This window comes from Ipomoea nil, unplaced genomic scaffold (assembly GCF_001879475.1).
Source record: "Ipomoea nil cultivar Tokyo-kokei standard unplaced genomic scaffold, Asagao_1.1 scaffold2494, whole genome shotgun sequence".
Classification (NCBI taxonomy): Eukaryota; Viridiplantae; Streptophyta; class Magnoliopsida; order Solanales; family Convolvulaceae; genus Ipomoea; species Ipomoea nil.
Window position 1 is genome coordinate 293961 of NW_017618922.1, and position 72089 is coordinate 366049.

At 38.6% G+C, this 72089-nt stretch overlaps 2 long non-coding RNA genes and 1 other non-coding gene across 3 annotated transcripts; all 3 read right to left on the reverse strand.

Annotated features, from left to right (window-relative positions):
• Positions 1-14429: 14429 nt before the first annotated feature.
• Positions 14430-14501, reverse strand: TRNAC-GCA. The gene has a single exon. It is a non-coding gene; the product is annotated as a tRNA-Cys (tRNA).
• A 10747-nt stretch (positions 14502-25248) lies between these two features.
• On the reverse strand, positions 25249-25620 carry LOC109153523. Its single transcript, XR_002049524.1, has 3 exons — positions 25563-25620; positions 25392-25436; positions 25249-25269 (listed from the first exon to the last, which is right to left on the reverse strand). It is a non-coding gene; the product is annotated as an uncharacterized LOC109153523 (long non-coding RNA).
• An 842-nt stretch (positions 25621-26462) lies between these two features.
• On the reverse strand, positions 26463-31840 carry LOC109153522. Its single transcript, XR_002049523.1, has 4 exons — positions 31825-31840; positions 31612-31701; positions 26604-26740; positions 26463-26522 (listed from the first exon to the last, which is right to left on the reverse strand). It is a non-coding gene; the product is annotated as an uncharacterized LOC109153522 (long non-coding RNA).
• Positions 31841-72089: the final 40249 nt, after the last annotated feature.

A 72089-nucleotide genomic window follows, 5' to 3' on the forward strand; every position in this document is an offset into this window, starting at 1 on the left:
ATCGCAAGCCCGGGTCCGTCCCGGCCTCGTTCAGTTGGTGGTACACTCGGAAGTATCCATCGACGGCCGATCGCGAAGCCCGGGTCCGTCCCGGCATGGCCATTAGGCCATTAAGACCTACGAGGGTAGGCGAAGCCCGGGTCCGTCCCGGCAAGGCCATTAGGCCACTAAGTCCGACGAGGGTAGGCGAAGCCCGGGTCCGTCCCGACAAGGCCATTAGGCCATTAAGACCTACGAGGGTAGGCGAAGCCCGGGTCCGTCCCGGCAAGGCCATTAGGCCACTAAGTCCTACGAGGGTAGGCGAAGCCCGGGTCCGTCCCGGCAAGGCCATTAGGCCATTAAGACCTACGAGGTTAGGCGAAGCCCGGGTCCGTCCTGGAAAGGCCATTAGGCCACTAAGTCCTACGAGGGTAGGCGAAGCCCGGGTCCGTCCCGGCAAGGCCATTAGGCCATTAAGACCTACGAGGGTAGGCGAAGCCCGGGTCCGTCCCGGAAAGGCCATTAGGCCACTAAGTCCTACGAGGGTAGGCGAAGCCCGGGTCCGTCCCGGCAAGGCCATTAGGCCATTAAGACCTACGAGGGTAGGCGAAGCCCGGGTCCGTACCGGCAAAGCCATTAGGCCACTAAGTCCTACGAGTGTAGGCGAAGCCCGGGTCCGTCCCGGCAAGGCCATTAGGCCATTAAGACCTACGAGCTTAGGCGAAGCCCCGGTCCGTCCCGGCAAGGCCATTAGGCCACTAAGTCCTACGAGGGTAGGCGAAGCCCGGGTCCGTCCTGGAAAGGCCATTAGGCCACTAAGTCCTACGAGGGTAGGCGAAGCCTGGGTCCGTCCCGGCAAGGCCATTAGGCCATTAAGACCTACGAGGGTAGGCGAAGCCCGGGTCCGTCCGGGCAAGGCCATTAGGCCACTAAGTCCTACGAGGGTAGGCGAAGCCCGGGTCCGTCCCGGCAAGGCCATTAGGCCATTAAGACCTACGAGGGTAGGCGAATCCCGGATCCGTCCCGGCAAGGCCATTAGGCCACTAAGTCCTACGAGGGTAGGCGAAGCCCGGGTCCGTCCCGGCAAGGCCATTAGGCCATTAAGACCTACAAGGGTAGGCGAAGCCCCGTTCCGTCCCGGTAAGGCCATTAGGCCACTAAGTCCTACGAGGGTAGGCGAAGCCCGGGTCTGTCCCGGCAAGGCCATTAGGCCATTAAGACCTACGAGGGTAGGCGAAGCCCGGGTCCGTCCCGGCAAGGCCATTAGGCCACTAAGTCCTACGAGGGTAGGCGAAGCCCGGGTCCGTCCCGCCAAGGCCATTAGGCCATTAAGACCTACGAGGGTAGGCGAAGCCCGGGTCCGTCCCGGCAAGGTCATTAAGGCCATTAAGACCTACGAGGGTAGGCGAAGCCCGGGTCCGTCCCGGCAAGGCCATTAGGCAATTAAGACCTACGAGGGTAGGCGAAGCCAGGGTCCGTCCCGACAAGGCCATTAGGCCATTAAGACCTACGAGGGTAGGCGAAGCCCGGGTTCGTCCCGGCAAGGCCATTAGGCCATTAAGACCTACGAGGGTAGGCGAAGCCCGGGTCCGTCCCGGCAAGGCCATTATGCCACTAAGTCTTACGAGGGTAGGCGAAGCCCGGGTCCGGCCCGGCAAGGCCATTAGGCCATTAAGACCTACGAGGGTAGGCGAAGCCCGGGTCCATCCCGGCAAGGGCATTAGGCCATTAAGACCTACGAGGGTAGGCCTCGTTCAGTGGGTGGTACACTCGGAAGTGTCCATCGACGGTCGATCGCGAGCCCGAGTTTGTCCCGGCCTCGTTCAGTGGGTGGTACACTCGGAAGTGTCCATCTATTGTGGATCGCAAGCCCGAGTCCGTCCCGGCCTCATGCAGTTGGCGGTACACTCGGAAGTATCCATCGACGGTCGATCGCGAGCCCGAGTCCGTCCCGGCCTCGTTCAGTAGGTGGTACACTCGGAAGTGTCCATCGACGGTGGATCGCAAGCCCGGGTCCGTCCCGGCCTCGTTGAGTTGGTGGTACACTCGGAAGTGTCCATCGACGGCCGATCGCGAAGCCCGGGTCCGTCCCAACCTCGTTCAGTTGGTGGTACACTCGGAAGTGTCCATCGATGGTGGATCGCGAGCCCGGGTCAGTCCCGGCCTCGTTCAGTTGGTGGTACACTCCGAAGTGTCCATCGATGGTGGATCGCGAGCGCGGGTCGGTCCCGGCCTCGTTCAGTTGGTGGTACACTCGGAAGTGTCCATCGACGGCCGATCGCGAAGCCCGGGTCCGTCCCGGAATCGTTCAGTTGGTGGTACAATGGGAAGTGTCCATCGACGGTGGATCGAAAGCCCGGGTCCGTCCCGGCCTCGTTCAGTTGGTGGTACACTCGGAAGTGTCCATCGACGGCCGATCGCGAAGCCCGGGTACGTCCCGGCATGGCCATTAGGCCATTAAGACCTACGAGGTTAGGCGAAGCCCGGGTCCGTCCCGGCAAGGCCATTAGGCCACTAAGTCCTACGAGGGTAGGCGAAGCCCGGGTCCGTCCCGGCAAGGCCATTAGGCCATTAAGACCTACGAGGGTTGGCGAAGCCCGGGTCCGTCCCAGCAAGGCCATTAGGCCACTAAGTCCTACGAGGATAGGCGAAGCTCGGGTCCGTCCCGGCAAGTCCATTAAGCCATTAAGACCTACGAGGGTAGGCGAAGCCCGGGTCCGTCCCGGCAAGGCCATTAGGCCACTAAGTCCTACGAGGGTAGGCGAAGCCCGGGTCCGTCCCGGCAAGGCCATTAGGCCATTAAGACCTACGAGGTTAGGCGAAGCCCCGGTCCGTCCCGGCAAGGCCATTAGGCCACTAAGTCCTACGAGGGTAGGCGAAGCCCGGGTCCGTCCCAGCAAGGCCATTAGACCATTAAGACCTACGAGGGTAGGCGAAGCCCGGGTCCATCCCGGCAAGGCCATTAGGCCACTAAGTCCTACGAGGGTAGGCGAAGCCCGGGTCTGTCCCGGCAAGGCCATTAGGCCATTAAGACCTACGAGGGTAGGCGAAGCCCGGGTCCGTCCCGGCAAGGCCATTAGGCCACTAAGTCCTATGAGGGTAGGCGAAGCCCGGGTCCGTCCCGCCAAGGCCATTAGGCCATTAAGACCTACGAGGGTAGGCGAAGCCCGGGTCCGTCCCGGCAAGGTCATTAAGGCCATTAAGACCTACGAGGGTAGGCGAAGCCCGGGTCCGTCCCGGCAAGGCCATTAGGCAATTAAGACCTACGAGGGTAGGCGAAGCCCGGGTCCGTCCCGACAAGGCCATTAGGCCATTAAGACCTACGAGGGTAGGCGAAGCCCGGGTTCGTCCCGGCAAGGCCATTAGGCCATTAAGACCTACGAGGGTAGGCGAAGCCCGGGTCCGTCCCGGCAAGGCCATTGTGCCACTAAGTCTTACGAGGGTAGGCGAAGCCCGGGTCCGTCCCGGCAAGGCCATTAGGCCATTAAGACCTACGAGGGTAGGCGAAGCCCGGGTCCATCCCGGCAAGGGCATTAGGCCATTAAGACCTACGAGGGTAGGCCTCGTTCAGTGGGTGGTACACTCGGAAGTGTCCATCGACGGTGGATCGCAAGCCCGGGTCCGTCCCGGCCTCGTTCAGTTGGTGGTACACTCGGAAGTGTCCATCGACGGCCGATCGCGAAGCCCGGGTCCGTCCCGGCATGGCCATTAGGCCATTAAGACCTACGAGGGTAGGCGAAGCCCGGGTCCGTCCCGGCAAGGCCATTAGGCCACTAAGTCCTACGAGGGTAGGCGAAGCCCGGGTCCGTCCCGGCAAGGCCATTAGGCCATTAAGACCTACGAGGGTAGGCGAAGCCCGGGTCCGTCCCGGCAAGGCCATTAGGCCACTAAGTCCTACGAGTGTAGGCGAAGCCCGGGTCCGTCCCGGCAAGGCCATTAGGCCATTAAGACCTACGAGGTTAGGCAAAGCCCCGGTCCGTCCCGGCAAGGCCATTAGGCCACTAAGTCCTACGAGGGTAGGCGAAGCCCGGGTCCGTCCCGGCAAGGCCATTAGGCCATTAAGACCTACGAGGGTAGGCGAAGCCCGGGTCCATCCCGGCAAGGCCATTAGGCCACTAAGTCCTACGAGGGTAGACGAAGCCCGGGTCCGTCCCGGCAAGGCCATTAGGCAATTAAGACCTACGAGGGTAGGCGAAGCCCGGGTCCGTCCCGACAAGGCCATTAGGCCATTAAGACCTACGAGGGTAGGCGAAGCCCGGGTTCGTCCCGGCAAGGCCATTAGGCCATTAAGACCTACGAGGGTAGGCGAAGCCCGGGTCCGTCCCGGCAAGGCCATTGTGCCACTAAGTCTTACGAGGGTAGGCGAAGCCCGGGTCCGTCCCGGCAAGGCCATTAGGCCATTAAGACCTACGAGGGTAGGCGAAGCCCGGGTCCGTCCCGGCAAGGGCATTAGGCCATTAAGACCTACGAGGGTAGGCGAAGCCCGGGTCCGTCCCGGCAAGGCCATTAGGCCACTAAGTCCTACGAGGGTAGGCGAAGCCCGGGTCCGTCCCGGCAAGGCCATTAGGCCACTAAGTCCTACGAGGGTAGGCGAAGCCTGGGTCCGTCCCGGCAAGGCCATTAGGCCATTAAGACCTACGAGGGTAGGCGAAGCCCGGGTCCGTCCGGGCAAGGCCATTAGGCCACTAAGTCCTACGAGGGTAGGCGAAGCCCGGGTCCGTCCCGGCAAGGCCATTAGGCCATTAAGACCTACGAGGGTAGGCGAATCCCGGATCCGTCCCGGCAAGGCCATTAGGCCACTAAGTCCTACGAGGGTAGGCGAAGCCCGGGTCCGTCCCTTCAAGGCCATTAGGCCAATATGACCTACGAGGGTAGACGAAGCCCGGGTCCGTCCCGGCAAGGCCATTAGGCCATTACGACCTACGAGGGTAGGCGAAGCCCAGGTCCGTCCCGGCAAGGCCATTAGGCAATTAAGACCTACGAGGGTAGGCGAAGCCCGGGTCCGTCCCGGCAAGGCCATTAAGACCTACGAGAGTAGGCGAAGCCCGGGTCCGTCCCGGCAAGGGCATTAGGCCATTAAGACCTACGAGGGTAGGCGAAGCCCTGGTCCGTCCCGGCAAGGCCATTAGGCCACTAAGTCCTACGAGGGTAGGCGAAGCCCGGGTCCGTCCCGGCAAGGCCATTAGGCCATTAAGACCTACGAGGGTAGGCGAAGCCCGGTTCCGTCCCGGCAAGGCCATTAGGCCATTAAGACCTACGAGGGTAGGCCTCGTTCAGTGGGTGGTACACTCGGAAGTGTCCATCGACGGTCGATCGCGAACCCGAGTCCGTCCCGGCCTCGTTCAGCGGGTGGTACACTCGGAAGTGTCCATCGATGGTGGATCGCAAGCCCGGGTCCGTCTCGGCCTCGTGCAGTTGGCGGTACACTTGGAAGTGTCCATCGGCGGTCGATCGCGAGCCCGAGTCCGTCCCGGCCTCGTTCAGTGGGTGGTACCCTCGGAAGTGTCCATCGACGGTGGATCGCAAGCCCGGGTCCGTCCCGGCCTCGTTTAGTTAGTGGTACACTGGGAAGTGTCCATTGACGGCCGATCGCGAAGCCCGGGTCTGTCCTGGCCTCGTTCAGTTGGTGGTACACTCGGAAGTGTCCATCGATGGTGGATCGCGAGCCCGGGTTAGTCCCGGCCTCGTTCAGTTGGTGGTACACTCGGAAGTGTCCATTGAAGGTTGATCGCGAAGCCCGGGTCCGTCCTGGCCTCGTTCAGTTGTTGGTACACTCGGAAGTGTCCATCGACGATCGATCGCGAGCCCGGGTCAGTCCCGGCCTCGTTCAATTGGTGGTAGTAATAGGGACAACGGAGACGACGACAAGCAGGCATTAAAAATTATAAAGAGCGGCCGGCGTTACAAAGTTGTGGTTTGCCCGGCACAAAGGGGCCGGGCTCCCTGAAAATACCGCTATTAACAAAAATCGCTCCCGCTCTAAAAGTCTAGGCCTCGGGAGGAGCTTGTGGGTGCGGTTCGGTGGAAGAAGGCTGACCGGTTGCTGGGGGACTATCGTATGGCTCAGGGCCGGGATCGGGCACCTCGGCGGGTAGAACTCCCAGGACCAGGGCCAGGTCATCGTCGTCAAGCGACTGGGCCAAAGCATCCCGATCCTCCCGTTGAGCCCGGCATTGGCCAGAGCTGAAAGCCCACTTGGCTAGGGTCCAAGCCAACTCCTCGCCAACCGGGTTCTTTAGAAAATGGCGGAAGAAAGCCTCGCCTTCGGCCCGGTCACGGCATACACGCGCAGCGAGCCCCTCCGGGCTGTCCAGCAGCTTCTGGGCTTCCGTCGCCCGGTTCTCCGCCTTGGCCAACCGGTCGTTGGCAGCTCGTAGTTTCCGGCGCGTCTCCTTGGCCTCCTTCTCATGACGGTCGGTGGCCTTCTGCAGGGCCTCGGCGTCTTCCGTCGCTTTCGCCCGGCGGAACAGGGTTACCAGGGTACGCGTCATCTGTGTTCATGAAAGATGAGAGATTAGTAAGTTGGCGTAAACGGTGAGCATATAGCGCGAGGAGCTAAATAAGAGCGGGCACCTGCACGACGTCGGCCGCCCCCTGCTCCCCGATCTCGTTCAGTGTCTGCCCTTTACCATCATCGCCGGCTGGAATGATGTCGATCAGTCGGTTGAGCTTGGCCGCGGGATGCTCCCCGCTCAGCAGGACGTTGATGACCGGTGTCTCGGTGGAAGGGCTGGCCCGTTTGCTCCGCTTGAATATCGGGACCTCCTCCGCGTCGACATCCGTCTCCCTCTCCTTCCCCTTCCGGGTATGGGAGCGAACGACCTGCAAATCCGGTTCCGATTCAACCGGCTGAGCCGACGTAACACCGAGGGGGAGGGCGGTAGGAACCGATGAGTCCGCCGATGCAGAAGCGCCGGCGACGTTCTTCTTGCCTCCGAGCGCAATCTTCGACAGGGGGCCAGTTGAGGGAGCCGCAGCGGCAATAAAAGCCTTGTCAAAGCCCATACCTGCAAAAGAGAGCAAAGGTCAGACGGCCGGTCAAGTTGGGACCGGGCGGAAAAAGCGCTTTACGGGTTAAACGTGAAACCTCCGGGCGCGTCCATAGGAGGAGGAGGCGGCCGGGCAATGGTAATCTGGATCCGCCGAGGCTCGTATTTCCCCGGGAGGTCATACCGAGGGGATTCAAACCGGGCAGCCTCAAACGTCTCGGGAGTCTTGTAGGTATGATAGTCGTAGAACTCGGAAGAAATCTTCACGGTGGCATCAGCGAGCTCGGGAGTTTCCTCTGGGTAACCTGCTCTATGTAATGGCTGGCCCATTCCCGGGGAACCGGTAGGTCCCAGGTATACTTGACAGAGAAGAGCCTCTTCTTCCACCCGCGGTTATTATCCGGAAGGCGAAGTATCTTGCATCGATGCCCGTGAGACGAGGCCTGCAGGAACCCAGAACCGTACCGGGGTGCTAATGGCCAAACGGAGTAAATGTAGTCGAACAGCTCCATTGTGCAATCGAGGCCGTGCCGGGCGCAGATTTGCGGGAAGCAGGCGATAATGCGGTGGGCGTTCGGCGTGACTTGCCCGGGAAGGACCCCGTAGTGCTCCAGGAACATGAGCAAAAAGGGGCTAAACGGGAAAGTCAGCGGGGCCCTCAGGGAGTCGAAATGGAGCCCAAGCCATTGCCCCGTGGTCCGGTTGACGACATTCCCGAGGGCACGGTCCGTATTGTAGGCGACCTTCCCGCCTATGAGGGAAGCAATCTCCTTCGCCTCGGCCCGACTGAGAATGCTTAGCTGCCGCCGGACGACCTCGTTGTTCAAAAAAATTAGCTTCCGCCCAGAAGCAGTAGCGACCGGGGCGGAGCAAGGCGCTAGAGCCGGGTCCGAAAAACTATCAGCAAGCCGGTCGCGCGAGGACGGGGATAAATCGGGATGCAGGGCCCCGACGATGGTCCGCGGAGACTTTCCCGAGCCCGTCGCGGTGCTAATAATCACCCGGGGGGATTTTCCTCGGTGTGACGATCTGGCTTTCGGCGGGCTCAGTATCTGAACGTCGCTGGATTCATCCCCATCGCCGCCACGGTCGGAGCGCTCGGCGACCAAACCGCTCCACCCCTCGGATTCTTCTAAACGGTCCCGGTCAGAAACCGCGTGTGGGGAACTGGGTGCGGTATACCGGTCGATGAAGTCGTCTGTGCTGGTAGTCCCCCGGGAGGAGCCGGAGGCCGTATTGGACTCGTCGCCGGCCGCGTAATCTCTACCGGATACGTTCTGGCTGTCCGAGCTGGACATCTTCCCTTAAAGAGAAAATGAGGGGGTGGCGTTTCAGTATGGGCGCCCGGTTCAGGTCTTAGCCTACACTTAAAGGGGGAGTGACTACGCGTTAATTTAAGAGAAAGGGAACTGGAGCTTACCGATTGGAAAAGAGTTGAGCTGATGCCCGCTTGAAGTTTTCGATGCAGGAGCTGAGACAACCGGGAGGCTCTGGAGTTCTTTGAGGAAGCGAAAAGTTCACAATGGGCCCCTAAGCCCCATTTTATAAGAGAGGAAAAAGGCGGGAAGAGGAAGCGTCGAAGACACGCCAGGCCCAGATCACGAGACCTGCGGACAGCCGACACGTGGCAGGCGGCGCCCTACACGTGTCCCAGCCTCAGCCTACCCCACGTGACCCATCAAGGCGTAGACCAGCGGAGCTAGGAGTTAGCCCGCACCCCTCCGTCAGGTACCGTCGGGCTCCGTGCTGGGGGGACTATATGATAGGGAATATACCTCGGGCATACGGTCCGCCCGTCCTACCCGGTCATCCTGCCCGGACGAGCTCGATGCGGTTCCCTGCCCGGTTGCCCTGTCCGCCTCTCGGCTTGGAGCGATCTAAGGCCCCGCCAGTGACTAGCCGGTAAGCGGGCGAGACGACCGGGACGGGATGGGCCGTGCCAGCGGCAGGAGATGCTTGCCACGCGTACGGCTGCATGCTCGCCTCCCCAGAGCCCAGTGCATGCTCACCACGTGTCCGACATGCCAGAAGGCCGGATGCTTTTCCCCATGACCCTTATAAATACTGCATTAAATGCTAGAGAGAGAGACTTTTGGATTAGGCTACTTACGAGATTAGAGAGGACCCCGGTCATCGCGTACGACCAGTCTGTCTGTAACTCTATTGTAACCTACACGTATCAATACACGGTTATTTTATCCACATCATGTGCAATTGAGACATTAAATACATAAAAGTTATGCAATTAGATTTTTTTTTTTTTTGAAAAGACAATTAGATTTTTACATGTTGCTCCATGTAAAAATATGTCAAATTCATGAGTTTGCATTTAATATAATTAATTTTAAAATTTTAACACTTATGTGGACGTTATGTAGTAATTATATGTCAAAGTATATATAAAAATTTAATTTAATTATTATTAAATTAATTATTATGGGTTTGTGGCTGCCTCCACTGTCAAAGTAATGCATGTTTGCTTCCTCCTTCCTTCGTTGTGGATGAAGGGGGAGCCAACCATAGCTACCCTTTCTTCTTCCGATCTGAACAAAAGGGGAGGCAGTCATAGTTGTCCCCTCCTTCATTTGATCTAGATGAAGGGGAGACAGCTATGACAACAGTAGAAATAACAATCCTTTTAAATTTATTTTTTCTTTTAATTTAAAATTTTTTTTAATAATAATTAAAATAAATTTCTATTGAGAAAATTTCAATTTTGGTCCACTGACTATTGGAGTTGTGTTAATTGCAACACTTGACTTTCAAAAATGTTAATTTAGTACCTTGACTATGCAATTTTTATCAATTTTGGTCACGCCGGCCAAATGTGACCGAAAAATCATAACTCATTAAATAAAAAAGGCAAAAGCGTCATTTCATATTTTTTTAAAAAAAAAATTAAAAATTTGCAAAATTTCACAGCGACAAAACCAGTTGACACCGCCGCCGCCGCTTTGTTTCCCACTTCTTCATCATCTGCCGCCGCATGTATCAACAACGGAGATCGTTCCGGTGAAGATGAAGCTGACTAGCTATCACCAACATTTTGCTGGGCGAGAATGGTGCCAAAATCGCCGATTTCGACTGCGCGAAGTGGGTTGGTGATCTGCGGTTTGCGACGGCGGCACGCCGGTTTTCATGTTGCCGAGGCGGCGCAGGGAAAGAATAGGGATTTTCGGCTAATGGCGTTGGGGTGTACCGTTATTGAAATGGCCAAGTAATTGCTTCTTTTTGAAGTCAGAGATCGATGGGTTGGTGGCGTTTGATTCTTGAAGGAATGTGTGGTTGAGGAGTTGCACCAAGTAATTGCTTCTTTTTGAAGTCAAATCAATTTCCATTATTGCTAGCTATTTACTTTACAAAGTTTAAAAATAGATTCATCATTAGATTCTCCATCAGAAAATGGTTGGGTTTGCCGGAATTGCCGAACTGGGAAGGGAATGGGTGGTTGCCAAAGTGAAGAAGAAGAAAGTCACATGAAATGACGACTTTTCCCCTTCTATTTAAAACTAATTGTTGATTTAAAATTTTTCGGTCACATTTGGCCGGCGTGACCAAAATTGATAAGAATTGCATAGTTAAAGTACTAAATTAATATTTTTGAAAGTCAAGTGTTGCAATTAACACAACTCCAATAGTCAGTAGACCAAAATTGAAATTTTCTCATTTCTATTTATAATTTGATATGTCATTACGACATGACGTCCATGTAAAACATTAATATTTTGAAATTAATACCCAAAATCGTCCTCGACTATAGTGGTTTTTCTCAATTTCGTCCTAAACGACTTTGGTGACCTAATATCGTCCCAGACTTTTGTGTTTCGCTCAATTTAGTCCTCCATTTGTTATTCCGTCAAATTGGTGTTAAATAAAGGGACAATTCAGTAATGTAATATTGATCTCTCTTTACTTTCAACTTGTGAAGTGCGAAATTCATCTTTCTTGTATGAATTACACCCAGAATTACTCCCGGACCTGCAAATCAAATTTTATATTCGCTGTTTTAGGAGTAATTCTGGGAGTAATTCGTAAAAAAAAAAAGGATTTCGCAGTTCACATGTCTATGAGTAAAGAGATGTCAATATTAAAATTACGGAATTGTCTATTTATTTAACACCAAATGGACAGAATAACAAATGAGGGACTAAATTGAGCAAAAACACAAAATTCTGGGACTAAATTGAGCGAAACACAAAAGTCTGGGACGATATTAGGTCACCAAAGTCGTTTAGGACGAAATTGAGAAAACCCACTATAGTCGAGGACGATTTTGGGTATTAACTCTTAATTATATTAAATGACAACTATCAATTTGATATGTTTAACATTAATATTTTGAAATCAATCTTATCTTATCTTACTATATAAAAAAGCCACAAGCCTAGGGAATCACAAACAGGCCAAAAATTCCCGCTCAATTAAAACGCAGTCGTTTCATGCGGAGTTATATTGATGGTATACCGAAGGTTGGATACGCAATTGCGTTTTTCTTTTTAAATCTCAGATAGTCAGATAATATGTTGTCGTTTACACTTCCGATGAAGCGTGGTTAATATGAAGAGCCGGCTTTCACTTTTCGAGAATCATTGTTTCTATAAACAATGGTAATCATATCTGTTTTACAGATTTCAAATTTCAAATAGGATACACATCATTATAAATAGGTTGAGTTCTTTAGAAGATAAGTAGTTCAGAGCCTCCAAAACTTCTTGAGATAGTGTTTATATAGAATACAAACATCAGATGATGATAGATCCAACGCTTATCATCGCAAGCCAGATCTCTCCTACAACGTTTGCTATTAAGCATGTACCTACGAATTGAAGTGGCAGAGAGAAAGGGGGGCAGCGAATCAATCAAATCCAAGGGGTGTATATTTCATGATCAACAGGTATATTCATCTTATATTTATATTATAATCTAATATTTATATTCTAATCATATAGGCGACACAGTATAATGATAAAAAAAATTGCAATGATAAAGAATATGTGTATTTTGTGTTCATACGTATTTTCCAGATATGCGACAGAAAATACTAAACCAAAGAGTGTTTGGTTTACATCTAATAGTAATGGTGTTTACATTTTTTTTTTTCATTTTTGGTTCGTATAATTTTATTTTCCAGAATGTTGCCTTATGGTTTTATTTTATTTCGTGATATAATTTTTAGTATTCTAATTTTTTTCTCTATCCAGGTAACCTACCTACATACTCATATGAGCATGTTGTTTAGTATCTTAAGGTTTCCAAAGAGGGTAAAGTTTATGCCTTCACTGTTGTGAAGGTTAAGGATGATCCTAAATTGGTCTCAGCCTATTGTCCCAAGAGTTGGATTCACCTGAAAAGCACCTAGCTTCTGAATTGCAACCAAGGGATGAAGATTTGGATGAAGAGGTTCAATATTAGCCATAACTTTTAAGTATTCAACAGTTGGTGGTCAACTGAATATTCATTTGATTCATCATAAAAATTGTTTTGGTTGACAGGATTCTGAAGAGTTCATACCCTACTGTCAACCATGTCAATGAATGTGATGCACAAGAATATGGTTTTGTTAAAAGGTCTTTGCTCGATAAATTTTCTTAATTTTCTTAAACTCAAAGTTCTAAAAAGACTAAAGATGGTCATGTTAAGATGGAGAAGTTATATTGAATGTTTAAAGACACAATTTGGAACCTATGTTGCATTTGCCAGATATTTGTGAACCTGAATGTCTAGGATTACTTTCAAAACAATTGTGCCATTTGGCACTTTAACTTTGTTTTTTTTTTCGGATGGTATTTTATGGACTATGGTTCCTGTGGCATTGGAATATCACTATACCAATCTTTGTTAAGGTAGGTACTATGCTTTGTATATTGTTTCCTTTTTTGCAATTATGAACAAACAGAGGTCAGGGAATGGTTACTTTGCACTGCTTAACCATGTTTTGAGATGGTCAAATGTGCCACATGGATATTCATGTCTTCATATATCTTGAATATCTTAAATTTCTTAGGTAGGTATCAAAATGAGACATAAAGTCAATAATAGCATGCATTGTGCACATGAGTATCACTGTTCAAGCATGCTGTGGCAAGATGTTTTTTCTAACAAGTATTTCTATTTGGTATAGGACAGAATATCATAGTGGAAATACATACACATTTGTAAGTAGTATGTGGTATAAACTAGATTAGAGAAAAGTTTGTATAATGTAATTATTTGTAATTATTGGTACACAAATAGGTCGATGCGTCATACTTATTTATGCTGCATAATGTTTATGCAAAATGTTTTTGTATCTTTAATCCAAATTGGCTTCTTGAAATCAACTTACAATAAAGAATTAATATTAAAATCAATCTAACTTTAACCTTTCTATGTAGACAGTGTGGATTCTCAACATATCTTTGTTGTAGACTATAACATTTCATTAAAATGTTATAGTATCTTTTTCTTACTAGCTTATGCATATCAACTTATCAGGACACAGGGATGTTCCCATTGAGAATTCTATACAGTTCAATTCTATTATGAGCATGCTTGGTTAGTAAATATGGACACAGGTAGTGAAACTCAAACACTTATTTTTTCTGGCTTGAAAATAAGTACTAAGTTAAAATGTTTTTTGGTAACCAAATAGATAGAGAGCTAATTTCTAGGTTAGCTTATACATAGAACTGAAATCCTTCTACCATGAGCCACAACAGATAAAGAATTGTGTAATTTCCAGGCATTATTAGAAATTGTATAGAATTTTGTAATTTCCAGGCATTATTAGAAATTGTATTAGTTTTCAGTAGTTATATTGTGAAATTGTATTGGTCATTACAAGATTGTTTGAATATGTGAATGAAGCCAAAATAATGACTGGTGACGAAGCTGTCATTTCGGTATTATACCTAGAATATCTATGACTCCATCGGATACAAGATTGTCTTTCAAATTTCAAAGGAGACAATTTCCACTGATGTTGTCACATGCAATGACAATAAATAAAAGTCAAGGTCAAACACTATATTTTTTTGGGTTGCTATTGAATAAACCAGTTTTTGTACATAGCCAATTGTATGTTGTTGCGTTTAGGGTTAGCAATCCTAAGGGTTTAAAAACTCTAATTTGTAATGATCTTAATAACAATTATACTTCTACAACTAATGTTAGGAAGTTTTTAACAATTTGTAAATACAGCTACATTTTCGGACTTATTACTATTGTTGTATCATACATATAGTTTATTATTATTATTATATATCCAATCCATTTTTTTTAATTACAATAACACTGTAAATTAAAAATTTATTTATAGACCGTGCATCGCACGGGTACAATACTAGTTATACTAAATGACAACTTATCAATTTGACATGTTTTACTCAGAGCAATAGGTAAAAAATGTTACATAGTATTAGTTACATACTTTTTGCTTGTTTAATATCTCAATTAATCATTTTTTTTATTTAAGACTAATTGAGGGCCCAACCGGATTTGAATCGGTGATCTATTGATCTGCAGTCAATTGCTCTACAACTGAGCTATGGACCCTTGATTCATTGTTTTTTTTATTTAATGATCTAATTATACAGTTAGGGGTGGAAATAGGCCGAGCCGAGCCAAGCTTTGGAAAATTATGCCTGGGCCTGTTACGAAAATCTAAAGCCTAAGCATGGGCCTGAGCCTGTATGTAGGCTTTTTGTTAGGCTCAAGCCTGAGCCTACAATTAGCCTGGCCTGGCCTGAAGCCTTTTTAAAAGCCTGTTTAATATTTAGATCATTAAAAATGCTTCAAAGTAAGTCCTACCTTGAGCCTATTAAAGACTACATGTTAAGACTTTTTAAAAATTTTAGTATATCTAAATAATATAAGAAATGTACCTAATACAAAACTAGTACATAATTACATAAGTATATCACCACAATGCAAACATAATAGCAAATAAATATAAAATAAAATAAAACAAGTCACGACTTCATGCTCGTTAACTTGTTTAGAAATAAATTCAATTGTATTATTGTTTGCTATCATATATAATTAACAATCAACTCACATAATTAAGTTGCGACATTTCATTAAATATTATGATAGTAAGAACAGTTAATGTAAAAAAATTACACAATAAGAACAATTAAAGCAGGATTAATAGCAATGTTTATAGTTGAATCATAATTTAGAATGTGATTTTGGAGGTGGAGGGTTAGGGTTTGGTAATTATATATACTTGGGATTATATTGTAAATATAAAAATATTAGGTATAGAATAGAATATATATGTATACAGGCCAGGCTTGTAGGCCTGAAGGCCAAGCCTGGTATATATAGGCTTGGCCTGTTTAGTTTAATAGGTTTTGAAATTGACTCAAGCCTGGCCTTTTTACTAAACGAGCTAGGCCTAACTAGATTTTAATTAGGCCAGGACATAGGCACCTACAAGCAATAGTTATGCTGTGCAACCGAATGTACCATGCGCATGGTGCATACGGTTCAAAACGACGTCGTTTTGATTAAAAACGCGCGTCCCACTTAAAAAAAAAAATCAGGTTCGACTCTCAGCAATAGCATTATTGTGGATATATAGTTATGAAATTGTGGATATATAGTTATGAAATTGTGGTTATATAGTTATGAATTTATGGATATTTAGTTCATTCATTGTGGATATTTAGTTCAATCATATATTGTGGATATTTAGTTCATTCATTGTGGATTTTTACTTCATTCATTCATTCATTGTGGATTTTTACTTCATTCATTCACTGTGGATATATAGTTATGAAATTGTGGATATATAGTTATGAAATTGTGGTTATATAGTTATGAATTTATGGATATTTAGTTCATTCATTGTGGATATTTAGTTCAATCATATATTGTGGATATTTAGTTCATTCATTGTGAATTTTTACTTCATTCATTCATTCATTGTGGATTTTTACTTAATTCATTCATTCATTGTGGATTTTTACTTCATTCATTCACTGTGGATATATAGTTATGAAATTGTGGATATATAGTTATGAAATTGTGGTTATATAGTTATGAATTTCTGAATATATAAAAATGCTATTGCCGGGAATCGAACCTGATTTCTTCTTTAAGTGGGACGCGCGTTTTTTTAACCAAAACGGCGCCGTTTTGCAACCGTATGCACCTTACAAGGTGCATTCGGTTGCACAGCATAATTTGCGACCTACAAGGGGCTTGGCCTATTCCCACCCCTATATACCGTGCAAAAGTTCAGATAGATTTTCTTATATAAATAGAGGTAATTTGATATTTCGGACAGAGGGTGCATAAATTATGGAGTTATATAGTACAACCTGTCAGACCATATAATTGATAATTCTACATTTAAAAAATAATAAATTTGTCACAATCATTAAGCATTATTTAAGCACATAAAATAATGAGACGTAGCATTGGATTCCTTTTGCAAAGGAAGACTAATTGGGCCGGGAACTTTTGATGCTTTGATTTTTCAATTCAGTGGCCAAAAGATTTCACGCAAAGTGCGTGTCAATGACGCTCCATAAATATTCGCTTTTTAGCCGTTTCCTACTTGTCTTTTTCTTTATCTACCCACCAAAATATTATTTTCCCCAATGTTCACATTATTATTACTTATTCGGAATGCATTTTGGATTCCACAGAGAGTTTGTTGCAATGGCTAAATCTAATATTGTTCACATAATGGACACGATTGAGATTCGAATGAATTGATTTTACTTTGTAAAATGTCGATATCAATACAATATAGAAAAAAAAATTAAAAACTAAAATTTTTACTACGAGTGCCGAGTAGTTTCAGTTTTTAGATAAAACTAGTATGATACCCGTGCGATGCACAGACTAAAAATTATAAGTATTGAAATTACACTATATTATCAAAAAATATTAATGTTATTAAGTTTCTAATATAAAAAGTAGATATGCGCTTTATTCATTAATATATAATTTTGTCATTTACTAATTATGTTGATTTGATAATAATAAAAAAAATTATATGGAGACATTTGCAATTAAAATAAGAATTGATATTTAAGATTAGTAATTACTTAAAAAAAAATAAAAGTTCAATACAAAATATTTAAAATTACAAATTATTAATACATCTTATCAAACACACCAAAAAAAAAAACAAAAAAAAAAAAGATTGCACTTTGCTTCAGGGAGGTATCTTGAACGATCAACATATACTCTGCAAAAAAAAAAAAAAAAAAAAAAAAAAAAAAAAAAAAAAAACACAAAGTAGTTAAAATTAATGTAGGTATGCACAAAAAAAACAGTAGTTACAATTTTATAATTTCGTGAATGCATGAATTCTTTTTAAAATACAATTAAAAATGTTAAAAACACAATAAGTGAAAAAAAAAGTTAAATTAAACATTGAACACTAAATATTCTAAATAATACCATTACAAATTTTTGTAATTACAGGTAAAAAAAACTGAACATGATAATGTAAGAATGCATGTGCTGGATGCAAAATACCATTACAAATTTATTATTTGACCGTAATCATTATTATCAATGATTGTATAATTTTGTGAAGGATGCATACCATTACAAATTTTAAAAATAAGAATGTTGTTACACTGAGTCCATTAAATATTTTAAAAATAGAATAAATTACAGTAATATTGATTACAGTAATAAAAAAAGTAATAAAGTAAATAAATATAACTCCAATTTTTATTTCTTAAATTACAGTAATTTAGGAATGGAATAACACAAAAGTTATTTAATACATGATTATTTATAACAGAAAAGTTATTTAAAAAATTATTACAAATTTATAATTTGACCGTAATGATTACAGTCAAATAATAATTTTATAATTTCGTGAATGTATGTACTCAATATAAAATACGATTTAAAATGTTAAAAATACAATAAATTTAAAAAAAAAAAGTTAAATTAAACATTGAACACTAAATATTCTAAATGATACCATTACAAAATTTTTTAATCATGGATAAAAAAATTGAGCATGTTAATGTAAGAAATGCAAAATACCATTACAAATTTATTATTTGACCGTAATCATTATTATCAATGATTGTATAATTTCGTGAATGATGCAAAATACCATTAAAATTTTTAAAAATAAGAATGTTGTTACACTGAGTCCATTAAAAAAATTTAAAAATAGAATAAATTTCAGTAATATTGATTAGATAATAAAAGAGTAATAAAATCAAATACATATAACTTCATTCTTTAGTTCCTAAATTACAGTAATTTAGGAATGGAATAACACAAAAGTTATTTATTACATGATTATTTATAACACAAAAGTTATTTATAAAAATATAAGTTAATACCATCTAGGGTCCTCCGAATAGAGTGATTTTGCTATGTTTATTCCTAAACTTTCAAATTATCACCCATGGTCCTTCGACTTTTAAATTTTAGGATTTTGTTATTATATATAGTATAGATTAGATTGCAATAGGAATTGTATTACACTATTTTATAATTTTAGAATAGAATTTCTACCCAGAATTATTGTACCAATGGGAAAGTAGAAATCAATATATTTTATTGGGAAGAGAGATTTATTAGGAATTGGGCGGGAAAGTTAAAATTTTAGGATTTTGTTATTATATATAGTATAGATTAGATTGCAATAGGAATTGTATTACACTATTTTATAATTATAGAATAGAATTTTTACCCAGAATTATTGTACGAATGGGAAAGTAGAAATCAATATATTTTATTGGGAAGAGAGATTTATTAGGAATTGGGCGGGAAGTTAAAATTTTAGGATTTTGTTATTATATATAGTATTGATTAGATTGGAATAGGAAACGTATTGCACTATTTTATAATTTTAGAATAGAATTTTTACCCAGAATTATTGTACGAATGGGAAAGTAGAAATCAATATATTTTATTAGGAAGAGAGATTTATTAGGAATTGGACGGGAACAGTTAAAATTTTAGGATTTTGTTATTATATATATTATAGAATTATTGATTATTGATTAGATTGCAATAGGAAATGTATTACACTATTTTATAATTTTAGAATAGAATTTTTACCCAGAATTATTGTACGAATGGGAAAGTAGAAATCAATATATTTTATTGGGAAGAGAGATTTATTAGGAATTGGGCGGGAAGTTAAAATTTTAGGATTTTGTTATTATATATAGTATAGATAGATAGATTAATGCCCAATGATTATTTTTAAATAAATATTCTAAAGTATATCAATGTAATATTATATAGGAGATATTCATACATAGGTAATTGAATGTTGAATTTGTTTATTTAAGTCAGTAATTAAAAATATATAAATATAATATAATATATGAGAGATTGCACATAATTGTCACTAAAATAAATGTTTGCAACTTTGTAATCTAAATACTTAGTCGGAAAATAATAGTGTAAATAAATACTACTTTTGGTTTAAATTTCTCAAAGTCTTCTTAATTCTCTTTTGGGTAACATTGTCATTGTCTTCATCTTCAATTCGTTACTTGTCATCTTCTTTTTTATTGATATTTTGTCATGTTCAATTGGTTATTGGTGGTAGCATAGAGGGTATCGTCATGCAATGAGATTATGGTGTAGAAGGTTTTAGATTTGTCTTGCTCTGCATATGATTGGAATCTTATTTGTACTATGAACTCTTTTTCTTGCAAGCGTCGGTTGATATTTTGCAGTGGTAATTTTTTTCTTACATGTTTTATGTGTTGTGAGATGTGTGTCGTAGATTATCATGTGAAACTATTGAACAAAATATTAATATTTATTATATTTAATTTGTATAAAATACTTGATAAATACATATATAACATATTTTGTATTATAACTTTGATATTTAATTACAAGATAGTGTAGAAAGAAGACAATGGACAATGTAGTGAATATAATTAATTAATTTGAAGGTAAGAAATCTTTGAATTGTAGAAAATAAATATAATATAAATAATGAAATTATATCTCTTTTTTAAATTTTTTATAATTAATAATTTTTTTGAATAAAGGAATTATAGACATGTAATAATAAATTAATTAAATACATATGTATTATTTTTTGTTGTAGCTACTAATTTATTTAATTTGATAAGAATAATAAGCTGGGATACTTACTTTTCGTCCCCAACAATGAAGCTATTGATTTTTTTATTTTCATTTGTTATTGAGACAAATTGTTTTAGGAGTTTGTCAATGACACTTACTACAATTGCTGTCAATAGAGGATGTTAATAAATAATTGAGTTAATACCCAAAATCGTCCTCGACTATAGTGGTTTTTCTCAATTTCGTCCTAAACGACTTTGGTGACCTAATATCGTCCCAGACTTTTGTGTTTCGCTCAATTTAGTCCCGGACTTTTGTGTTTTTGGTCGATTTAGTCCATCATTTGTTATTCTGTCCATTTGGTGTTAAATAAATAGACAATTCAGTAATTTTAATATTGGCATCTCTTTACTCATAGACATGTGAACTGCGAAATCCTTTTTTCTTTTATGAATTACTCCTAGAATTACTCCTAAAACTGCGAATATAAAATTTGATTTGCAGGTCCGGGAGTAATTCTGGGTGTAATTCGTACAAGAAAGAGGAATTTCGCACTTTACAAGTTGAAAGTAAAGAGAGATCAATATTGACATTACTAAATTGTCCCTTTATTTAACACCAATTTGACAGAATAACAAATTGAGGACTAAATTGAGCGAAACACAAAAGTCTGGGACGATATTAGGTCACTAAAGTCGTTTAGGACGAAATTGAGAAAAACCACTATAGTCGAGGACGACTTTGGGTATTAACTCATAAATAATTCGAAATATATGGTTACAATAGATATTGTTATAATGATATAATAAAAATTAACTTACAAATTTCTTTAGAAGTTTTCATGCATTGATAAAATTATGAGAATGATTTGTAAACTAGTTAATTGGAGCCAGTGGGATGTCAACATTGTCAATTCTTTGAAAATGGTCATACCATTTTAGAGTCCAGGTATAATTTATTTCTGATCAACAACTTTGTAGTTATATCGCGCGGGTCTGACACTGATGTAAGAACAGTTTTGTCTATAAAAAAATAATAGTACAATATTTGAAAAGTAATGTACAATTGTACCATTATAGAAATACGTACAAAAAATATTAATACCATAATGACCTACATCATTCCAATAATGCAAAAACATAATTGAAATATTGAGCCTTATTCTAAATATAATCAAAAGAAGATAAATTAAGCAAAAAAAAAAAAATTTTACCTAAATTTGTTTAAAAAAAAATGCAAGAAAATGATTTTTAAGGTTCCTGATTTATAATCTTTGATGCTCAACTTTGAATGCTATGTATTTAGTTTGACTAATTATTTGACAAAAGTTTATGTTAAATTTTATATTATTTTTAATACATTTTAACATATTCGTAGTATATGTTTTAACAATTATGCCAACTCGAATTGGAATGAGGATCGAACCTACGACCTTTCTTATAGAAATTAATGATTAAATTAAGAATAATAAATAGTTAACGGAATATTCCGTTACTAAAGTTTATATACTAACGGAATGCAGCGTTATTTAAGGAAAGAAAATAATATAATAGAGGGTAAATAAGAAAAGTCATTAAAAAAATTATTAAAATCAAAATAATATAAATCATTCCTTTCAACAAATAATTACATCAACATTTTTTTTTGTTCTCGTTAAAGGTTTAACTTTATTGGCACTTACTAGATTACATATATTTTAGTATGTTTGTAAAAATAATCGGATTTAGTGTATATTGTTAGAGATACCAATTGAATCAGTCCGTTAAGTTTTGTGCTAGATTTATTGAGCTATCCGTTAAGTATACGCACATGATTGCCTGTGACGAATACCTAAGGACGCATGAGTGGAACCAAGCTTTTTATATTCTCCCCCTAAATCAGATTGAAAAGAAATAATCTTGCGAGAAAAGAAACGTTCAACTAGTGACCGAAACTTATCAAATATAGCATACAAATCAGATTTAGCACGCATGGGATAATACCACATATAACGAGTGTAATCATCCACAAACAACACAAAATATTTAAAGCCAGACGCAGAAAGTAATGGCGCAGGGCCCCAAATATCTGAATAAATTAATTTCAAAGGATGCGTACTAGTAGTTTCGACACGAGACAAAGGAAAACGAGAAGATTTTCCTAATTGACAAGAGGAACAAACATTGGGAAGATCACTAGAATTAAATGTATCAACAGACGAAGACGCTAAAATTTTACATAAGACTCGAGAATGAGGATGCCCCAACCGCATGTGCCAAACGTAAGAGGACCGTGCAGCAACAAATGCAGCAGGGGAAGCAGAAGACGCAGGCCATGTGTAGAGACCCCCAGACGCATGTCCCTTAAAAAGAACCTTCTTGGTCAAAATGTCTTTCACATAGAAACAAAGAGGGTGGAACTCAAAGAAAACATTATTGTCCTTTGCAAAACGCTGGACAGATAATAGAGAAAAAGAGAGACCAGGGACATGCAAAACATCATGTAACTTAAAAGACACAGAATCAGTGGCTAACGAAGCAGAACCAACATTAACAATAGGCAAACCTGTACCATTGCCGACTCGCAGAGTCTCCGAGCCATCAGAACTTGTCGCAGAAGTCATCAAAGAAGAATCAGGCGTTGCATGATTTGTAGCACCAGTGTCAGGGAACCACTGATGAGGACCATTGGAATCACCATTATCACCAGAGACGGCCACATTAGCCTGAAAACCCGGAGCCCCTGAATAACGCCGAAAACAGTTGGCTCCCGTGTGACCAAAACAGTTACAAATTTGACACGGAACATCATAGCGCCAAAAATAATTGGCTCCCGTGTGACCAAAACGGTCACAAATTTGACACGGATCATCATAACGCCAAACACAATTGGCTCCCGTGTGGCCGAAACCTTTACAAATTTGACACGGATCATCCACGCCACGTCGTTGACCGGACCGCTTCTGATACGATGTATCTTGGTTTGATGCCATCGGCTACTGCTACGAAGTGAGGAACATGGATGTTGGAAAAGAAAACCCTGGCTAACTGATACCAGATGAGAATATAATTGTGTTGTATTCAATGATAATGTCTGAGAGTACACACTAAAAGAAAAATGCACATAGACAACGGTTAATAACCGTTTTCATAGGGGTATAATTTCTGTTGTTGAAGCCGGTGTTGTTGTAAGTCCCGCGCATAGACAACGGTTTTTTAACCGTTGTCTTTTCTAGAAACAACAACGGTTTTTTAACTGTTGTCTATTAAGTGTTGTTGAAGCCGGTGTTGTCGTAAGTCACGCACATAGACAACGGTTAATAACCGTTGTCTTTTCTAGAAACAACAACGGTTTTTTAACCGTTGTCTATTAAGTGTTGTTGAAGCCGGTGTTGTTGTATGTCACGCACATAGACAACGGTTAATAACCGTTGTCTTTTCTCGAAACGACAACGGTTTTTTAACCGTTGTCTATTAAGTGTTGTTGAAACCGGTGTTGTTAAAAGTCACGCACATAGACAACGGTTTTTAACCGTTGTCTTTTCTATAAATGACAACGGTTTTTTAACCGTTGTCTATTAAGTGTTGTTAAAACCGGTGTTGTTAAAAGTCACAAACATAGACAACGGTTTTTAACCGTTGTCTTTTCTAGAAAAGACAACGGTTTAAGAACTGTTGTCTATTGAGTGTTGTTGAAACTAGTGTTGTTAAAAGTCATGTACATAGACAACGGTTTTAAACCGTTGTCGTTTCTTTCAAAGACAACAGTTTTTTACCCGTTGTCTATTCAATGTTGTTGAAACCGTTGTTATTAAAAGTGATGTACATAGACAACGGTTTTTAACTGTTGTCTTTTCTTTAAAAGACAACAGTTATAAACTGTTGTCTATTGTATGTTGTTGAAATCGCTGTTGTTAAAAGTCACACCCATAAACTGTTGTATTTTGTAAAAAAAAAAACAACAATTTCAAACTGTTGTTTATTGTAAAATAGACAACGGTTTTTAACCGTTATCTCAACGGTTTTTAACCGTTTTTAACCTGCTTAAATTTTGATCATATAAAAAATCAATTTATCCATTCACCATGGTCAAGTGTAGTTACATAATTTTGCACAAGCTAAGGTTCAACATAACAAGTCTAAATACTTCCATGACCAATTCTAATTGAATCATATATCATCCAAGTCATAATACTACAAAAAACAATTCCACAAACCAAGTCTAAATGATCACAACGTTCTAATGATCAAATCATACCTACTCTATATAAGTTGATAGAATATTGGCCCATTCAGAACGCACCAGATCAATAACTGCTTTGTCATAATCAACTTGTTGGAGCTACATGTAAAAAGTAAGTAAATAAATTAGTAGAGATCTAATAAATTTGCAATGAAATGCGAAATAAGTTAAGGAGTAATTCAGAAAGCATAAAAGTAGGGTTATAGCGCAAAAGAAAGTCAAATATTTGCTAATTTGCTGGAAAGATATTCCCAGATTAAAGTTGTTCCATATTTCCATGAACAACAGAACAACAACAAATTAATTGTTTTTCAAATACATTATTATTATATATATAAATTAGAATTTGGAAGTGGTCTTGATATATGAATAATATGATGCAAATATAAGTCCTGAGCTACTAGTAACAGAGAATATAAGAGCTCATAACATAGTAAATCACTATTTGGAAAGATACCTCATTATTACTGTATTTCCCATTGTAGCTACCAAATGCAACCAAAAACTTTTCACCATCTAGTAATGCTGAGGATACAGTTAATCCCTGTTCCAAATCTCCAATATATTAGGCGTAGCCGCATAGGACATTGTTAATAATAAATTGTCATACATAAAGTATGCTCATGTTTATCATCATCTGACTGAAAACTAGGAAGCAGCGGAGGATAAAAAATAAAATAAAATAAAATAAAAATAGCATACCCATGCTCAATACTATGCATCAAGTCACATACATTTTCTCTATTTTACTTTGTGAACCTAATTCAGAACTTTTTGTTACTTCTAAATTGAATTCATTGACAGGATAAATTGTTTATGCTATTCAAATTTATCTATTAGTTTGCTGCTATTCTTTTTGTTGGCACCATAGTTCAATGAAGCTCAAGTCTACCTAACTACTTCAAAAAAATTCATGGAAAAAAAAAAAAAGGAAGGATAAAGAAGAATGTAACATTTCTCTTTGCTAGAAATTTCAAATCAGAAAACACACAAATAATAAGAAATAAAGCATATGTTGTCATTGCAAGGCCATTAGCTGCTCCTCTTTGGTTTGATCCTATATATGGATGCCCAGCTCAAAGTATCAGATCAGCTTAAAGCCTTAAACTACTCAACCCAAACTATCTAGCTCATAATGAATAAGCCAATTAAATTAAATTTGGCATATATAGAAACTACCACAGCCTTATTCTGCAGCATAAACATTGCAGTTACTATTGATACCTGATGACAACAAAAAAAGATTTCAACTTAGAGCATGCATGCATGCAATATAATGGCATTTCGATCTATTGGATCGGATAACATATATAAAAGCTAGCTAGCTAGCGCAATATAGTACGTGCTTACACACAAAATATTCTTCATGACAGATGCACAGTTCAGCACCAGTGAAAGGGTAATTCCATATAATGTTGCTATATAGGAGTAACTTGTCAGGAGGGGTATTGACACCAGCTGCAAATTAATTAAATTAAATCATATATATATATATATATATATATATATATATATATATATATATATATATATATATATATATATATATATATATATATATATGCCAGGAATGTTATTGTAACTGGTTAATTAAGCATTTTAATCTTAAACAAGGGATGAGAAGGAATGAATGAAACGCTTAGTCTTGGACCCAAATTCCTGTCATAACCTTTACTTTTATTTCCTATTTTTTCCCCAAATTTCTCAACAAATAAAGTTCATCATAGGCTTCATACAGGAGCAAGTTGAGGAACTGAGCTGAAATGTGCCAATATGAAATCAATACAAAAAAAAGAGAAATGCATAGCAAGAATTAAACATTGACACTTTTCATGAAATATTGACACAATAATAGCCAGGCAGTTGAAGGTCAATATAATCCAACAATAACTAGATTCTTTACTTGATATGCTTATAGTACTTTAATTTGTGGAATTGTGAATCTAAGTCTGGGACGATCAGCAAGACCAGTCAAGTTATGGTCCATGTACTCAAAAACCATATAAATGCTACCATTGTACTTATTGTTATCTGCATACGGAAACAAAGAAAGAGTGATATGTTATTTTCACCTTTTATAGTAGAGTTCAGTAATTTCAGTTCCTAGCTTCCCTTGTTCATCCCCTTCAGGGCCTAGAAAATATATCCATATAAACATAATTAGTGAGAAAACGTTTTCAGATGCATCATAAGCTTGCAATGGAAACATGAGCTAAGATTATCTAAAACCCAAGGTACCTTGAGATGTCACATTAAGATTGATTACCTTTATAGGAAGGTTAGAGACAGAATCAAGCCAAGTAATAGTCCCTAAGAAAGAAGAAAATAAATTAGTTATCAATTATCTTGAAGATATTTGGTTCACGAAACTATGAAGAAATAAAATCAAACCTGGATTGGTTGGACGGATTAAAGCATATGTATTCAATTCTATAGATAAACCCCCATTTGTAATTACAAACTGAATTCTTCTAACTTTGTGCTTCTTGAATAAACGCTTTCTTAATTGGTCCTTCAGATCTTCAAATCTGATATATAGAAAATAGTTATTTACAAGTTACAATATAAATACAGACAAGTAACCAAGGGAAATTCTGGAATCCTGTGAGTATATAATAAGATGTATCACCACCAAAGCTGCTCTAAAGGTTGAGGGAAAACATTTCAAGATTGATATTGTCCACACATCTTAATAATATGATGACATGTTTGCATGATGAGTGAATGTTTTACGTTAATTCAAACTCAGATTGTTACAGAGAGTTACAAAAGAGATAGAAGCCTATCTAACTAACCCCACATAATAGGTGTAGGTTACAAGACTAAATCAACTCTATAAGTACAAGACTAATATAACAAATAACTATACAAATAAATGTAACACTACTAACATACCCCCTCAAGCTGAAGGTGGTGGAGACACAACATTAAGCTTGTCCCTTAGAGAGCTGAAACGAGCAGAAGCCAGTGGCTTGGTGAAAATGTCAGCAAGTTAATCCTTCGTAGAGACGAAATTGACCAAGAACTCCCCAGTAGAAACCTTGTCCCGAACAAAATGGTAGTCAATCTCGATATATTTAGTCCTGGCATGGAAAACGGGATTGGCACACATATAAGTGGCCCCAAGATTATCGCACCACAACGTAGCGGGATGACCAGAATGCAGCCCAAGTTCCCGAAGAAGAGACATAACCCAGGTAACTTCAGCTGCCACGTCAGCAAAGCCCTTGTACTCTGCCTTAGTAGACGACCTAGCCACGGTCCGTTGTTTCTGAGAAACCCAAGAAACAAGATTAGCCCCAAGAAAAACCGCATATCCGCTGGTAGACTTCCTGTCTACGGGGCACCCAGCCCAGTCAGAGTCCGAATAGGCGTGGACATCAGAGGAGGGCGATGCAGACAACCGTAAGCCGTGTGTGAGAGTGCCTTTCACATACTGAAGAACACGTTTAAGCATAGCCCAGTGCTCATCAGTAGGAGTGTGCATGAACTGGCAGAGTCTGTTGACCGCATAAGAGAGATTGGGACGAGTGATAGTGAGATACTGTAACGCCCCAGCCAGCCGTCGATATTGAGTAGGATTCTCATAAGGGTCTGTAGTCGGTGTCACGGACTTTGTCACAGCTGCTGGAGTGGAGAGGGCTTTGCAGTCTGTCATACCAGCCCGAGTGAGAATGTCATCCATGTAACGGCGTTGAGATAGTAATATGCCGTTATCTAGTGGGATAGTTTCAATACCGAGGAAGAACGTAGGGCTTCCTAAATCACGGATTTTAAAAGTGGTGGATAGGCGTCGTAGTAGCTCATCAAGAAGACTGGAGTCGTTGCCCATCATGATAATGTCGTCTACGTATACAAGAAGATAGATACGTGAGGAATTTAATGTATAGTAAAATAGGGACACATCAGTCTTTGAGGCCACAAAGCCCGCCGTTAGGAGATAGTCATGTAGCCGATTAAACCAAGCTCGTGGAGCCTGCTTGAGGCCATACAAGGACCGCTGTAGATGACAAACATAATCCGGATGGACCGGGTATTCATACCCCGGCGGCTGACGCATATAGACGGTTTCCGTGAGATGACCGTTCAAGAATGCGTTATGAACATCAAGTTGACGAAGCGTCCAGCCCCGGGATACCGCCATGGCAAGCAATATGCGGACCGTTGTTGGCTTAACAACTGGGCTAAACGTCTCAAAGAAGTCCTCGCCAGCAACTTGATTAAACCCTTTGGCAACCAAGCGGGCTTTATGACGTTCGACCGTGCCATCAGCTTTCCGTTTAGTACGGTAGACCCATTTACAACCGACTACATTCATATTCGGCTTAGCCGGAGTGAGACACCAAGTATTATTATGTAAAAGGGCATTGAACTCCTGGTCCATGGCATCACGCCACTCTGGATGTCCAACTGCTTGACTATAACACGTAGGGTCTACGGAGGCCGTAAGAGCCTGAAAAGGCTCATCCGTCCCACGAGTTTGGTGGCGAAGCCGCATAACGTGACCTCGTTCTTGAGGTTGCGCCCATAGTCGTTTCCGGGCTCGTGGACCATGACACGGTACTGTAGCAGCCCCTGGCTGTTCCTGTATGGCCAAGGGCGGAACACTCACAGCCAACGGTGGCTCATTCAAGGGTGGTGTGGACTGCCCACACGGAACCAAGGGACCCGAAGCCCATGGTGTAGTGTCGCACGGCCCATGTGTAGGAACCGTGTCCTGTGCACCTGCTGCATATGGAAAAACATTTTCATCAAACCGAACATGGCGACAGATGAAGGTATTTCCTGATATTAGGTCCATGCATCGATAACCTCTATAGGACGGGGGATACCCTAGAAAGATGTAGGGTGCAGAGCGGTATTCTATCTTGTGGCGATTATAGGGTCGTAGATAGGGATAACACCTGCACCCAAAGACACGGAAAAAGGTGTATGTTGGTGTTTTGTTGTAGATGGACTCATAGGGACTGACGTGTTTTAGTGCAGACGAAGGAAGACAGTTTATAAGATAGGAAGCAGTTTCAAATGCGCAATCCCAATATTTCAAAGGGACCGAGCTTTTTGCAAGTAGAGCTAATCCGGTCTCGACAATATGTCTGTTCCGACGCTCTACTCGTCCGTTCTGTTCATGTGTATAGGCGCAAGATTGCCTATGCACAATACCGAGTGTTTGAAAAATTGTATGCAACCGGCGATATTCGCCTCCCAGATCAGACTGGATAGACTTGATAGAACGCGAGAATTGGCGTTCTACCATGACACGGAAAGACTCAAATAATTTATAAATGTCTGATTTTAACCGCATAGGGTAAAACCAGCAAAACCGAGAGTGATCATCTACAAATAAAACAAAATACCGAAAACCCCCGGCCGAAACAACGGGTGCCGGTCCCCAAATATCAGTGTATATTATGTCTAGTACATTATTGCTACGAGAAACAACCCTATCTAACGGGAATCGAGAGGATTTCCCGAGTTGACACGATGTACACAACTGCGGCACACTTGATTTTGTGGGTGAAACCGGACACTTTTGTAGGACACGAATTTGAGCCCGCTCATGTGGATGTCCAAGCCTACGGTGCCAAACATCTGATGTGGCACGAGCGGTTATTAAAGCAACAGGTGACCGAGACAACGACAATCTGTATAGGCCTCCCGTAGTAGGACCCTTAAGGAGCACTGCCTTGGTTTGACAATCCTTCACAAGAAAATGATCACGGTGAAATTCAAAAAACACATTATTGTCAATGGTAAACCGATTAACAGACAATAATGGTAAAGATAAATCAGGCACATGAAGAATATTGCGTAACTTTAAAGATTTAGACACGGAATTTAACGATGCATGGCCAATATTAGAAATACCCAAACCTGAACCGTTGCCCACACGCAACACATCACCGCCGGAGTATGGCTCGGAATGGGTCAGCATCGAAGCATCCGGCGTGGCGTGCGACGAAGCCCCGGTATCCGGGAACCAGGCGTCCAGCACGACCTGCGCTGCTTCATCGGCAGAAACTGCCGCATGCACCTGCGGCACCGGCGGCTGTCCAGTGTAACGCCGGTAACAATACACGGCGGTGTGCCCCTGGGATCGGCATATCTGACAGCGGGGAACACCGCCGCGTCCTCTGCCATTGCCACCGCGGCCACGCCCTCCGCCGCGACCTCGTCCTTGACCGGAACCCCCATGTCGAGGACCACCATTGTGGTGACTGTGCCCACGGCCAGCTGCCAGCGCCGTGTGAGAGCCGCCTGCCGGAACACCTGACAGCGAGAATTCATCTGCCGAGATGAATTCTTGGGCCTGAAGAAAGTCGGATAGCTGCGGTATGGATACGGGAGCCCCCGAAGCAGCGAGCGATGAAGCCATGGACCTGAACTCCGGCCTGAGTCCTCGGAAAACATATAAGTTTTGTTCATCCAAGGATACAGGCCGGCCAGCGAGAGCCAGATCCTCCACAAGTAGCTGCGCTCGGCCGAGGTATTCTCCCGGCGTGCTATCTCCTTGACGCAAGGACTGGAATTGCGCAAGCAAATTTAGACATCTCACCCGTGTGGATGACCCTAGAGCAGCAGTAATGGATGACCATACATCATGCGAGGTACTGCGCCCCACAGCGAGGTATAAAACCTCATCGGACATGGAAGAGATTAATAAGGACAGGATCGATTGATCCTGCTGTTCCCATAACGCATGCGCCGGATTCGGGGAAGTGGTGACGGTGGTGCCGCCCGAGCCTGCGTCGCTGGTGGTAGCCGGTGCAGTCACGGTCGCCGGAGGACACGGCGTATCGCCCGTGACAAACCCGAGAAGGCCTTTCCCTCGGAGAAAAGGTACCAATTGGGTACGCCAGAACAGGTAGTTTTTAGTGGTGAGTTTCATTGACACAAAGTGATGTGCCGTAGATAATGTGTTTGGGGTGGCCGGAGAAGAGAGAGCAGCGGCCGTAACTGTTCTTTCACTGGAATTCATCGACATCGTGAAAGGAGAGGAGAGAGAAAGTCTACCTGGCTAGCTGATACCAGATGAGTGAATGTTTTACATTAATTCAAACTCAGATTGTTACAGAGAGTTACAAAAGAGATAGAAGCCTATCTAACTAACCCCACATAATAGGTGTAGGTTACAAGACTAAATCAACTCTATAAGTACAAGACTAATATAACAAATAATTATACAAATAAATGTAACACTACTAACATGCATTCTCATAATAGAAAGTATATGTAGATACATTCTTGTCAAGTATGTATTCAATAGAAGTATGAAAACCATCTAAGTACTACACTCATTAACATGCAAACGGTAGACTATATCATGAGGAATTAGTCTGAATTGTGAAACAATTGAAATACCAAACCCTATAGTAAAGGAAACTTTGTTGCAATAGACCTAACAGCTTGCTTCATGCTCAGAGTTATCTTTCACCTCAGAAGTCTGCTCAGATTCTTCAGACACAGTTGCTTCTGAGCTGCTGCTCTTCTACAATAGAGAAGTAGAGGATCATTTACGAAAGCCATTAGCGGGAAATCATAGCAAAAAGTAATGTAATAATGATGTGAAATAAGGAAAATATCAAAAGTGATCAATTTCAAAGAGAATTACAGAGACATTTTTCGTGAACTCTTGCATAGCATTCTCATACTCTTCTCACTTTACTGTATCACATACATTTGAAAAATCCAACAATTAACCTAGGGTTTAAGAACACTCACAAGTTTCAAATATGAAAAATTGAACAATAGAATTAATACTAACTTAGGGTTGAAGACTAACCTGTACCATGTTGATGGAGGGAAGAGGCGACGTCGACAGGCCGGGGAGGGAAGAGGCGACGGCTGGCAGAGGAGGGAAAATACAGCGAGGGTGAGACGGCAACGGAGGTGTGAGACGGAGCGACGACGGCGGTTCTAGATGGCAGCAGAGTTGTGAGGTCTAAGGTGTGAGTGTATGTCGTGTACAGGAGAGTGATAGCGAAACTAAAAAAAATTGACAAGTGTAGGAGGGAAACTAAACAATTTTGCTAAGTATAGGTGGGAAACTAAAAAAATTTTGCCAAATGTACAGGAGGGAAACTAAAAAATTTGCTAAGTGTACAACTAAGGTTTATTATTATTATTAATTATTTTTTGGAAGGAAATTAAAAAAATTAAAAAACAATAGAGAGGGAAGATATTTTTAATTAAACTAGTATTTTCGTCCGTGCGATGTACGGAATGGATTTGTTGTAATATATTAATAGTATTTGGATCGATATATAATTATTTAAATTAAAACATCAAATATTGTATAGTGAAATTGAAGGTATGATTTGGATCGTTTATGTGTTTTAATGTAATCAATGCTTGAATTTGAGCAAATAATTGCTCAAATTAATAGTTAACGTGTAGATGTACGCATGCGGTGCTCTAACTTTGAAGATTTTATTTATCAATGTTCAGTATTCTTATAAATTAGGCAAATGTGCTCGTTCTCTAGCAATTCAATTATAAGAATGAATTGATATCCTAATTCATTTGTATGGAAAATATATTAGAACCGGGTCCGTATAGGTGCAGAACGGGGGGTTAGAAAATAGTAACTTTATTATCCAGGGGTAAGAAAATAATAGTTTTATTACTTTGGGCACTAGGTCCAAAATAGTAACGGGTATATAGGTACAGAACGGGGGTTAGAAAATAGTAACTTTATTATCCGGTGTGCTAGGCCTAAAATAGTACTTATAAAGTCCCAGGTACAGGCCCAAGATGGCGGCCCAAATATAAAGATACAAATACAAAGATCACGACCCAATGAATGGGCTACAGCTAATTATGCTAGCGCTACTAATAGGAATCGAACCCCAAGTGACTAGGTTGATGCCGGGTATAGACTAGAAACCACTAGACTAGGGTGCCTGTAAGCCGGGTATATTCATGGTTTTATAGGGACCGGGTCCACCATAAACCGGGCGATATAGATATAGAACAGGGTAAGAAAATATTAGCTTTATTACCCGGGTTGCTAGACCCAAAATAGTACCGGGTATATAGGTACAGAACGCGAGATTCATAGATTTTTATACCGTAGATTCATAAATTCTATACTGTAGATTTATAAAATCTTTACTTTACCAAGACTATGTGGTCTAATGATACCCGGGTTGGACTTCCATTTGGAAGGTTGTGAGTTCGAACATCAGTGGAGGCGTTATTGGTTCTCTGTGTTTCAGTATGTTGAGAAATAGAGCCAATAGCATTAAAAAATAAATAAAATCTTTACTCTAGATTCATAATTTGAACATAGAGTTCCCTTAACCCCTCCACACCATTCTGAGCACCGCACATGGTCATTCTATGGCATGTAATTTAATGAATTGAAAATAAACTTTAATGAATTGACATTGAAATTTTGGTGAATAATTTTATATTTAAATATGAACGAAAATAGAACTATAAAATTAACTTTTGAATTGTATTATTTATTTGTTAAACTTTTATGCATTATATTTGGACAAAAAAATTTAATTACATTTTTATTTTTGTTCTAGATCTTCTAAACATCTATTTTCATCTCGTAACAAAAACAATGAAAGTCCAAATTATAGGTAAAAGATAAGGTGTAACACTTTAATAAACAAGAGTTGGTGTGGCTTGGTGGATTTAGCTTTGTTTGTTATGTTAGAGGTCATGAGTTCTATCCTTCCTAAAGGCATCCTTAACCTATTTTATAAAATCGTTGTCTTGGTTTTCACAGACAACACAAAAGCAACGCAGTTATATACCAGATGTTGCACTTTGGTACAGAAGAGTTTGTGTTGCTTAGTCAGTTAAACCTTAATTGTTATGTTTGAGGTTATAGGTTCAACTCTTGTTGTTAACATCCTTGTTTATATTTTATACAACTATTGGCTTTAATAAAATAATGATGCGTAAAAACCGTTGTCTTTGCAGTGTTGTGTATTCAAATACGCTTAAAGACAACATACCAAAGACAACGGTTAAATAAAACCGTTGCCTTAAACCAATAAAGAACGCGCAATGACAACGGTGGTATAAAACTGTTGTCGTTATAGTGTTGTGTATTCAAGTTCTATTAAACACAACACATAAATGACAACGGTTAAATAAAACCATTGTCTTTTATAAAATAATAATGCGCAAAGACAACGGTTTTAAAAAATCGTTGTCTTTGTTGTGTTGTGTATTCTAGTGCGCTTAAAGACAACATACCAACGATAACGGTTAAATAAAACCGTTGTCTTTTTTTTTTTTTTTTAAAGAGCGCACAAAGACAACGGTTTTAAATAACCGTTGTCTTTGTAGTGTTGTGTATTCTAGTGCGCTTAAAGACAACACAGCAACGACAACAGTTAAAAAAACCGTTGTCTTTTTTTTTTTAAAAACGCACATAGACAACGGTTTTAAAAAACCGTTGTCGTTGTAGTGTTGTCTTTTCAAAAAATGCACAAAGACAACACACTTATAACAATAGTTAAGTAAAAACCGTTGTCTTTGACAAAAGTGTTGCATCAAAGACAACAGTTTTGGACCAAACTGTTGTCTTTTATACAAAAGACAACACTTTTCTTAAAAACTGTTGTCTTTCTAGTGTTGTCTATGTGCATTTTTCTTGTAGTGACAAGGAGCGAAGAGCAAATATATAGAGATGCTAGATAGAATCCTAGTCTAATACGAATAATATAGTCCTAGTCTAATATGGATAATAGAGTCCTAATAGTCCTAATAGTTTGAACTAATCGTTTTTCTTTTTATCGAGCAAAGCAATCAGGCTTATTTGCCTAATTTTTTATTGACCTAAACTTTATTTGACCTAAATCTAAATTTTTTGATATTATTGGGTTAACCTATTAATTTTGGGTTAAGATTAACATCCTAGATGCATATTGTATGATACTTTGGTCAACAGTAATGGAAGACCAATTTATGAAGTTAAAGACATTTTTTTTTGTGTGTGAAGACTTCTTGTTCGTAACTTGTTTGACAGTTTAAAGAGGAAGAGTTGTTTGTAGAGAGAAAATTTCTTTCTCAACCCTTTTTAAGACAATATTTTTATTTTTCAACAAAAAAAAAAAAAAAATTCAACAAAAAAAAAAATGTTGAGAAAGGGTCTTCTCTCGTCTTTTTTTTTTTTTTTTTTTTTTGAAAATAAGTTATCAATCAACCGGCCATTAAGTTTATAAACTTATTATGCTCTATTTTTAATTAAAAAAAAATTATGTGTCGATGATTTTGTTAAAAAAGAAAAAAGTAAGAAAGATAAAACTCTCTAGAACAACAAAAAATCATCTCTAATTATTAAAATATTTTTTCCACATTCATGAAATGATATTAGGGAAAGGTTGTTTCATATAGCAGTTAAGATTTTGCCTTTCTGCACTTCATATATAAATTGAGTGTCCTCAATATTAAGCATTGATCAACAACAATTTAATCAGATTGTAAAATTGTATTAAAAAAAAAAAGAAAAGAAAATCAAATGACACTATGAGATCATCTCAGCTATAATTAGAGAAAAGAAAATCAAATGACACTATGAGATCATCTCAGCTATAATTAGATCATGTAACTATTTAAATTGTCATACAATTGAACCATTATATTGTACTTAGCTACAACAATGAATCTAGGTAATATTTTGTAATATGTTTTTTAATCAGGAGATATATTTTAATTACTCCGTATTATTTATATTGCTTGCATATCTATTTATGTGAAACATACATTATTAAAGACGAAGAATAAGAAAAATGTTTTTGTTATAATGTAGTATCTGTTTATAACTATTTTTTTTTTAACTTATTGAAGCTCAAAGAGTTAATATCGTCCTCACTGAGGAACAAACTCATGACCTTCCATTTGAAAGGGTCACTTTGTGCCAGTAGACCATAAGGTCATTAGCGGAATAAGAATATATTGATCTCGTAAACGTAATTAAAAGCTATACTTTCACTTATTTTTCAATTTATTGTGCTAACATAATTGTAAGTACCATCAATAAATATGTTTCAAACATTTTACAAGTTATATGTTGATATGCATTGCCTTCTAATTGTATCCCCTTTCTCAATGCCATTTATATTTTGATGATTATATCTTCTTTTCTGTTTTAACTACTTAATATTCTTTATGCCTCTTGATAGAATGTAATTTGAATAAATATTACAAAATAGGTTTATGCGTAGAAATTAAATTAAATATTTACTTAATTTAGAAACAATATCATCACAAACAATACTTACTGGTGTTCAACTACTACTTTACTAATAGTCTAGTTATCTCCATTAGCAATTTCGAAGAAAATTAAAGGGCATTATCGTCACACTTCTAAACATTTATAATATGCAATCAATTTTAGATCAAATTATTTTTGTATTTTAATTGATATGAAGATGTTTTACCTAGACTATCACAAGTGATATTTTTAAAACATCACATCAACTTCAACTTCATTAAAATCTTTTTTTGTTAGACCTTCTCCCAGGTAGCGCCAAATGCTACATCAAACGCCAAAATGGCGCTGCTTTTGGCGCTGAATTCCTCTAATGAAGGCTGTTGAAAATTTATATAGTAATTAGATTAATGTTTTCAGATGGACTACCATGAAAGTTTAAATAATATTTGGAGTTGTGGAGTTATAAATATTATTTTAGTTTGGTAGAAAGTTAATTGAATACCGCAGGTGAAGAATGAGTTTGCCGGGAGGGCTTTGACGGAAGGCTTTGTCTATTTTTCGATATTGGAAATTGTTTCAGTTGGAGCTTTGTCCATTTTCCAATATTGGAATATGTTTCGATTGGAGCTTTGTCTATTTTCCAATATTGGAATATGTGTCTATTCACCAATATTGGAAATTGTTTCAGTTGGAGAATGAATATACAGCTCATGAGCTTTCAAACTTCCCAAACTTACATGCAAAATTGTGCTAGCAATTATAATATATAAATATATTATTCTTGCACAGTTATTTGCATGCGGTTCATAACCTTACAAATGTTCATAATTACATATATATTCATGTTGAACATGATTTATGTAATTTATTTTCTCTTATGATAAATATATCATTTAAGATATATTTTTGGAAGTTGGAATTTTAAACTACTGGTAACTTCCATGTAACCTCTCCTAACTGTCAAAATATTTTATATAAATGTTTAGAGAGACATCTGAAAGAAATAGAAAAAATTAATAGACAATTTTTATATGATTATGTCATTTGCAGGAAACCAAGAAATTTCACATGCTTACAATTCTACAGGAAATTCTCAAACAAAGCAACTTGAGAATTTCATTCATCTTCTTGTATCCCATAAGATTAAATCTTGAACCTTGTTGCTTTTATATAGGGAGATTTAAAGCTTATAGGAAAGTGATTACACGCCTGAAGATATCAAATGATCCAGTTTTTGTTCCCTCTTGTCTTCTGTATTTTTGTTTTATCTCAAATGTATTACAAAATAAAAGCACTTTTTCCAACAAAGGCGCCAAAAGAGGCGCCATTTTGGCGATAGTCTATAGTGCAGTGCCATATTTGGCGCTGCTGTAACTTGACGCCAAAATGGTGTTAACCATTTTAATTCCCACTTTGACCCTAGTTTTTTTTATTAATTCCTTTTGTATCCCTATTTTGATTTTATGGATTTACATATTTTATTAAATATAGAGAAAATTACATTTTTGGTCCTGTGACTATTAGGGTCTTGTTAATTTGAGTACTTGACTTTAAAAACTAACAGTTTAGTCCCATAACTATGCAAATTTTAACACATTTGGTCCTTCCGGCCAAATCACCGGTCAAATGTTACCGGAAAAATGTAAACCTTTTAAAATTATTTAGTTATGGGGGCAAAATGGTCATTATATGCTCTTTTTCTCCCTCTTCTTCCCTTCTTCTTCGTTCTTCTTCCTTCTCCGCCATTCTTCTTCGTTCTTCTTCTTCTTCCTTCTTGCAGCGACGACCAAAAGTAGAATTCAACCCAAACAGAGACTGTGAATTCCCATTCTTCTTCCTTCAACCCAAACGGAGACTTCCAAAGACACCAGAAACACCGGAAAAGAGCAGCGAGCTGAAAGTCGTCCAGAGCCTCTCCGGCTGGGGCATTGATTGGCTGAACAATGCTTTTGATTCCAGGCAGCAGGTGCAAATTCATAGCGGGTGGGTCAATCTGGATTTAATTCTCCGATGGTGGCTTTGATCGCGCAGGTTGAACATTCCGGTGTGTGAAAAATCCCAGCCCGCCATTGTCGACTTAATGATCTTGATTGTAGTTCTCGGCGCCGTTGGAAACATATAAACATTGCAGTTGTCGGCGACGTGATGATCTTGATCTTGATCTTGATTGCGTGATGATCCCAATTACCATATAAACATTAGAGGACATTGAAAACGATAGAAAGTGCAAACATTGTTTTTATCGTTTTGAGATTAAAGGCATAATTTTGGGGTATTTGCACTTCGCCGGAGTAACTCTTCTAGCCATCACAAATAACTTTCCCCTTTTTTATCGTGAAATGACCATTTTTCCCCTATGACTAAATAATTTTTTTAAAAAAATTACGTTTTTCCGGCAATATTTGACCGGCAATTTTGTAACACCCCCTAAAAATCATGCTATTTAAAGCCTTAAAACATGCAGATATCTAAACCAAAACATCAAACACATCGGAAGACTGAAAGATGATATATATAAAACATAGGAAACAGGGTGCTATGCCACGCTCACCCAAAGGTGAACACACAGGCTACATCTGCATTGTTCAACAACTAAAACCAACATAACAAAGTACTAAGTCTAAATTGGCTCACAGGCCACAAAACATAAGGGAAGAGCTACACTAGCCGACACTAAACCGCGCACTCGCCTAAGCATCACCTGAAAGAAACATATAAAACATGGGACGACGCCCGGTCAGCGAATAATGCTGGTAACCCACCAATACATGTGAAATATCATACATAGATAAGATATAAGTTTGTAAAGCCATTTTCGAAACGGAATACATATATATAAGTCCAAAACCAAGAATAATAGTCAACACAAGACTCAAACACTCTCAACAAGAACACGGGAACACATCCCAAGACTACAAAGAACAACAACGACCCACAAGAAGTCTCAAGGCATAATCTATCATCACACAATAGATTAATATCCGACATGCATCACTCAAAGGAATAAGGACACATCAAACGGCAACACATGCCCAGGAAACACATGCCTTTGTGACTACACACGTCACAAGAAGAGAACTCACAACAACGGCTACACAAGCCCTCGTGACATCACCCATCATGAGTTGATATGCCTCCCTTATGCCCGGTTCCAACCTTATGGCTACCCCCAACCTTATATCTAGTTCCAACCGTTACCTCCAGGACCCCTGTACTTCTTAGTCCAACCTAGTCCCTCCTGGGACTGTCGTCCCCCACCAACGAACCACCAACAAGACCACCAATTTCATAGTACACGAGGGTACCGTTCACACACACGGCGACACACGCCTCTCCCAAAATATGTGAACCTGACACACAGGTCACAACTCCATAATCACGTCATGGCCACCACGAGGACCACTGCAATACCTTGGTGACTAGTGTCCCATACCACTAATCGTGCAATCCAAGTAAAGCCACACACACATCACACCTCAACAGGAATCAATCAACGGATCACAACGAAGATATGAAACCATACTCAATCAAGGAATGGGTCACAGCCCAACAACAACAACGATGAATAACATAAGTTATCATCAACCAATAAGAAGGTACGAACAACACACACGCTAGCATTTAAACACCGAACTAGCATGCTTATCAAACGGGTAAACCAAACGTAGTTCCAAAGAACACACAAGACTCGTCACGGTTCAACGAAACACAATGTTGAACACTTAGCACGATTCACGACACCAAAACCTACATGGATTCCTACCATATAGTTCTAGACATACGAAACATCAAGAAGACACTCAAATAGTTCCACAAAAGAACATCGGGAAGTCAAAAGACCAAATACCGAGTCAAAAGAATCACGGGGAACAAATCCCCAATCAACCACACAGTGTACCCCGCGGGTGGACCCACGGGTAGGCCCCTACCCGTGGTTCCGCCCGCGGGTACCATCACCCACAAGCCACGTTCCTGCGGGTGGGGCGGCGGGTAGGGCTCTGCGGGTGGGGCGGCGGGTACACACATGTACACCAAATAATCCCTTCGGGGATTTTCAACACCAAGCTCAAATTCAAGTCCAAAACATGCCAAATCTCACCAAATACAACAAAATGACTTGAATCAAAGGAATAGCCAAGCAATGACATACAAGAACCCTAAACACAAGCTCTAGATATGCATTTTCACAAGACAATGCATAAACACTCACATTTCATAGCAAAACACATGTAGAATCCAAGAAATATTCATATAGGTAAGCAAAATAGATTTTGTAGAGCATGGGTTACCTCTTGTAGACAAAAACCTTCTCTTAACACCTCACCAAGCTCCTAACAAAGCTCACCTTCCAAACCCACTTCAAGAACACACCAAAAGATCATAAAGATTCTATCTTTAAGAAAAGACACCTAAGAAAACACTAAAAACACAAGATGAACATGGATCTTACCCTCCTAGATGCCCAAATGTATGAAAGGTATAATCTTGGAGACAACTCTTGAAGTTTTGACAAAGCTTCAACTTGGCTTGGAAGAAAAGTTATCTACCTTTTTAGAGAGAAGGTGGAGCTAGAATTTGGGAAGTGTAAGGAGAGAAATGAGGGTGTTCTACTAGGTTAGCTTACAATACTAACACAAGGTGAAAAGTCAAGAATACCCTTACTAACATGAAGAGGTGTAAGGGAACTCCTTACAAAGCTCAAGGTACAACTTTGACTTTGGGGTTGACTAGTCAATTACTAGTCCCCGACTATTGAATTTTCAGGATTTTAGTAATTAAATTACCAATTGAAATAGGATTAATTATTTAATTAATCCCTTAATCGAATTTGGATTACGGGGTGTCACAGATTTGGTCGGGAGGACCAAATGTGTTAAGAATTGCATAGTTCTGGGGCTAAACTGTTAGTTTTTAAAGTCAATTACTCAAATTAACAAGACCCCAATAGTCACAGGACCAAAAGTGTAATTTTCTCTTAAATATATAAACATAAAATTTGAATAATTAAAAATAAAGTATACCATTTGAAAGATCTCATCAAGACGATTAAAACAAACCTAATGTTACATATAGATTAATTAAAAATTAAAATACATAAAACATAATTTTCATAATATTAAACTAAATACATCTGAAATTAAACAAAATATACTTAGAATTAATAGTCTCCAAGACCACCCTCATTTCCTCCCAGATTATCAAAATATTGATTAAATATATTGACTACTTGATTCAACCCCTCCTCTATGTGTTTGCTCATTAGCTCTCTTTGCAACAATTTGTAGCTGCTCAGTCCTTAGACTCACGCACCATAGGATCTGTGATAGAATCTAAATTTATGTGTAAGATTTTGTTCTCTTCTCAACGCTCTCTGTTCACTTCCTATCGTTCTGCCAACTCTACTTTCCTTGCTTCAGTCTGAGCTTTTAACAACTGAACCTCGTAATTTTTTTCAAGTATATCTTGATGATGTTGGAACATTTTTTTGATTTGTTCATTTTCTGTCTGGATGGATTTTAAAAATTCCGTACTTTCTTTATTGACTTGTTTCTTATTTTTTCTCCTTGTTCCTTCCCGTAGGACGTTCGCTTGCATTGTTGTTTTCGTTAACCTGGTCTGCACTTTCAAAATCGTCATTCAAATCAACACAAAAAGATGATGGGCCTATTGACTTATCTGCTATATCATGCAGTGATTGTGATCCTTGAAAGTCAGTACTTTGCTTTCGGCTACCAAGACTTGCCTCTCTACTAGGAGTAGAGCTAAATTTCTCGAGGTCCTTAAGGATAAGCCATACGTGATCAAATCTAAACCCATTTGGAAATTTGACATCTTGTGACATTAAATCTTGTGACATCTTGTGCACTGATTGAGCATCTGTGGGAGCGATATGGTAATGTTGAAAATTAAATGTAATAGTTGTTATATGTTATATTATTGTAGAATAAAAATATTATTTGCATTACAATTAAATTTTATATTAGAAAATTAAAGTAAAAAATTAAAGTTTTAATTTATGAGTAAACAAATTATTTTTTTGTAGAAATAAATTTGGTGTAATGGGTTGGAGATGAAAAAAATTTAAAAACATAATAAGTCTCAATCAAAGTTATATCCCTCATTTTTGTCCATGTCTTTAATGCTAACCATTTTGTACATTGTGCTTTTAAAGTTGTACTATATATTTTTTAGACAAAAATACCCTTACAGTTATAACTTCAGTTATCTTTTCCATTGCTTTTACCAGGCACATGCATCTACCATATCTTTTCTTATATTCTTTAATGATAACAATATTTGTAAAACATTATATATTCAGTATATATTGGATTAATATAATATAAATTGTTGACTCAAAGTATTTTGTCAAAGTTATGTGCAAAAAGCTAAGAATTCCAGTTCTATAAAGGAATATCAGTCCTAAGATGAATAGTTATTGAAGAATACTAGTTCTAAGGGGATTTGTTGTTGAAGATTTTCTAGTTCTATTTTGATTAGGAATAGTTTGTTATTCACGAATCTGTTAGGAATAGCTACTATAAATAGGGGTTGTCCTTTATTGTAGATTTCAAGCATTTAACATTAATTTTGTGAGATACGAGAGTCTTTGAGAATAGGATACTAAATTCCCCTAGAAAGTAATACATGTGTTTAGGTTTCAATAGTTTGGTAGGAAAGATCATTCTATTGTGTAATCTCAGGTTCCAAACAATGTACTTTAAATATTGAACTTTTAGTGGATTTAGGCAAGTTCTCAAATTGAGAAGTGTCTCGCGGATTAGGGTTGTTTGCCTGAACTGCATTACAAATCGTTTGTGTTACAATGTCAGTGCTGCGTGTTTGCAAATTTCAATTGGTATTAGAGCCAAACTGCTTAAATTATTAGCAGGATCCTAATGGAGTTTCCCAGGGAAGGACTGTCAAGCACCAAGCCCCCTGCTCTCTTTGGTACAAATTTCTCCTACTGGAAAGCTAGAATGAAAATCTATATTTTGGCACAAGGAGAAGGAGTTTGGGAAGCCGTTGAGAAAGAATGGAAGAATCCAGTTGATGATAAAGGTAATCAAAAACCTAAAACAGAATGGAACGAAGAAAAGTGAAGAGAATATAATTACAATTCAAAAGCAATGAATGCCATCTATGGAGCGGTAAGTGAAGATACTTTCAAACTAATCGCTACCACTAGCATAGCTAAAATTGCATGGGATATACTATGTGATCATCACGAAGGAAATACTTCTGTTAAGCAATCCAAGCTGCAAATGATACAAACACAGTTTGAGAATTTAAAAATGGAAGAAGATGAGGATATCTCACAGTTTAGTGCAAGAGTTTTAGGGATTGCTGGAGATGCGTTTAACCTAGGCAAACCTATTCCTGAACCTAGGCTCGTCAAAAAGGTCTTACGTTCCCTACCTGAGAGATTTATGATAAAGGTTACAGCCATCCAAGAAAACAAAGATCTAAACACCTACAAACTTAGTGATCTAATGGGAAATCTTCAAACATATGAGCTTGAGATACTGCAAAAAGGGAAAAATAATGACAAAGGAATTGCGCTCCAATCAAAGCAGAAAGAGAGTCCAGAAATTGATACTGAAACCATGGAACAATCAATTGCTCTCCTAACAAAGAATTTCAACAGAGTTCTCAAAAAATTCAACAAATTTAGAAGCAAAAGTGCTTCAATCAATCAAGGGAACTTCCCAACTGGACAAAATCAATCTATTTCAAAAGGAAGGGAGAGTCCAAAACCTGAAGGAATTTAGTGCTACGAGTGCAAAGGGTTTGGACACATCCAGTCAGAATGTCCAACATACTTTAAAAGGAAGAACAAAACATATGTGACAACACTAAGCGATGACTCAGATAGTGAAGAAGACACCAACACTAATTTCGTAGCATTCACCGCAAATCATGAGGATGACAACGGAAACAAAAATGATATGCAAGAACTGCTAGAGTCATATACCCAACTGCATGCTAAATGGGAACAAATCATCAAAGTGAATCTAGAGCTCATGCAAGAAAATCAGTTTCTAAAAGGTGAAAAAGAGAGAGAAGAAAAACGCCTCAAAGAAACTCAAAATGAATTATTAGAATCTAAAAACAGAGGCCAAACTGTTACAAGAAATCAAGGCACTAGATGGAAGGCCTAGATCTCCAAATCCAGCGTCCAGTGAAAGTCACTCTTCTGAATATCCTGAGGTGTCACAACATCACTTTCAACACCGAAGGAGAATCAGATGCTATTACTGCCACAAATTGGGACACATAAAGGCGTACTGCTTCAAAAGACAAAATGATCTCTATTACAGACAAAACAACAGAGATTGGGCAGTACAAAGAAAAAATAACAGCAAGAAAGTATGGGTAAGAAAGGAACAAACACAAGCTGTTGCGTATACCTTAGAAACAAGCCAAGAATAAAGTGTTTGGTATTTTGACAGCGGATGTTCAAGACATATGACAGGAAATCCACATTATCTTGAGAATATCCAGTACAAAAATGAAGGGCATGTCACTTTTGGAGATGGAGGAAAAGGACAGATTATCGCAAGCGGTACCTTGAATGTCCATGGACTGCCCAGATTACCAAGAGTCCTTTTGGTACAAGGACTCAAAGCAAACCTTATCAGTATAAGTCAACTGTGTGATGATGAACTCAAAGTAGAATTTTCCAAAGAGAATTGTAAAGTCTACAACCAAAAACATGAATGTGTTATGATGGGGAAAAGATCATTTGATAAAAGATACACATGGGATGGTGATCTAACCTGTCAGAATCTACCATCAATCAAACACCACTGTGGCATCAACTAAGGGGGAGAAAGACAGAGACCAAGGTGTTTGCCAAAAAATTTGACAAAGGGGGAGAATGTTGATTCAAAGTATTTTGTCAAAGTTATGTGCAAAAAGAATTCCAGTTCTATAAAGGAATATCAGTCCTAAGAGGAATAGTTATTGAAGAATACTAGTTCTAAGGGGATTTGTTGTTGAAGATTTTCTAGTTCTATTTTGATTAGGAATAGTTTGTTATTCACGAATCTGTTAGGAATAGCTACTATAAATAGGGGTTATCATTTATTGTAGATTTCAAGCATTCAACATTAATCTTGTGAGCAGGGCCGGATTTTAGGTTTTTGTGGCCCTGTTACAGTAAATAACTGAGGCCCTATAAAATCATAATTTTTAAAATTGACATATACAAATTTTGAACCTTTGACCTCCTAACTAAAATACAATAAATACACATTACTACTATCTCTTCATGGAACCTTTTAAGATTAATTGAAAACTTTTAACTTTTATTTCTAAACTAGCTAGGTAAAACTTAAATATTGGACTTCTAAAATTTGGGGCCCCTCTAAAATTGAGGGCCCTGTGCAGTAGCCCAGCTTGCACAGCCTAAAATCCGGCCATGCTTGTGAGGTACGAGAGTCTTTGAGAATAGGATACTAAATTCCCCTAGAAAGTAGTACATGTGTTTAGGTTTCAATAGTTTGGTAGGAAAGATCATTCTATTGTGTAATATCAGGTTCCAAACAGTGTACTTTAAATATTGAACTTTTAGTGGATTTAGGCAAGTTCTCAAATTGAGAAGTGCCTCGCAGATTAGGGTTGTTTGCCCGAACTGCGCTACAAATCGTTTGTGTTACAACGTCAGTGCTGCGTGTTTGCAAATTTCAATAATAAATTTTATTTCACTTAGATTTTAATTAGTAAATATTTGTTAGTTATTTTAAAAATATAAATACTGGGCATATGTTTTTTGCGCATCGCGCATAGAAAAGACTAGTAAGATAAGAAATGTTAAAAATATTTCTTTTGGTATAAAATTTGATGCAAAATTTAGTGTAATGGGTTGGAGATTACCTTATCCTGAAATGTTATTGCTTCAAGTACCTCATCATCCACATTCATACTACAAAATAAGACATTTATTGCACCGTTAATCATTTGTACTATCTTTGAAAGACGTTTTAATTTAGATTATTAATTGTTAGAGAAATACAATTGTTTCAATTAATTTTATATTTACTATAATCATTTAAAAATTTCCAATCTCCTAAAGGAAGTCTAAACAGATGGATATTATTAACTTCTCTAATTTGAAGCCTCTTCATATCAATCATTCATATGAGTTGAGCTATTAAGTTCAAACTCCAGTCCAGTTATGTATTGGCAAATTATATTATGCATGGTGCACACGGATACAAAAACGATGTCGTTTTGACTAAAAAGTAAAAATGCGCGTTCAATTTTAAAAATAAATTCAGTTTCGATTCCCGTCAACAACATTATGTTGTGCATAATTTCTGAATATATAGTTATGAAATTATGGATGTATAATTATGCAATTCTAGATTTATAGTTATGAAATTATGGATGTGTAGTTATGAATTCTGAATGTATAGTTATGAAGTTATGCAATTCTGGATTTATAGTTATGAAGTTATGGATGTGTAGTTATGTAATTCTGGATGTATAGTAATGAAGTTATGGATGTGTAGTTATGCAATTCTGGATGTATAGTTATGCAATTCTGGAGGTATAGTTATGCAATTCTGGATGTATAGTTATAAAATTATGAATGTGTAGTTATGCAATTCTAATTTTTTTTTTTAAGTCGACGTCAAAACGGCGTCGTTTATATATTATATACTAACCTTATATGGAGTAACATTAAAATGACTCATGTTACCCTTATGAACACGGGTTGGGCTCAAAGTGTAGGGATAGCCTCATTCAACACTCTTTATATTCAATCATAATTATATGGACCATAGTCCACATAACTATATGAACCAAAAATAAAAATTACATTTTTAATATACTAATTTGTGTACGTAAAGTACATTTTTTGAAAGTATATTATTTGAGTAATGAAAGTATAATATTTTATATATTCTATCAAATAATGTATCTTTATTAGTACACAAATAATGTACTTTTAATATATTAAAATGTACCTTATATTCATGGTTCATACAGCTATGTGGACCATGGTCCACACAATAATTTGCCCTTTATATTGATTTTTTTATCCGATGATATGTACTGGATAAACCCAATTGTTATACAGTAAACTATGGTCCACACAACGTTGTGTATATCATGATCCTGAAATGAAACTGTAGTAGAATTAAAATGATACTTTGGTATTGCTATAATGAAACTAGTGTGTAAAAAATGAAACTACAATACATAGCAACATTATCAAATGAAACTGAAGTAAATTCAAATGATACATACTTCATGGTCCAGGTTCGTCCAGGTTGCTACATTGACCATAGTCCATAGTAAAATTTGCTGGATAAATGTAATCTCACTTGTATAATAGCCTGCAAACCACATAAGAGAGTTTATTGTACTACGAAAACTCTTATCCAAAAATCATGCTCCACTCATTAATATATATCACATCATTTAACAAGAATTGAACTCATAATTCAATCATCTTAGTTGATAAATTAGTTAGATTCAATAATTAGTTAGTTATAAATTTATTTAATGTTTTTATGGTGATTTTATTAAAATTGACGTGATATGTTCAATGTTATATGCTTATAGTATCCTCATCTTACTTAATGTGACATATGAGTTATCTATATCATTCTGATAATATTTCATTGGCCTGATTTGTGTAAACATCACTCGGTGCTTATTTTTTTGTTCCCAAATTACACTTATCTTTGGAATGGAAGATATAGGCTCATAGAATTTAAAAGTGATTTGTTAGTAGTTATGGAGAACATATCCCATTAAGAAAATGATGAGGATGACCCTTATCTGAATACATTATTAATATTTGTGAATTGTGAATTAATTAGGAGAAACTAGTATTGCAATCTATAACATATTCATTAATTAATGAGAGATAAACTTTTATGTTTATTGGATGAAAACACATATGATGAGGGAACAATAATTTGGTTTGTAAGTTATAGAGAATCCATCATATGGAATTAAACCATTTTTAGCTGCAATATTGTGATTAGATTCTGTTTTGTAAAGCTTATTTGAATATATTTTAGAGTTTATTGTTTATTGGGAAAATGACACTTTTTCCCCCTATGTTATATACTTATAGCACTTTTTTTCCCTGAGTTATTCATGCATCTACATTTGCCCCCTCAATTATTATAAAAGTGGTGGTTTTTCCCCCTGATAATATTAAATAGACATTTTTACCCTTAAAATACATATTTTATTTATTTTCTTGTTCAACAAATTATTGTTTATACGTAGGGATGGCCACGGTTCGGTTCGAACTGAACCGAACACTATAGCAATCAAATAAAAAAAAATTCGGTTATGATTCATAACATAACCCAATATTTGGGTTTCCGTTTATTAAAATTGTGAAGTGGAAAAAAATAGATTCTGAACCGTGAACCAGAGGTTCAAATCGGAACAACTACTAGCAATAGCTTAAAATTAGAATTATAATATTTGCAAATAGTGTATGTTTTTTTCGCATTTATATTGACTCTCACATATAAGTATATATAATCGCGATTTGGTTTTTATTTTGAATCGTTGTTTCACAATTTTGGATCCAATTTGAACTGTTGGTTCAAACTTTATTTTAAAATTTTATTTTTTTATTTTTAAAGTATTCTAAATTCAACAATTAATGTATTTTATTTTTTCAAATTGTGGTTATAATTTGTTGGAGAAGTAAAATAAAGGAAATATTTATTTTAAGGATAAATATGTCCATTTAATATATCAGGGGGAAAAATTGGCACTTAAATAATATAGGGGGAAAAAGTGCTATAAGTATATAACACAGGGGGAAAAAGTGCCATTTTCCCTTATTTATTTTAAGCTATAAATAAACTATAAGCTCTGATTGATAAAATATAGAGAGCTTAAAATAATAACTTAGGGTCCGTTTGGAAAGGAGGAAAATGACTTCTGGAAAATGTTTTCTGGAAAATGTTTTCTGGAAAATGAGTCATTTTCCGGAAAATATTTTCCTTTCCAGTGTTTGGTTGCATTCTGGAAAACTGTTTTTGTGTGTTTGGTTCATTTTCTGGAAAATGAGTAGAATTGTATAATTAAATATTTTAATTATTTTATTTAGAATATTACAACATGTATAATAATATATAATAATATAATAATAATTTTAAATATAATAAAAAAATAACTAATAATATATCAAAAATATTATGGTGGTGGTGGTGTTATTTGTTATATAATAATAATAATAATAATAATAATAATAATAATAATAATAATAATAATAATAATTAATAATAATAATAATAATAATAATGGTGGCGACGACGGTGGTTGCGGTGGTATAGTCGTGGTGGTGGTGACGGCGACGGTGGTTGCGGTGGTATAGTGGTGGTGGCGGCGGCGGCGGTGGTGGTAATGGCGACGACGGTGGTTGCGGTGGTATAGTGGTGGTGGTGGTGGCGGCGACGGTGGTTGCGGTGGTATGGTGGTGGTGGTTGCGGTGGTATGGTGGTGGTGGCGGCGGCGGTAGTGGTGGTGGTAGCGACGACGGTGTTTGCGGTGGTATAGTGGTGATGGTGGTGGCGGCGACGGTGGTTGCGGTGGTATGGTGGTAGTGGTGGCGGCGGTGGTATGGTCGTGGTGGTGGTGGCGGCAGTGGTATGGTCGTGGTGGTGGTGGCAGTGGCGTGATGCTGGTGGTGGTGGTGGTGGTTGCGGTGGTATGGTGGTGGTGGCGGCGACGGTGGTTGCGGTGGTATGGTGGTGGTGGTGGCGGCGACGGTGGTATGGTGGTGGTGGCGGCGGCGGCGACGGTGGTAGTGGTGGTGGCGGCGACGACGGTGATTTCGGTGGTGGTGGCGGCGACGGTGATTGAGGTGGTATTGTGTGGTGGTGGTCGTAGCTATAGTAGCGGTGGTGGTGGTGGTGGTATTGTGTTGATGATGGTGTGATGTTGGTGTAAAAGTTGGAAAATGACTTCCCCTCAAAAAAAGGGGAAGTCATTTTCCTCCAAAATAAGCCTATTTTCCAAAGTCAACGGAAAATGATTTCCGTTGACTTGATTTTCCAGGCACATCCAAACAGTGAAAACTTGAAAAATGATTTCCAGAACTCATTTTCCAGGTTTCCAAACACACCCTTATTTTAAATCGCTATTCCAAGTAGTGTTTCAAAATAAGCTCCATCTATTTTTTAATTTTTTTTATCTTCATTAATTTACAAAAATGATATTATCTACCAGTCATTAATCAAAATCCTAATATCTTAATTTATCATTTTATGTCTTTTTACATTTATAGTTAACTCAACAATTAATTTTACCAAACACTTTAATTATTCAAATATAAATCTTTCACAAAAGCTAGCTAGTAATGAATTGATTCTATATTATCATTGACTAAAATTAAAAGGAAATATTGAAAAGAAAGAAACACTAGAATAATCAACGTCATAGAACCTAGCTTTCTGTCTGTTCCCTCACTCAAATCTGAAACAGTTTCCATGAGTTTCTTTTTGAATCAGCGATTCATACATTTGTGCTTTTCTATTGAAGTTTTCTTAGATTTTATGATGGGATTGATTCAAGTCAATGTAGGAAGCATAGAGATTCATAAGATTCAATGATTCATACATTTCCTATCCCTATGACCCTATATATACACAAGCAAACTTTTATTCATTTATTTATTTATTTTTATAATCAACCCAGATTTAATGATTTATCTACTTTGTCCGACTATATTATATGTAGAGAGGTAATCTTTTGTTGTTTATTAACAAAATAATGAATCACTATTTATAGAAAAATATAATAAGTAAACACCAAAGATACCGCAGAACTAATACTAGTAGGAAACCGACTAATAAAACCTGATGGTTTTTTCGAGACCGGATCCACCATAAATCGGGTATAAAGAATATAGAACGGGGTAAGAAAAGAGTAATATTATTACTCAGGGCGTGAGGCCCAAAAGAATATATACAAAGCCCAAGAAACCGGCCCAGGAATGGCATCCCAAAATAATAACTAAACAAGTTAAGGGATTAGTAAATAAATAAAGCTAAATATAAATAAATAAAGCTAAATATATTACCAAGGATCCGTTACCAGGTGTGCTAACAGGAGGGAGGAGACCAAACCACTTGACTAGAGGAGTAGTTGTGTCTTGCGGTGTCTTGTACAAGCTAGACCCCCCCCCCCCCCCGCCCCGCATTATACTACCAGAGGATCCTACTGCGCCATCCACATGTATGGCATCAAGAAGATGTCAACTCCAACCAAACACACGTCCCACGTAGTCATGTCGCCAATCGCCTCAACCACCCACCAGATGCCCTGTGTCCGGACTCCTCGCAGATCCCCCCGCAAAAGGCATGGTGAGACAAACATGCGAGCGGGATAGGCGGCGTGCCCAAGGGGGAGACGGGCACGCGCCGTCGCGCCAAAGGGGGACATGCACTACTGTCGCGCCCTCACGCTGCCCAGGCCGCCCGGGTGGCGGCACGACCAACCGCTACCCAAGGCGCCTGGCCACGCTGCCGGTGCCCCCAGGGTGCCTCGGCCCCTGGCAGCGTCCGCGCCGGTCAACAGGCTAGTTCCCCGCCGCACCAGCGGCCACTAGCGCCCTCCTCCTGCTGCTTTGCACTGGCTCCCTTCTACCTTGCACCCCTTCTTCCTTAGGCCCCGCCTTGCACCGCCTTGTCTTCTACCTTAAACCACAGTCGCCATGCCTTCAATACTACGCCTCCCTTCAGGTGGAGCGACGACAGGACGAGGTCGCCGTTCCAAGGGGCACCCTCGTCCCGCTGGGGGCGCTATGGCCGAAGGTGGCCAGGTGGCCAGCCCGCCGATGAATCGACGGCGGGTTGGTGGGCGATTGTGGCTGATAAGTAAATTTGCCCGCCCACCAAGTACGGAATAAATATAAGTTGCAGCGCTTTGGTAAACAATAGATGACATGGTCTGGTGGTCTTAGACGCGCGTGGTAAGCTCCCTATCAACATCCTCCTTTACATTTTACTCGAAGCTTCTTCCCTAGTGCTTTTTGGGCCACCATGCCTTCCTTCCCTAGCCCAACGAGATTTGGAACAACCTCTTTCCTTCACCACCCCACTTGGGCCAAAACCATCCAATAAAATGAGCCCCCGTGTAACACCCCAGATTTTCAAGACATTTTAAGCTTATATAATAAAGGTAATATTTCATTACATCCCAAAGTATATCATAAGTGTACGGGGTGCTATGCCACACCTGGGCTAGAGAACCCAGGTGCACAGGCTGTCTAACTAATATCCATTGAAACACAATGCATAATATGGCACGCAGGCCGAAAGGGAAACTACTCTACTTCTACGCTCTAGTTCTAGCGCGCTCCAGTGCTCTAGTCCTCTGTGCCTGAAAGCCAAATATATCTGTTCAGCGAGAGATGCTGGTAACCCACTCCAACGCGTTGAAATACAATACATATAGATATATATATAGATATACGAAAACCATTTTGAGCATGAAGATATATCCTACGAACTCTAGTTTTAAAACCGGGAATGACTCGACAGATAAGGTCAGACACAAGCAACAGTTATAACGAGCATATGCAGTTCACAACAGATAAGGCAGATAAGGCAGAGCATAAACAATGGTCATAACCCAACATGAACAATCCCCAATACAAATCCCATAGTCACATCCCCCAAGACACTGGTAATCACAACTCATCCATGTTACAACACATAACACACTTTGTTGGCGCCACAGGACCAATCGCATGCCCATACATGAGGGTCAGCGCATATAGCTCTGACACGGCCCCGCAGCACCCTGCCCCGTATCGCAACACGGAGGGGTCGATCGCAACCGACCGATGAACCGCAGCTCATCATAGTGTTTGATCGCAACCAAACAGTGGACCGCAGCCCAAGAGAATGTCATCTGACCACAGCCAGGAAAGAGGACGAACCGCAGCTCGTATAGAAACGTCTGATCGCAACCAAACGGTGGACCGCAGCCCAAGAGTATCAATCTGACCGCAGCCAGCTTCTGAACCGCAGCTCAGGATAACCAATCCGATCGCAACCGAATTGGGGTAACACACACATAACACATATCAAGCACATGCAACCCACATTACACATTAGGAAGGGGGAGAAAACGTATAACAAAACCTATGCGTGATCCATCACTTACTAAGAATAGTCCTAAGGGGTTCATACTTCTTCCACCTAGGTCAACGGGATACCAATTCAACTAGCATGCAATATAATAGACTCATAAACCTACGAACGGTACCCGAAATATCAAACTAGACATGGGCACGATAAACGGGGTCGGGGGAGCATCAAACGGGGAAGCCGGGGTCCCGAAGGGGGATGATTTTCCAGCGGGTAGCCGGTGGGTGGGGGCCACCCGCCGGTTTCACTGTTCCGGGCAGCGGGTCGCCGGCGGACAGCTGCCCGCTGCCGGAGACGACTTCTCGGCCGTGGGTAGGTGGCGGGTCCCCTACCCCCCCACTGACTCTTATCACAGAATTACGCCCCGGGAACCATTGTGGAACCCGAAACCATGCTTAGACACTTTACAACGCAAGTAATAACAACACGTAGACAATTAACGGATCAAATACGAGAAACGAACGGCACATAACCTATCATGCTTTTCTAAACATAATCAACACCCAAACATTGCGATTTCCCCACCCGATAATCCAAGAATGATATCATACGATACAACCTAGGGTTCTAATCACTTTTATATCAACAAGAATACGATTTGTCTTCTAATTGCAAGATTCAGTAAGAATAACTTATAAGCATCAAGAACGTCACACAATTATCAGGAACAACACATAATCATCAAGAACTCCATATAATCATCAAGAACTCCATAATTATCAAGAATCTCCCAATATCAAGATTATCAAGATCCCCCATGGGATCATCACATCATACATCAATAATAATCATCACAAATCATAAACATATAATAATATGGGGAAACTCTAAGGGGGAATCATAACTATGAAAATAGGTTTTGTTGAGACATGGGTTACCTCTTAGCCTTAATTAATTCCTTGGCTATGAAGGATCTTTCTCTAAGCTTCCTTGCTTTCTTGATTTCTCCTAAGGGGATTCTTGGAGCTCTTTTGGTGGTGGGGCGTTTTTCTTGTGGGAAGTTCTAGGTGCCTCCTAAGTCCCCTATTTATATATTTAGGAGTCCTAATTAGGAACTAATATTATAGGCTCGCTAATTCTATTCCTTTTGGAACTAAGGATTGGGTTTAGGGGTTGGGTTTATATGTGAGGGCCCATGGACTATGGTGGGCCTTTTTCCCTAATTAATCATTATGATTTATTCTTTCTCTTGGGCTATTGATTAATTAATTAAATGGTTTTAGGGGCCGTAACACGGGGTGTTACACCCCGGGTCCCATATCCCCATCAAAACCTTTTTAAAAAGAGACAGTACACAAGAATAGAATGACCAAAACAGAGAGGTAGACTTGATTAATGTGAGACAAGATGGAGGATCTATCAGAGACTCCAATCTTGGAACAAAAATGAAGAAACATATCTCGTCCAAGAGGCTTAGTAAGAACGTCAATAACCTGATCCCGAGAAGAAATATGTTTAACACACAAGGACCATCAAGCACTCTTTCTAGAACAAGAAAGTACTCCAAAGCCAAGTGTTTCATATGAGAGTGAAAAACAGGGGTCACATACGTAGCACCAAGATTATCACAATACAACACCCGGGCTTTAGTAACTAGGACACCGAGCTCACAAAGAAGATTTTGAACCCAAACAATTTTAGTCACTGCATTTGCTAACGCTCAGTATTCAACTCATGTGGAAGAACGGGAAATAGTTTTTTGACGAATGGACTTCCAAGACACAACATTATACCCCAAGTAAGTTATAAAGGCGGTAGTACGTATACTGACCATCATCACAATTGCCACCCCAATCAGCATCCGGAAAAGCTATAAAAACACTTGGACAATCGGGCTCGTTACAACACACTAGTAGAAGTTAATTTCGTTTAATTTGGAGTTAGAATGCATGATTTACAGTTAGAATTTTTTAGGATGAGTTCTCTGTTGTTGTTGTCTGTGAAGTTTATCAGTAAATGAAAGTGAAGCATCTGAGTATTTATAATTGATTTAGAAGCATGTCTAAATACTTGATAGCATTTGTTGAGAAGTCTAACTAAGTAATTGAGAGTTTGGCATGAGTAGTGCATGATTTCCCTATTTCACAGTAAATGGTTTTGCTAGCAAATGAGTATGTTTTGAGTTGAGAAGCATGACCAACACTTGTTAAGTTTTTAATGAGGAGATTTGTTAAGTGTTGAGACTTTTAGCATGACGCAAGTGCATGATTTTCCTTGTTTTATAATGAATGAGAATCCAAAGCTTCTATTTCATAGTAAAGAGCATGTTAGTAGATTTCATCAAGTAAAGTGCATTATTGGCTCTAAGTAAGCCTTAAGCTATTTTCAAAACCTATATCTATTTTGGAAAATCATTATCTAATTTGCGTAGAGAAGATTGCATGATATTTGATTTCCAAAACATGAGAAAGAGAAGTTGTTTGAGATTTATGTGTATGAGCTTGCATAAGTAAGGTTTGTTGCATAAGAAAAGAAATTGGATGAGAAAGAAGTGGCATAAGATATATATGTTATCTATCTATTGTGAGGAAAATAGTATTTTGGAGGACAGTTAGGACTATGTCCTTTCGGAAGAAAAGAGAAAGAAAGAAAGTTTGAGAAAGGAAAGATACGATCAATGCAAACTGACAGACTTTAGAAGTAACGAGGTCGATATTCCCGAGTTACTAGGTTGGGATACTACCCTCCAGGCTTGGAATCCTGGTTAGGGGGTGTGCACACTGAAAGTATGATACCTGATTCCACAGAGAAAGAAAGAAAAAAAAAAAGATTAAGAACCAAGAGAGTGGTTCTGTGGGCGAGTTGAGTATTAGGCCGGCTAGATTGCCGAGCCTGTATAGGTCCATTCACGAGTCGTGAAGGTCCTACCTCCCCCACGAGTTAGAGGTTCCGTTGATACGGATGTGGCGGATGCACGAGATTGCACCGTACGCTAGGGCTTCGCTACGACGGAGTACCTGCCTCGCACAAAAAGAGAAACGAGAAATATGAGAAAGATTGAGAAAGAAGAGAAAAGCGAGTCAATGTGACTCAACAGAATGTAAGAAAGAAAGAAAGAAAGCGAGTCAAGAGACTCAATAGAAACCTCCACAGAAAAAGTATTTCTTTTTACTTAAGAGCGAGAGTATATATATATATATATATATATATATATATATATATATATATATATATAAAGCATCATGTCTATCTTATTGTATGATTTGCATAATATGCACTAAAGTATGATGAGAAATTTAGCACTTTGTTGTTGTATATGAGTTGGCTTGATAGCATGAGATTGTTTTTTAAGTTTAAGTATCTTTATCTATCAGTATGAGTATGAGCTTAAGTATTGAGCCATGATTAGAAATATCTGTTAAAGCATGAGATTTATGTTAAGTTGGGTACTTGAGAATGCATGTCTATTTGTTGAATAGAATGCAAGCATATAGAATTACTGTTGAGCATGATTGAGTTGTTGTTTAAGTGATGTAAATACTTGAGCTTAAGTGTGTTTGTCAAATGTTTTTCAAATCTATATCTATAGTACTTTACAGGGTTGAGTGAAGTTATACTTAGCATTCGTGCTAACGGGTTTATTTTCTACTTGACTGTTTTTATAACCCCTTTTAGGTGGGCCTAGTGTTTGAGCGCACACGAGTAATTGTAGTGCGTAGTGGAGATAGTAGATACTAGTTTAGTTTCTACTTTGATGTTTAGATTCTTTTGTTGATCTTTTGTTGGTGTTGAACACCGAGGTTTGTTCCCCAAGTTTGGTTGTAGTGTGATGAGCTCGACTCTACTAGTACCTTCCTTTAACTTGTGCAGTCATCGTGTGTGATGACTATGGCGGTGACACCTTTTTGAGACGGTTTTAAGTTTTAATCTTACTTCAATCTCGTTTATTTATCTTGTGTAAGTTTGTTTATTTGAGAATTAAGTTCTAGAAAAGTAGGGTGTTACACTGCTTACACAAAAAGTCTCACTTCATGAGTTCCAATAGAAATCCATTTTTTCTAATCAAAGTTGACAGAATTCATTGGGACCAAACAGATGACTTTAAAATTTAGAACTGAGCAGATGATCCTCACTACCTGAAATCTTAGCATACCAAAAGCACAAGCAGGAGGGTTCGCTTCAACTCCTCAACAACTTCTTCAATATTCTCCAACCCTTGCTCCAGCGTCAATGCCGGAGGCAACATCCGAGTAATACAAGTCGACACTATCAATGCTGCATCCTCATGTAGTGACCTCAAACTCCTGAGCTAATGAAACAGTAAGAAAACAATAGAAGGGGGTAAAGGGGAATAGAAGATATTAGGTTAAGAGGAAGAAGATGAATTCTTATTGAATCCAAAATTAGGTCTCCAAAAGCATAAAACTCCAAAATCCTTACAAACAAGCATAAATAGATGAAAGGAAAAATATCTGAAAACATCCAACAAACTTCCACATTTCACGCTGGTGCACCTGCTGTGTGTTGTACCATCCGGGAGCTCAAACGACGTCGTGTGAAGCCTTCATCTACGGTTATAACCTCCTTCGCTTGAAACGTTGTCGTCTGAACCTTCAACTTAAACGACCTTCAACCGCAACTCCAACGGCGTCGTTTAAATAAGTGGAGTCAACTCTTTTTGCTTGAAACGACGTAGCTTTGGTCCTTCAACTTCCATTCTCTTCGATTTTTCCTTTAGCTTCTGAGCTCAGCTCTGTCTCCTCTAATGCAATCCCCATAACTCCCTTAATTATCCCATATCTCGAGTTCAAGGATGCAACATTGCCCTCCTCTTCATTGGATCCTTGACCCCAAGGATCAAAGTTTGGGAATTGTCTAATGATGTGGTGATAATTTTCCCAAGTAGCAGCTTCCTTAGGTAAATTGGCCCACTGCACCAAGATTTCTACCTCAGCTGCATTGTTCCTCTTCACCATCCTTTTTCCTATGGCAGCAATAGGTTGAGCCAAAATCATTCCCTCTGCATCAGTGATGGGCAAGTCTGCTTGGGGTTCTATACCTTCTCCCACTCTTTTCTTTAGTAATGAGACATGAAAAACTGGATGAATAGCAGCTTCTCCTGGTAGTCTCAGTTTATAAGCAACCTATCCAATTTTTTCAATAACCTCAAATGGTCCATAAAATCTGGCTGTCAACTTGATGTTGGACCTCACAGCTACTGAGGATTGTTTATAAGGTTGAATCTTCAAGTAAGCCCAATCACCCACTGCAAAACTCCTCTCAGTCCTGTGCTTATCAGCTTGCTCCTTCATCTTGGCTTGAGCTTTAGTTAGGTTTTCTTTGAGGATAGCTATCATCACAGCTCTTTCCTTGAACCAATCCTGATCTCCACCCTCTGTAAGCACCTTAAAAGTCAAATAAGGAGGTGTGTACCCATAAAGAGCCTGGAATGGTGAACATTGTAGGGATGTGTGGAAATTAGTATTGTACCAATACTCAGCTAGATGTAGCCACTTCATCCAAGTCTTAAGCCTATGGAAAACCATGCATCTTAAATAAGTTTCCACACATCTATTCACCCTCTCAGTTTGTCCATCTGACTGAGGGTGATAGGAAGAGGACATGCTCAATTTCACCTGCGTTTGTTTGAACAATTCCTTCCAAAACTTGCTAACAAAAATCTTATCCCTATCACTGACAATGTCTTGAGGTAGTCCATGCAACTTGTAGATGTTTTCCATAAATGAATCAGCCACTGTTTCTGCTGTAAAAGGATGAGATAAGGGCAGAAAATGTCCATACTTAGTAAATCTGTCTACCACAACCATTATGACATCCTTGCCTTGTGATTTTGGTAATCCTTCAATAAAATCCATAGATATTCCTTGCCATGCCTGTTCTGGAATAGGTAAGGGTTGTAACAACCCAGGATATGCTACATTTTCTTCCTTACACTTCTGACACACATCACAACTTCTCACTGTTTGGATTACTTCCCCTTTCATTCCTTTCCAATAAAACAATTGTTTAAGCTTATGGTAAGTGACTTGCTGTCCAGAGTGACCCCCCATAGGAGAATTATGCATTTGATCTAGCAGTTTGCTTCTCAAATCTCCAGTGCTTCCTATATAAAGCCTTCCATTTTTTTTGATTAATCCCTCATCAATAGTAAAGTCTGATTCTGTTATAGGATTAACTAGTTGTTCAGTGAGTATCTTGGAAGCCAAATCATCACCCTCATAACTCTTGAGAACATCTTTCTTCCATAATGGCCTAGCAACAGAAATGGCTCTCAATTCAACCTGATTTTCACTTCCCTTCCTTGATAATGCATCTGCCACACAATTCTCTCTACCCTTCTTGTATTGAATCTCATAACTCAATCCCAATAGCTTAGTAAGCCCCTTTTGCTGCATTGCTGTGGTGATCTTTTGTTCCAAAAGAAACTTGAGGCTTTGATGATCAGTTTTAATAATGAAGTGCCTCCCACAAAGATAGGATCTCCATTTGTCTATTGCATTGATGATGGACATATACTCCTTCTCATAGATGGATAATCCCAAATGTTTTGGACCAAATCCTTTACTGTAATAGGCTATAGGTTTGCCTTCTTGCATGAGGACTGCCCCCATTCCTTTGTAGCAAGCATCTGATTCCACCACAAAATCCTTGCTAAAATCTGGAAGAGTTAGAACTGGAGCTGTGCACAATGCCTCCTTCAATTGCTCAAAAGCCATTTCTGATTCCCTGCTCCACTGATAAGCATTCTTTTTCAACATGTCTGTGAGTGGTCTGCTTCTAGCTCCATAAGATTTAATAAATCTTCTATAGTATCCAGTCAATCCCAGAAATCCCCTTAACTCTTTGATGTTGGTTGGTTTTGGCCAAGCCTTGACTGCAATTAGCTTTTCTGGATCAGTTTGTAGTCCCTTCCCAGAGATTATATGCCCCAAATATTCCACTTCTTGTCTTGCAAAAGTACATTTACTGAGCTTGGCCATTAACTGATTAGACCTCATTATCTCCAATACTTCTCTCAAATGTTTCCAGTGGCTTGCAATGGAAGGACTGTACACCAAAATGTCATCAAAAAACACAAGAACCACCTTCCTGATTAGAGGCTTGAACACATGGTTCATAAGAGCCTGGAAGGTAGCTGAAGCATTAGTCAAGCCAAAAGGCATTACATTGAATTCATAGAGACCTTGATGGGTTCTGAAGGCTGTCTTGTGTTCCTCACCATGTTTCATTCTCACTTGATGATATCCTGACCTCAAATCCAGCTTAGAGAACACTCTAGCATTTGCCAATTCAGAGAATAAGTCTTCTATAAGTGGTATGTGAAACTTATTTTTAATGGTTATGGCATTCAAGGCTCTATAATCTACACAAAATCTCCAAGAGTTGTCCTTCTTTGGGACCAATAACACAGGAGATGCAAAAGGTGAAGTACTGCATGATATTACCTTAGCTTTGAGCATCTCATCAACCATTTTCTCTATTGTGTTTTTCTATAGGAAGGAGTATCTATAGGGCTTAGAATTCACAGGATTTGCCCCTGGTACTAAGGGAATTTCATGATCAAAAGGCCTTCTGGGTGGTAGAGTCTTGGGATCTTCAAACAACTCTTTAAAATCCCTTAGCAAGGCATCTAACTCAGGATGATTCCCCTCAGCCAGTAAACTTCCATTGATCCCTTGCAATTTCCCTTGCAGCATATATCCCTTAATCCCATCTTTTTTCCACCTTCTCACCTCTTTCTTTGAAGCTGGTTGTAGTACAATATTCTTGGTTAGTCCCTTAAGCCAGACTCTCTTCCCTTCCTTGTGAAATGAAATTCCAGGAGGTCTAGTGTGTAACTGTATGGGTGCATAACTATCAATCCAATCCATTCCTAGCACTATGTCACACCCACCCAACTTAAGGACTCTCAAATCTTTTTTAAAACTCTCCTTCTGCACTTGCCATTCCAAGCTATTGCATACAGAATCACATTCCAGTGTTTCTCCATTTGCCACAGTAACATGGAGAATATCAGCCTTATTAGCAATCTTCCCAATCTGTTCAAGAAGCCTAGGGTCCACAAAGCTGTGGGTACTTCCACAATCCACCATTATAGTCACTGCTTGTTTGCCAATCAAGCCTAACAACTTGATAGTATTAATCCCTTCTCCTCCAATAACTGCATTTAGTGTCACCTCTACTTCATCTTCTTCTGTTGATTTTTGAGGCTCAATTTCTTCTTCCACAACCCCACTAAATTCCTCTTCAGTGTCCTGGAATTCAGCCCCTTCTATAATGTTAAAGGTGGGGCTTCTACATTTGTGTCCTGGGCTCCAAGCCTCAAAACATCTGAAACATCTTTTCTGTTCTCTTAATTGCTCTCTGAACTTACTGATCTCAGGTGTTCTAGCATTAGATTGGAAGGTATTTGAGGCTGAAGTTTTGGGTGAATTCTGGTTAACTGAGGTTCTGATAGGCTCTTTAGGTCTGGAATTATAAGCTTGTGTAGGGAATTGATTTCTCTGATTACTTTGGGAAGGTTTTGGGTTAGTGTAGGAACTTGTTCTCTGAGGTTCACTCCCTTTTAGACCACTCTCAAATTGCCTTGCTAACCACATAGCTTCTTCTAAATTTGCAGGTCTAGAAGTTCTCACAAAACATCTTAGCTGTTGCTTAAGCCTCACCACAAAACTGTCTAGAAAGAATTGTTCAGACAATGTAGGGTAGTGTTGCAGCAAAAGCCCTTTATATTCTTCATATTTATCAGCAAAATCCACTACATTCCCCCATTGTTTAAAGCTGGAAAACTCTTCCATCACATCCCCCTGACTATCACAGAATCTTTTACAAACAGCTATGGCAAACAAATCCCACCGGAAGCCTCTTCTAAGTCCATTCAAATAAGCCTCATACCACAGAGCCACTTTGCCAGTTAAATTAACACATAGAACATGCATAATTTCTTCCCTGGGTATTCTAGCTAGCATAAAGAACCTCTCACATCTTACTACCCAAAGCCTAGGGTTATCATAATCAAACAATGGAAATTCACATTTATACCTCATCATTTGCTCCCCTCCTAGGTTGTTCTGCCTTGGCCTAGCATCAAAGTGAACTCTCCTTGGTCCCCAAGGCCTTTCTGCTGCCATAGGGTTCCTAGGTTGGGCCATGAAGTTCTCTCCTAACCCCTCCTCTTCTTCAGAAACCTCCTCCACCTCAGGTGGCACCTCCAGAGTAGGTTCCTTTCCCTGGCTCCTCCCAGGTTCAGCACTGCCTTCTCCAGGACTAAACTGAGTGTGGTGCTCTTGCCCTTGAACTGAAGAAGGCTCCCTGGATGGAGGTGGTGGTCTATTGAGCCTTAACAACTCCACAATTTCATCCTTCCAAGTCTGCATATTCGTTTCCAATCGCTGCATATGAGCTTTCAGATCTTGGGTGTTGTCTTCCATAGCTTGTCTTGTTTCTGTCAAGCTACTGCCTTGTTCCATAACCAAGGTTTCCAGTCTACTGATCCTTTCCTCCATGGCTGTTGACGATGCAGTAACCATGGTGAGCTCTGATACCAAATGTAGTGACCTCAAACTCCTGAGCTAATGAAACAGTAAGAAAACAATAGAAGGGGGTAAAGGGGAATAGAAGATATTAGGTTAAGAGGAAGAAGATGAATTCTTATTGAATCCAAAATTAGGTCTCCAAAAGCATAAAACTCCAAAATCCTTACAAACAAGCATAAATAGATGAAAGGAAAAATATCTGAAAACATCCAACAAACTTCCACATTTCACGCTGGTGCACCTGCTGTGTGTTGTACCATCCGGGAGCTCAAACGACGTCGTGTGAAGCCTTCATCTACGGTTATAACCTCCTTCGCTTGAAACGTTGTCGTCTGAACCTTCAACTTAAACGACCTTCAACCGCAACTCCAACGGCGTCGTTTAAATAAGTGGAGTCAACTCTTTTTGCTTGAAACGACGTAGCTTTGGTCCTTCAACTTCCATTCTCTTCGATTTTTCCCTTAGCTTCTGAGCTCAGCTCTGTCTCCTCTAATGCAATCCCCATAACTCCCTTAATTATCCCATATCTCGAGTTCAAGGATGCAACACCTCACGCTCCAAGACTCTACCTTCCCAAATCGAGCACCGAACCACCTGCACATAAACCCAATCCATACAAGATGAATCTCCGGTTCATCGTCGTCGATACACTCCAGAAGATCATCATGCTCGTGGTGCTATATTTTTGGGCAAATTTAAGTAAAAATGGCATCCTGGAATGGAGTACTAACATCTTTTCTCTATTTCAATAGGATTAACCGTATTTCAATCCAGGAAGATTCACCCTCGAAATTCAACGTCGTTTCGTTGGACGGCCAGGATTTTCTAGAGACCGACGCGGGAGATCGGGAATGACGGGAAGCTCCATGTGACGGTGAGGAAATCCAACGCGTCTCAACGCTCCTTCGCGATGACTCCCCGGCTATCGAATCTCACCGGCGCCAAGATTTATTGCTTCGGAATGTCTGATGAACTCTCCTAGATTCGTGTTTTACCTGTCTCAACCCGCTCCCGCTTCGTACCAGGAAATAGCCTCCGCCGTCCCGAAAACCCAGAAGCAGCCACAGCAGTCTCAGTCGTCATCCTCGCCGCCGCAACAAACCGCCATGCCCAACCACGACGCGAAAGAGCTCCACTTGTTCGTTTGGAGCTCCAACGCGTCTCCAATCTAAGATTCACGCTTCCATCAGGTGAAATTCGAGCGTAGGCAGTCCAGGCTGCCCGGTCATAAAATGAAATCTCATCAATGCCCTCAATTTAAACAGATTTCTAATGCCTAAACGAATGGAGGGCCAAAATGGTTAACTTTTTCAAAGTCGAGGACTTAATTGGGGAAGAAAAATTGTCGAGGACCAAATTGGTAATTACACAATAGTCGAGGGACCGTTTCGATAATAAACTCTTAAATTAAATTATTACAGAGTATTAAAGAAGCAAAAATAATAGTAATATCGCTTGACAACCAACTAGAGAGGGAAAAAGGCAGAGATAACTTTCATGTCCAGTAGGTATCCCGTTAAAGAAACATTTATCTTATTTACTTTTGTGTTAATTAACTCAACCTGAATATTAAATTAAATCAATATGGGGTATTAAAGAAAAGAAAAATAATAGTACTCTCGCTTGCTAACCAACAATAGAGAACCCAAAAAAAAAAAAGGATATAAAAAAAAAAAAAAAGCGAACGAGATTTCCCACCTAACCCCTGGGTTCAAATTAGAACATGGTCCTCTTGTAAAAAGTGGGGACTAATTATAGTCGCCTATTAGAGTTCATCAATGTTTGAAGGTTTTAGTAAATAAAATACCGGGATCACTTTTATAATTATGGCAAACTTTTAAATTTACAATATTTATAAAACTAACCTACCTATTTTTCCCTTATTCTTTTAGTAATCTCAACTGTATGGTTAATCTACCCTATATATAAGGTTCAGAACCCTAGCTTATATATATACTAGTATTTCATATGCGCGATGCGCAAAAATATATGCCAGATATTAATACTTAATGTTAAAACCTTAGTTATATACTTATATTAAAATGTTTTTTAAAATAAATATGTGTATGTGTGTGTGTGTGTGTGTGTGTGTGTGTATATATATATATATATATATATATATATATATATATATATATATATATATATATATATATATATATATAATTGTAGAATTCATATTAATATTAATGTAGTAAGAATTATAGAAATGATATATCACTAAATATAACTATGGTATCAAGACTATGTGGTCTAATGGTACCTGGGTTGGACTTCCATTTGGAAGGTTGTGAGTTCAAGCCTCAGAGGAGGTGTTATTGGTTTTCTGTGTTTCAGTAGGTTGAGAAAGTATATGTACAGATATAATAGAGCCAGTATCATTCAAAAAAAAGATAAATTAAAATCAGTTATAATGACAGAAATATTTTTGTCCAAATAATTATGTAGTACAACATTTATAGCATAATGTACAAAAAAAAAAAAAAGTTAATGGAAAAACGGACATAAAACCAATTATAGAAATGATATATTACTAAATATAACTATGGTAACATTTAATTAAAATCTAAATAAAATCAAACTTACCAATTCAAGAATATAAGAAAAAGATATTGTGTTTGCATGTGCATGGGAATAATAATGTGAAAGATAATAAAAGTTATAACGACAGGGATATTTTTGTTCAAATAATTATGTAGTACAACATTTATAGCATAATGTACAAAAAAATTTAACAAAAAAAAACGGACATAAAACCAGGGACATAACCTGGATTGGAACTTATTATGTGTTTAGATATATATATATATATATATATATATATATATATATATATATATATATATATATATATATATATATATATATATATATATATATATATATAATTCAGTTCCTGTGCGGTTGAGTGTTTCTAGTGCGGTTAACTCTGAGCCATTGATCTTTCTTAAATCAACTTCCAAGATTAACAAATTTTTTTTTAAACAAAAAATGGGATGGCAATTTGATAAATATTTACAACAATACTCATCTTTACTAATACTTTTATTACAAGTTGAAAATACTCATTTTAATTATAATGAAAATAATTATTTATTTTATATCAATTATTTAATATTTAAAAATTGTACAAAGTATTTACTTATTTTAATTTTAATGTTCGAAATTTAATTTTCTAAATTCCGTTTTAAGAAATTCAAAATAGCTAATTTTCACTCTTACAAAATTTTCGCGATAAACACGGTGTTGGAATAAATTATTTTAAGTGACCTTTTAGGGAGTGGTGAAGGTAGTGGTGGAGTTTGAGTGGAGAAGAGGCTGAGGTCCAAGCAAGAAAAGGAAGCTACAAATGTATAACCCCATGGACTCCCATTAAGCTTTAAAGACTCTATAAAGTCTATTTTTTTGTGGTGTTAATGCTTAGAAATGCTAGTTTATTGTTGTGTTTGAGCTATTAAGTGATCTAGTGATTATATTTGTGGTGTTGTTGAGGATTTGGGAGTGTTGGGATGTCCAAATGTTTGTTGCAGATGAAAACGTGATGGCCACTGGTGCACGGCAGTGTGCACCAGTCATGGATGCAAAAATTGCGCTAGGCGGCCGCCGACCGCCGCGAGTAAGGCCGGAATCGGCCTCCTCCGCGGAAGGCCGACTAGGCGGTCTAGCCGGCCGGTTCGGCAGTTTATTTTTATTTTAATTTTTTTTTGTGCGTTTTAAAGTGTTAAAAGTTCGAGAAGACATAACTTTTGACTCGGTTGTCTGTTTTGGACAATTTTTTTTTTTCAAATCGCGTATTTTTTTGATGGTTTCAACAATATTCAAAATGATTTTACAACCACTTATGTAAAAAATTTGTAAGAAAAAACTAGAGGAACCTTATGTTTTATTAGTGAATTTTATAATTTTTAATTTTTAATTTTTTTAAAAATAAAAAAATTTAAAAAATCGGCGCCTAACGTGTTTTGCAACCTTGTCAGTTAGACTCACGGAGCTGGCCACGGTCCTAGACAAGGACCATGGACTAGTCCGTGGTGAACAACCCTATGGGCACGGCTCTTGGGAAGAGCCGTTGCCCAAAGCCGTAGCCGGGTGGAGCCCAAGCAGCGGGGCATCTCAAGGCCCGCCACAAGCTCCGCCAGGCGAGACCTGTGTAGTAGCCGAGCCCTCTGTGGCTCAGCTACGTGTCATTCGGACCCGGACTCGCGGGCCCTTGAGGCTCGGACACCCAGGATCGTCACGACGCACGCGTGGAAATTGTTTTCGTTGAATTTGGAGTAGAATTGAGCTTTTTACAAGAAAAATTGTGAAATTGAAGGATATGCATATTACTCTGTGTATACTTACAGTGAAGGGATTTTGAAGTTTCTGCTTTGGCTACTTATTTAAAGAGCATGACAATTGTTAAATTGCTAACTAAGAGTTTGTTCATTATTTGATAAGTTTTGCTAGATAAGCATGCCTAAATGTCTTTTATGATTTGTTGAGTTTATTTGTCAAGTGTTAGAAATATGAAAGTGTACAGAGCATGTTTTATTGAATTCTAAATTGCAAAGATTGGGTTTATGTTAAGTATTTTGAGTTCAAGAGCATGCTAAATACTTGCTAAGTGTTTGCCAGGAAGAATTGCTAAGTATTGAACTAGAAACATGTTTTGGCTTTTGTTGAGAGTTCACAGTGAAAGTGAAATTGTAGTAATTCTTGTAGAAAAGTGCATATTCGAGCATATCATGTTTGAAAGTGCATAAGTGGCTTAGTGAAAGCCTAAGTATACTTTCAAAAACCTCTATCTATTTTGGAAAATCATTATCTAGTTGCATGATATTTGATTTTTGTTTCATGAGAAAAGTTGACTTGTTGAGAAGTTATGTGCACGAGATTTCATAAGTTGTTGCATGAGTTATATATGTATCTAGTGTGAGTTTACTCATGTTACGGACTCTGGTTAGGACTATGTCCTTTCGGAAGAAAAGAGATAAGATCGGATATAACCGACAAAACTGTGACAAGATAAAGTAAACGGACATTGCGATCCGATATGAAGTAACGAGGTGTATTCCCACGTTACAAGGTTGGAAACTGCCCACCAAGCTTGGAATCCTGGTCAGGGGGTGTGCATACTGATAGTTCGATGCCTGATTCTACAGAGTTTGAGAAAAGAACCACTAGATTAGTTCTGTGGGCGAGATGAGTATTAGGTCGGCTAGATGCCGAGCCCAGACATGTCCATTCACACGTGGTGAAGTTCCTGCCTTGCCCGCGAGTAAAGAAAGAAAGCGAGTCAAGAGACTCAAGAGAAACCTCCTTAGAACAAGTGTTCCTTATTACCAAAGAAAGAATGTTTACGTATATCTATCTTTACCTATACTAAAGCATCATGTTTCACTATTGCATGATTAAGTCAATTGCATGAGTTGCATGAGAGTAAGATAATAAGCATGAGCAATGTTAAAAAAATCGCTAGGCGCCCCCTAGGCGCCTGGGGACAGCCTAGGGCGCCTAGGCGCGATTTTTGCAACAATGAGCATGAGCATGTTTTGTCATTTGTGAGTTTATGCGATAGCATGTTATTGTTTATTGAGACATGTGAAAGTATGAGTTTATTGAATGTGTTTATTGATTGAGTTAATCGATTGAGAAAGCATGTCTATGTTATACTTAGGATTGCAAGCATATAGAAGTACTTTTGATTTGATTAAGTGTTGATGAAATGCTTAAGTCTATTTGATGTAAGTGTTTGTGAAAGTTGTTTTCCAAAAGTATATCTATAGTACTTTACAGGGTTGAGTGGCGTTATACTTAGCTTCGTGCTAACGGGTTTGTTTTCTATTTGCTTGTTGTTAACCCCTTTCAGGTGGACCCAGTTCGTGAGAGAGTACGAGTTAGACTAGATTAGCATAGTTAGCTTTGTAGTCTAAACTCTGTTGTTGACTGTTTTGAGGTTGTTAGTTGACTCACATTCTGTTTTGATGGTGCTAGACAGCGGGGTTTTATCCCCTAGTTATTTAATGTTAGTAAAAGTTTGATGTTTTAGTTATTCTACCTTTGCCTGTGCAATTATTGTGAAGGGTAATTGTGGCGGTGACACCTCCTTTGAGTTTGTTTAGTAAAGTTTATTCCGCTGTTTTAGTTTATCTTTCAAGGTTAAGTTTGTTAATGAGGTTTAAGAAAAGTGGGGTGTTACAATATTAATCTACATGTTTTTATGGGACTACTAGAACAACCTCGACGACCACCTTAATTTTCAATACTAGTTTTTTTACGCGCTTTGCACGAATGTGATAATGCTCAATAATTATTTTCAAATAAGTATTTCAAAGTAAATCGATGCAATATTATATAGAAGATGCTCTAGGTAAATAAATGTTGAATTTGTTTATTTAAATCAGTAATTTAAAGTATATAAATGTGATATAATATATGAGATATTGATTATAATTGTCACTAAAATAAATGTTTGCAACTTTGTAATAACGCTAGTCTAAAAACGATAGTCTAAAAAAAATACTACTTTTGATTATAATTTCTCATCTTTAGTACATGTCCTCCTTTTTTTTTTTTTTTTTTTTTTTTTTTGTTTTGTTTTGTTTTGTTTTTTTGTTGTTGTTTTTTTTTATTGGTAGTGTGTGATGTACAATTGAGTTACTGTGGTAGCATAGATGGATATATCGTGCAATGAGATTAAAGTGTAGGAAACTTTAGATTTGTCTTGCTGTGTATATAACTGTGATCTTAGTTGTACTATGAACTCTTTATCTTACAAGCACCTATTAATATTTGGTAGTGGTAGTTTTTCCCCTACATGTTTCATGTGTTGTAAGATGTGTGTCGTAGGTTATCATGTGAAAGTATTGAACAAAATATTAATATTTATTATATTTGTATAAAATACTTGGTAAATACGTATGTATAACATATTTTGTATTATCATTTTGATATTTAATTACAAGAAAATGTAAAAAGAAGACAATGGATAATTAGTCGGACTAATTATTTGACCAAAGTTTATGTTAAATTTTATATTATATATTTTTTTAAATACATTTTAACATATTCGTAGTATATGTTTAACAATTATGCCAACTCTAATTGGGATGGAGTTCGAACCTAAGACCTTACTTATAGAAATTAATGAGTAAGGTAAAAATAATAAATAGTTAACGGAATATTCCGTTAAAGTTTATACTAACTGGATTTAGGTTATTTAAGGGAAGAAAATCCTTTATATAATAAAGCTATATGGTTTGGGAAATAATTAATGTTACAATTAATGCCACAACATCCTTTATTAAAAAAAAAAAAAAAAACACAACATTTAAAAAATAAAATAGCTATATATTATATAATCATATAAAAAAATATACTTTTGAAAAATAAAATAGCTATATATTATATAATCATATAAAAAATGTGTTCAATTAGAGTTTAAATTTACACATACAAAATTTGAAATTTGCTTTCCAAATGTAATTATCTTAGTTATTATTTGTATTATGAAAATTATAATATAGACGAAATACAATTAAGAATAAATCAATGTAATTATGTAAATTATCTCTATAAGTTTATTTGAATATGCACATAATTAGAGATTATATTAACCATACAAAATTATAATTATAATTTTAATTTTAATTTTGTATTCTATAAAAAATAAATACTTGACCAATGGAAGCTCAAAAATATTATTATATTAAATAATTTAAAATATTTTAGTTTTTTATTTTTTATTTATATTTATAATAACATAATTATTTTCCGTGCATCGCGCGGGTGAATTACTAGTAATATAATAAAGGGTAAATAAGGAAAATCATTAAAAAAAATACTAAAATCAAAATAATATGAACCATTCATTTTAAGAAACAATACATTTTGTTGTTCCAAATTAAGGGCCTAACATTATTGGCTTTTATTAGAATTGTAAATGTAGATGTAGATAGATGTAGATTATATTTAATACATTGTCCATTGTCTTCTTTTTACATTATCTTGTAATTAAATATCAAAGTTATAATACAAAATATGTTATATATATTTATTTACCAAGTATTTTATACAAATATAATAAATATTAATATTTTGTTCAATACTTTCACATGATAACCTACGATACACATCTCACAAGTCACACCGCATGAAACATGTAGGAGAAAAATTATCACTACCAAATATCAATAGGTGCTTGTAAGATAAAGAATTAATAGTACAACTAAGATCCCATTATATGCACAACAAGGCAAATCTAAAGCTTCCTACACCATAATCTCATTGCACGATGAATCCATCTATGCTACCACCAGTAACCCAATTGCACATGACACACTACCGATTAAAAAAAAAAAGGACATGTACTAAAGATGAAGACAATGGCAATGCTACCCAAACGAGAATTAAGAAGAATTAGAGAAATTTAAAACAAAAGTAGTATTTATATATTTAGACTATCGTTTTTAGACAAAGTATTTAGACTAGCGTTATTACAAAGATGCAAACATTTATTTTAGTGACAATATAATCAATCTCTTATATATGCATTTATATACTTTAAATTACTGATTTAAATAAACAAATTCAATATTTATTTACCTATGCATGAACATCTCCGATATAATATTGCATTGATATATACTTTGAAATTCATATTTAAAAATAACCATTGGACATTATTCCATTTGCGCAAAGCGCGTAAAACAACTAGTAAATTAATAAATTTGAAGGTAAGTAATCTTTGAATTGTAGAAAATAAATATAATATAACTAATGAAATTATATCTCTTTTTAATTTTTTTTAATGAATAATTCTTTAAAATAAAAACATTATAGACATCTAATTCTAAATTAATTAAATACATATGTATTATTTTTTGTTGTAGCTATTAATTCATTTATAATAATTAAATAAGAGTAATAAAGTGGCGTACAAACTTTTCATCAACAATAATGAAATTATTAATTTTTTTTTAAATTTCTATTCGTTGTTGTGACACATTGTTTTGATAGTTTGTTAATGACATTTGCTACCATGGTTGTCAATTGATAATAAATAATTCAAAATATA